This window comes from Lycium barbarum, chromosome 12 (genome assembly GCF_019175385.1).
Source record: "Lycium barbarum isolate Lr01 chromosome 12, ASM1917538v2, whole genome shotgun sequence".
NCBI classification, from domain to species: Eukaryota; Viridiplantae; Streptophyta; class Magnoliopsida; order Solanales; family Solanaceae; genus Lycium; species Lycium barbarum.
Window position 1 is genome coordinate 104674598 of NC_083348.1, and position 72089 is coordinate 104746686.

At 35.7% G+C, this 72089-nt stretch overlaps 3 protein-coding genes across 8 annotated transcripts; 1 reads left to right on the top strand and 2 right to left on the bottom strand.

Moving 5' to 3' along the window:
• Nucleotides 1-8926: 8926 nt before the first annotated feature.
• LOC132625100 (uncharacterized) lies at nt 8927-25613 on the bottom strand. Of its 4 annotated transcripts, none has more exons than XM_060339891.1 (21): nt 25425-25613; nt 21047-22699; nt 20557-20934; nt 20022-20444; nt 19514-19909; nt 18732-19400; nt 18173-18619; nt 17634-18059; nt 17071-17520; nt 16520-16918; nt 15735-16406; nt 15223-15621; nt 14615-15034; nt 14097-14501; nt 13594-13965; nt 13017-13463; nt 12496-12903; nt 12061-12399; nt 11476-11946; nt 10969-11361; nt 8927-10793 (listed from the first exon to the last, which is right to left on the bottom strand). In XM_060339891.1, exons 1-21 carry the CDS (start codon nt 25458-25460, stop codon nt 9111-9113), a joined length of 11286 nt encoding a protein of 3761 aa, XP_060195874.1. In that variant the 5' UTR covers nt 25461-25613; the 3' UTR covers nt 8927-9110. The 4 variants fall into 4 exon arrangements, with proteins under 4 accessions (XP_060195874.1, XP_060195875.1, XP_060195873.1 ...); XM_060339892.1 differs by having other exon boundaries at nt 11494-11946; nt 13576-13965; XM_060339890.1 differs by having other exon boundaries at nt 12514-12903; nt 13576-13965; nt 25425-25612.
• An 8826-nt stretch (nt 25614-34439) lies between these two features.
• On the top strand, nt 34440-35636 carry LOC132622328 (cyclin-dependent protein kinase inhibitor SMR6). Its single transcript, XM_060336918.1, has one exon. It carries the CDS (start codon nt 34915-34917, stop codon nt 35239-35241), a length of 327 nt encoding a protein of 108 aa, XP_060192901.1. The 5' UTR covers nt 34440-34914; the 3' UTR covers nt 35242-35636.
• Nucleotides 35637-50768: 15132 nt separating this feature from the next.
• Nucleotides 50769-57239, bottom strand: LOC132624841 (sister chromatid cohesion 1 protein 3-like). 3 transcript variants are annotated; one of them, XM_060339567.1, is made up of 14 exons: nt 57058-57239; nt 55522-55783; nt 55395-55441; nt 55245-55294; nt 55082-55149; nt 54450-54823; nt 53898-54009; nt 53637-53809; nt 53477-53550; nt 52710-53087; nt 52063-52163; nt 51851-51983; nt 51158-51286; nt 50769-51063 (listed from the first exon to the last, which is right to left on the bottom strand). In XM_060339567.1, the coding sequence occupies exons 1-13, from the start codon at nt 57179-57181 to the stop codon at nt 51185-51187; spliced, it is 1998 nt and encodes a 665-aa protein (XP_060195550.1). In that variant the 5' UTR covers nt 57182-57239; the 3' UTR covers nt 50769-51063; nt 51158-51184. The 3 variants fall into 3 exon arrangements, with proteins under 3 accessions (XP_060195550.1, XP_060195551.1, XP_060195552.1); XM_060339568.1 differs by having other exon boundaries at nt 55522-55969; nt 57058-57191; XM_060339569.1 differs by lacking the exons at nt 50769-51063; nt 51158-51286 and having other exon boundaries at nt 51858-51983; nt 52053-52163.
• Between the last annotated feature and the right edge of the window lie 14850 nt (nt 57240-72089).

Sequence of the window (72089 nt, forward strand, 5' to 3'; positions counted from 1 at the left end):
CACCTCCTCGCATAAGGCATGTCAATCTCGAGGTGATGCCTAGGTACGGGCTGGAAAGGCAGCATCCTCTCCCACGCCCATAACTTTAAGCGATATTAAAAAATACGATTTTTTAGTCGTCCTTTCAAGAGGTCTGTTGACATTAAAGGAACGCACACTTAAATATTACCTGGAGAAGAGCAAAAAATCCACACACATCTCTGACAACACCAATAGACGCTGCACAGGCATCTGTAAAGATACGCCAAAACAGCACCGCCCCAGCTGTAGTCTCCCAAGCGGTCCAGATGCTCCAGAAAAACCAAGTAACGTAAACTGACAAAGGCACCCGATGAATTCGGGAACAAGATGCCCCCAAATATAATAAGCAGGTACAAACGGGCATGATGATCAATATCGTCCTGCGGGGTGCCGACGTTAACCGGATCCAAACCCTCTAAATAAGTGCAGAGTGCACTAAGCTGAACCCGACTCTGTCCCGATATCTGGGCCGCGGCATCAGGCACGAAGTGGGTGAGCCTAGTCAACTCTGTCACCCACGTCTGACCAGGAGGAGGCTCGTACCGAGTGTACAGTGGATCACCATCTACCCGCAATCCAAAGAGGACATCCACATCCTGAAGTGTAATCGTGGCCTCACCAGTGCGAAGATGGAAGGTATGTGTCTCTGGCCTCCACCGCTCAACCATAGCCGTGATGAGCGCCCAATCATGATGTACCCAACCAACGGATACGCAACGGTAGATGTCGCCCCGAAACAATATCTCCAACACGCGAGGGTGTGGGGGGTGCTCGCGTAAAAGAGCCCACGCTTTCTGCAGCCTACGGGGATGAAGCCTAGTAGATATCCCTATAGTACCGGCCCATGATAACTCTGACCTATGATTGTCTTGCAAAGACAATACTGATCTATCAGCGGGCCCCGGGTGAACAGCGGGCCCCGGGTAATCATCGGGCCCAGGGGGAACATTTGGATCCATGAAAGAGTCTGGTCTGTACAAACTAAATTAGTCATTATTATTGAAATGAAAGATAAATTATATTAACTAATCGAAATTTAGCAGTAATATTTGTTTGGAACTCTATTTTGAATATGTGATACATTTTTAGTTGACCAAATAGCCTGGTCACGACCCGTCTAGGGGGCCGCGACGAGCGCCCGGTGCTAGCCCACTCGAGCACCCATTGACTTACTCTTATGCTTACATCTAGGTGAGCCACATAATTAAACACATACTTCTATTTATTCATCATACTAGTCCCATTGGACAACAATGCTTTTATATCATGGTTGGCATCTATACCACGTCAATGTACATGAGACGACAAGGCTATCAAAATGATATACAAAATATAGGCCGACAAGGCCGGACATATCTAACCATATACACATGTCTACGAGCCTGTAAGAAGAGTATAACATGTCATATAAGCGGGACAGGACCCCGCTATGCCCATAATTATGTACACAAAAGAATAAGTACCCCAAAGCTATGGCTCCGAATGAAATGGAGCTCTGCTATGTAGTCTCTGAGAATATAGCTATGGATCGAGCCTGTCTCCCTGTGCACCTGCGGGCATGACGCAGCGTCCACAAATAAAAGGACGTCAGTACGAAGAATGTACTGAGTATGTAAAGCATGATCAATGTCAATATAGAAGCATAATGAACAACATGACGAAATAGCACAAGATGAGAGATGGTAATATCATCGTCATGGGTACTTACTTGCCTTTCATAGTAACTTTCCATTCAAATGCGTATTTGTGCTTATACACCAATATCCGTATCCATAATCGTATCCGTTCCATATTAGTACTCGTATTCGTATACATATCCTTATTCACATTCATATCGTATCATATTCATATTCATACTCATTTCTATATCATATACATCATCATATCATATACATAGTATTTACATAGCATACCCGACCATGGAGGATTGGTGTTTCATACATACTTGGCCAACCAAGGCTCAAGGTTACAAATACCTGGCCCTACCAAGGCTTCAGGGTTACATCTACCTGGCCCTACCAAGGCATCAAGGTTATCCGTACCATCTGCAGAGGTGTGCGCGCGTTACGTAATCATATACATACTTATTTACATATCTTACCCGGCCTCATAAGCTCGGGGTTCCATAATAGTCATACATAGACACATATACATAATAGCTCATAAGCATCTTTACTATTTACATCATTATCATAATCGTCATCAACATCATTATTACTATTGTCGTCATTCATCACATTTATCTTTATTGGCTTACTCATCATACGAGGGATTTAGTACAATCGTGGCGCATCAAGAATCACGAGCTTACTAGCTCGGGAGATCAAGTCATTTGAAGGACATCATAGTCTCATAGAAGAGTTAGATATTTGGCCAAAGAACCATGCCTTATGAAAGAAGGGTTAGCCTTACATACCTTTTCTGTTCAACTATTCTACACTTGCGCGTCCTCCTCTAATGCTAGCGTTTCTACCTTCATTAAAGTCATATTATCATTAGAATCGATAGCTAGCATATATGACCAAAACTAGAGAAAATCGGACAGCATCTCCTTTATTTATACGACATTCCTCCGCAGCGTATATCAACTCTCAATCGTCAATAATACATTCACCATACTATAACGATAGTCATTATTCATCCACATTATCCATATTTCTTAATTTACCTTTAATCACCTATATCCATGGTCATATCACACGACTATGTCCATCCACGTGCATTGCTCATCTCACATTCTCAACATCATTTATAACACATTTACATTACAATACATCAAGACTCATAACTCAATTCAAACTATTCCTCAAAATGGAACTATTCCACATTCATGACCCATTTTGCCATACCTCTCTACAATCCAAGTATTTCAACTCTTAAATACCTTAAACAACATAGAAACATCATAAATATTACCTTAGATGTCGTAGGAACAAGCCTTGGTTGATAATACTCCACTTGAGCAAAACCCTAGTTTATCTCCAATGAGATTTCTTGACTTGTATGATCCTTAATGGGTTTTCTTACACTTGATGCACTTAGTTTATGTTGTTGATCACCAAATATCCTTGTATTTTGCTATCCAGGGAGCTGTTGACTAATGACCTAAAAAATGCGTGACGTTTGGGAAGCATGAGCAACCCTTCGCGAGAATTGGAAGAAAAAGATTGAAATGACTGTTCCAAATTTCACCTATACCCGAAAGAAGCGGATTCGTTCACTTGTGCTAACACCGGATTCTGTAGCAGAGGAGAGCAGGAAAGAGACAACAACGGTTATTCTAATTGAATGTCAACCCGCGTATTCTGATTCACTTTACCCAATAAAGGGCTATGCGAATTGTGAAATTTATGTAGAGAGATGTTTTATAGAGAAGAGGTGTCATGTAGAAGTGAAATGAAATGAAATAATAAACTTGGTCCCCTTTTTAATAACCCAAAATCTGATATGAAATGAACAGTCGTCGAAAGTGCACAGTAGTCGTAAACCCAGTTTACGGGCCGTATTCCAGTTTACGGTCCGTATTCTGTGGGCGTATTTAAGCATCACAGAACCAGAAAGTATGCTGGGGATCATGGTGATTTACGATCGCAGTTTACGGGCCGTATCTCAATTTACGGTCCGTATTCCAAGTCGTATTTAACCATTTGACAGAAAGTTGAAGTTTTGGAAGTCAAAATACGACATGGCAGTTTACGGGGGCCGTATACCACTTTACGGTCCGTATTTCATTTTACGTTCAACTGGCCAAAGTGCAAATCTGCAACTTTCCACATTTTTAGAATCTATAGCTAGTCATCATGGAGCATAACCTATCTCTTATTGCAATCGCCTTTGGAATCTTACTTAGGGTCATCAATGTCATTTCATACTAATGGAAATATCGTATACTCGTACTCCTCACTAGTTCATTCACTTGTGCAACAACGGATGATTTTTCCCAGGTGTAACACAACACAACTACGATAAAATTAAACTAAAAGAGTATATTCGTCGACCACATATTTTCCTATAAACTTTACATTTTTTATCGTTAGCTTTTGTATTTATGAAAAGAAGAATTTTAACTATTCTTTTTAAGATATATATTTTTTTATTTAACATATATATTCACGCTTTTAAAATTGTATAGATTAACATTTCATAATCGTTTACAACTTGTTTGGACGGTTGTTACCTATTGTATTATATTATGTTGTTAGTTTAAATAAAATGTTTGCTTTGATTGCTACTTTAATTTTATTGTTAAGTAACGACGAAAGGTTCTATTTTATGTAACCACTGATTTGGTCCTATACAATACAACACAATACGATAAATGTCAAAACAATACATAACAATCATCCAAACAAAGTGTTAACAATATAATAATTCATTACCAATCAACTTCTTTCAATTTATAAAGAATATTTAACAAAATAATAATTCATAAATAATTAACCAAATTAACAACTCATAAACATATAACAATGCATAAACATTTAACAAATTAACAATTAATGAATTAAACCAAAAAAAAAAAAAAGGGAACAGTGGCATCAGCCACTGCCCAGCCCGATCAAACAAAAAAAAATGATTTTTTTTTTTTGGAAATTAACGACGATTAAATGTTGAACATGCATGCAATATAATGTATATAACAAAATAATAACAAAAGTTCATAGTAGAAAACCTTAATCGAAGATTTTTTGTAGAGTTATTTTAATCGAGTTGTACGTCGCTTTTTCTCAAAATTCGAACTTAGAATCTTGCTCCTTGACTTGAATATACTGAGAATCTACACTTTTCGGATGAAATTTAATAGAAAACGATGTTTTTAAGACGTGGGGACCACCTTGGCTCGCCTCCAATGGCATTTTGAATTTTTTCTGCCACTGGAGGGGACCAGTGGTGGAACCCGATCGGGTTATTGTGAAGCAATATAGCGCAGTATTTTACTGCGCTATAGGAGAGAGACAAACTCCTATAACGCAGTAAAATAATGCGTTATAGGTGAGAGAAACTTTTGGATAGCGCAGTATTTTACTGCGTTATAGCACTTAACGGCTCCGTCTTCGTCAAGTGCTATAGCGCAGTAAAATACTGCGCTAAAGGTACTTTGGTAATTTTTTTTTTGTTGGGGTATTTTGGTTCAAAATGTTTTTTTTGAGGGTATTTTGGTTCCGGACTCGTTTCAAATCTCTTTCACGGAATAAGTTTGATATAAAACTCACGAAAATTGTCGATTAACAAAATAAAAAGATAAAAACAAAGGCACACTACAAAAATAATACTCTTCTAACTCTAATAACTAAAGTAATATGGAGTAATTTTTTAAAGTCGCACCAAATTGAAGTTTACTCTTTACTGACCTATGAAGAAGTGTATACTGGCAAATCTGAGAAGAGAATGTTTAAAAAAGGCAATCATGTCATAGCTACTTGTAGAAGTCAGGAGCTTTATACAAAAGATTTTTAAGAAAAATCAGTCACATTTCAAATCATACATTTAAAAGAGAAATTTATCAAAACTATTTAAAAAAATAAAATCGTAGCACAAAGAGCTAGGGCTGGGCATAAATACCGAAAATCGAAAAACCGAACCGAACCGAATCGAAACTTCAACAAACCAAACCGAACCGAACTAGTTTGGTTCGGTGTTTGGTGCCCACCGTAAAAAAATCGAAACTGAAATAGCCGAACCGAAGTTTGATAAAACTGAACCGAAAAACCAAACACGCACCAAAATTTAATACATTACCCAAAAAAAAATTAAAATAGTCCAAGCCCATTAAGTTTAAAGCAAAAAAAACTCAATTGTAATAAGTCCTCTTTTACATTTGTATCCCTAATTTTCCACTTCAATTGAGAAAATCAAATATCCTTAACAAAGAAAGGTAACTAGGATGTGTCTTTAGGATTAATGTATGTCCTTTATGTGTTTTCTTAATTATTCTTACGGTATGTATATAACACCTAGTAATCCTATATCATGATTATAGTTTTCTGTTCTTGTGTATCCTGTTTGTTTGATTTTGATTTCAATTTATCAGTTTTATGTTTTATTGCTTTTGAGAATATGAATTAGTGTCAATGGAATCGCTTCTAATATTATATCAAAAAAACCAAATTGAAAAAACCGAAACCGAACCGAATTTAAAAAAACCGAAACCGAAAGAACCGAACCGAACTAGTTTGGTTTGGTGTTCGGTGTCCACCTTAAAAAAACCGAACCCAAAATAGCCAAATCGAAGTTTGATAAAATCGAACCGAAAAAACGAACGCCCACCCCTACAAAGAGCGAACTAAACCAGAAAGAGAGGTTTACGCCTCCTCTTAAATACTTGCTATCAATGTTATATTCAGCAAAATAAGTGAAGAAAGAAGAAGCAAAAAATAATACTAATAAAAAGAAACTCTCGATTCTCATGGTATCTCGGAAAGATTTTAGTGCCTTACTTCAAATACAAATAGGAAAACGTCTTTTGCTTGCACTTGTCCTTTTTAAGAGTAGATTATATTGCTTACACAATTTGTAGATGCATATTTTAACATCATAAAGCATATAAAGGTCTTATAGTAATAATCAAGGGACTATGTAGTATTGTTTTGTTAACTGTATAACATAGGATAATAATCGTTTAAAGTTTAACAAAAGAATAAGCATGTCAAGAGATTAATGGTATTTATTGTGATATATACCAAAGTCTGCTTTGTAATAATCTCCCCAACAAAACACTCCAACAGATTCTAGAATATTACTTAAAATTTTTCCAACAATTAGAATAAAAAGAACCAAACAATAAAAGTAAAAGAGTGAAACTCAAGAAAGAAGGTTCAATCGTCAGACCTGTTAAGATTAATCTAATCACTTTGTACTTATTTCCTATTTCCAGACATTGCAGTCTTGAAACGTGTACTAAACAAGAGAGAAATTAACAAAACACTAAATCAGAGGAAGGAGATTAACCTCGGGCGAGTAATAAAAAGAAGTGGAAGAGAAAAAGGTATGGAAGAATGTAGAATATTTATGATCAAATGAAGAAATTAACCTGTGGAATAAGAGGAATAGAAGAAGGTGTTACATGCAGGAAATTAAAGAGAAGACTTGGAAGGAAGATGAATAGAAAAGCCCTAATTAAAAGATACTTAAGCGGTGGGCGGTTTAAAATTTCAAGAGTTTCTTTTAGAGCAGAGGAAGTGACTGTTCATTTTTTGTCTTTAGGGATTTAAAGAGCGAGTGTCCCTTTTTAACAGAAGGAGCTGACTGTTCATTTTATTTCCTAATGAAACACATTTTTTGCATCTTTTCAAAAAAGGACAAAAAGTTTTTTTTTTTTTTTAAAAAGGACAAAAAAGATAAAGGCAAATGTTGGCTTGAGAGAGTGCACGTCGCCAGCCCTTTGCTTGCTTATATATATATATATATATATATATATGATATGATATATGATATGATAAGTATGATATATGATAAGTTAAATAGTAATTTGCATCCCAAAAAAACAAAAAAAAGTTAAACAGCAATATTAGTTCATCAATAGGTCCCTGAACTTTTTTTTTCCTCCCCAATGCTGCTTACGTTTTTCCACTTCTTAAGAAGGTGGTCGTATATGCACAATTAAAAGGAGGCTGACTTGAAATGTACGAGGTTATAAGTTAGGTGTTTAAGACTTAAGGGACCAAAAGCAACATACCAACTTCTAAACGTTCCCTTTTCCCCGCGAAGTCATTGGCTTCAAAGCGCGAAAAATCAAGCTCGCGGTAAGTATGAAGTATCTATTGCTTTTGTTTCTGATTCTACTTGATACCTAATTCAATTAATTGGGAAGATAAATTTTTACATTGGAAATCACTAAATATGTTCGAGTTTGGTAATTATATTGAATTTTACTCTTAGATTTTTCTCGTTGACTGTTTTATTTTATCTGCATTAAAAAATCATTGTTAGGGATCATGTTCATGTGCTGTGTACGAAGATGTAGGAGTTCATTGAGATCACTCGGGTGTTTTAGCCTTTTAGGTGAATGGTTTCTATCGAAGTTCTGATACTCATCATAAGGAACTACTAATTATTTACTGTATGTAATATAAGAACCTATTTGAAATACTTTTTATCCTCTCTGCTTTCAAATGCTCGTTTTTGGTTTAGAACCTACAAGTACGATCATCTGACTGGAAACCTTTTCCAAGTTCCAAATGCACCTAGATAGAACGAAATGGGATTTGATTAGTTTAACCTTCAAGATTTTTATTACGTGACTCATTGTACTTTTGAAATTACTGATATTCATTAAAGTTTTAGTGGTTTTTCACGTGTCAAAAACACTAGGTTTGGTTAAAAAAGTACTGCATCTTTTAAAAAAATAATGGGCTTCGTCGAACCCGCAACACAGGCTGCATCTGCTACTATTGACGCATAGTTCATTGTATAGTGGAAACACACTTTCTAAATTACTCCCTCTGCCTGTGGCACACTTTTCTTTTTAGTCTGTCCCAAAAAGAATGTCGGCTTTCTATAATTAGAAACAATTTAACTTTAAAATTTCCCTTTTACCCTTAATAAAATGATTTATAGCCACAAAAATGTCTAAAGTGTGTTTTAGACAACAAGTTTTAAAAGTCTTTCTTTCTTTCTTAAACTTTTTGCCTAGTCAAGCGGTGCCACAAAAATTGGACGGAGGGAGTAGTAGTTAATTTGAGGAAGTTATATAACACATCTATGGATATTTTTGACAACGATAATGCTTACTTGGAAAGTTGTCTTGCTAGGAGAAACTATTTCAAGTCTTCCTTCTCAATGCTAACTGTGGGTCATGGAAAATTAATTATAGATATTGGATGTACTGATACTACAATAAGGGCCCTTAGTATGTGGTGCACGGTGCACCTGGTTTGTTGAGTGTTTGGATTTTGATGTTATTGAGTTGTCGCTGAGAAGTTGCTAGTATGTATCCAATAATAATGGAATTCCTAATACAATAAGATTCCACATTCTGGACAAACTTTTCTACTTTATTAAAAACTTGAATTGGTGAAAAGCTTTTCACTTTGCTTTTCTTGAGAAATTACAACTTTGTACAATGTGAAGTCTTGATCTTTTTATTCGCCTTACTTTGGTGATATTGGCTTGGTCTGAGAGGACTTACCAGTGATGGCTTTCTTCACCTTTGCAATTGAGTGCTTGACTTTTGATCCAACTCCTGACAATATGTTCTGATGTTTCTTCGGAAGAACTTTGATATCAGCATCTCTTGAGACTTCTACGATCACTGTATCATCAGAACCTGACCCTTCTCTTGTTTGTTGAATTCCTTCCTCCTCTTTGTCATTGTCTTCTCTTTCATCATCAAAATTTTCCTCCATTTTTGATGTCTGTTTTACTGTTACATGCATAACGTCAGAAAGCGCGGCCTTAGCTTGTGGCTCTCTTGATCTGGATTCCCCTCGTGCTTCTTTTGAATCACATTCCACTTCTTTCTCGTTTTCCTGATTTTCCTGATGCTGTTCTGTTTCAGAAGTTTCCTGCATGTGCTGGAGACTTTTGGCCGCTGCATCCAGTTGCACATGTGGGGTAATACTGTCTTTGGGCATACCATTGACATCAGTGCTGCCTGTTTGAACAGTTTCCACCCTCTTCGTTGTAAGTAGAGGATATGCTGCTTGCTCTTGTATCTGCTTAGTTACATTGCTTTCATTGCTCACCATGTCATCCATTGCTATCTCCTTTTCTGAAGCCTTAACGGATTTCAACGATATGAAATGTTCTGTTATTTCGTCCCGTTCATCCCTCGCTTTTTCCTCTTGTTCACATACAACTTGGGCACTTGGAGCATTTTCAGTTTTTACTTCTTCTTTCTGTGTTTCTTTTGTTTCATTGCATTTTGTCATGGAACCTGCTGCTGATTCTTCAGCTGCTATTTCTTCAGGTGTCTCTTTAACCACTGGTTCTTCAGGTGTTTCTTCCTCCGCTGGTTCTTTGGGTTTCTCCTCAACTTTTGATTCTTCGGGTTTTAGTTCAACTGCTGGTTCTTTGGGTATTTCTTCAACTGCTTGTTCTTCAGTATTTTCTCCAAGTGCTGGTTCCTCAAGTTTTTCATCAACTGCTGGTTCTTTAAGTTTTTCTTTAACTGCTGGTTCTTTAGGTTTCTCCTCAACTGTTGGTTCCTCAAATTTTTCATCAATTGCTGCTTCTTCAAGTTTCTCTTCGGCTATTCGTTCTTCTGGTTTCTCTTGAACTGCTTGTTCTTGAGGTTTCTCTTCAACCGTTGGTTGTTCTGGTGTTTCTTTCGCCTCAGGTTCCTCAAGTGGCCCTTTAATCGCTGTTTCATCGAATTTCTCCTCAGCCAGTGGTTTTTCCAGTTTCTCCTCAGCTTTTGGGTCTTCGAATTTCTCCCTAATGCCTGGTTCTTCCGGTTTCTCTTCAACTGTCCATTCCTCGGGTTTCTGTTCAACTGCTGAATCTTCAGGCCTTTCCTCAACTTCAACAACATCATTGCTGGTATTGCATGAAATTTCTCGATTCTCTTCAACTGGATGTTCAGGTGTTTCTTCCACCGCAGGTTCTTCAGGTGTCCCGTCAACAGCTGGTTTGCCAGGTTTCTCCTCAACAGCTGGTTCTTCGAGTTTCTCCTTAATGGCTTGTTCTTCCGGTTTCTCTTCAACTGTCGATTCCTTGTGTTTCTCTTCAACTGCTGAGTCTTCGGGTATTTCCTCAACTTCGGCAACAGCATTGTCGATATTGCGTGAGATTTCACTGTCAGCCTTGTCGTTTGAATCTACAACTTGCATATTCTACAAAAAGAATTTGAAGTTTCAGTTAGTCTTTCAATATATAAGTAAATGTGAATTCCACACACATACAGAGCTAATAGGATGGATAAATTATTTAACCAAGTCTGCTAGATCCTTTTCTATTAGCAATATCACTTGCCTTATTTTCTGTTCCTTTACTTGAATTTGCATTTACCTCAGATTTTGTGCTTCCTGAAGTTTCTTGCCTGGTTACATCCTCTTGACTATTAATGTGCGCAGCTTCACCTTCAGAGAACATAGGTTTCTGCTTAATAGCTAGTTCTTCAGGTGTTTCTTCAACTGCTGGTTCTTCAGGTTTGTCTTCAACTGCTAGCTCTTTAGGTGTTTCCACCCTTGCTTGCTCTTCAAGTGTTTCTTCAACTGCTAGTCTTTGAGCTTTCTCCTTTATTACTGGTTCTTCAGGTTTATCCGCAACAATTGGTTCTTCAAGTTTTTCCTCAACCATTGCCTCTGCAGGTTTTACCTCAACTGCTGGTTCTTCAGGTTTGTTCGTATTGCATGGAGTTTCATTGCCAGTCTTCCCATTTGAATCTACAACTGGCATATTCTGCAAGAACAAGTTAAAGTTTTACTTAGTCTTCTAATAGATAATCAGATGTGAATCATTGCACATACAAAAGTGATAATATAGTTAAAATCTGTGATTGTACTTGATCCTCACCTCTTCCAACAAAGTTACCTTTTCAGGTTTCTCTTCGACTGCTAGTTTTTCAAGGTTCTTTTCAACTGCTAGATCTTTAGGTGTTTCTTCAACTGCTGGTTCTTCAGGTTTCTCTTCATATGCTAGTTCTTCAGGTGTTTCTTTCCATGCTGGTCCTGCAGGTGTTTCTTCAACTACTGGTTCTTCAGATTTCTCTTCAACTGTTGGTTCTTCAAGTTTCTCCTGGACAATTGGTTCTTCAGGTTCTTTTTTCACTGCTGGTTCTTCAAGTTTCTCTTCCACTGCTAGTTCATCATCTTTTTCCTCAATTGCCGATTCTTCTGGTTTCTCTTCAATTACTTGTTCATGATTTTCTTCAACTACCGGTTCTTCAGCTTTATCTTCAACTCTTGGATAGTCAGCAACATCAGTGTTGGAATTGCCTGGAATTCCACTGTCAATCTTGTCCTTTGAGTCTATAATTGGCATACTCTGCAAGAAAATTTGAAGTTTGAATTAATCTTTCAATAGATTAGCATATGTGAGTTTGTTGCACATTTAAAACTATTAGGATGGATAGACTTTGTGATAGTGTTTAATCCTAACCTTCTCTAGGAGAGCTTCCGCATCTGGTTTCTCCTCTTCAAGTGCTAGTTCTTCAGGTATTTCCTTGCCTGCTAGCTCTTCAGCTGTTTCTTTAGCTGTTAGTTCTTCAAGTTTCTCTTCAACCACTGGTTCTTGAGGTTTCTCCTCAACTAGTTCTTCAGATTTCTCCTCAACTGGTGGTTCTTCAGGTTTCTCCTCAGCTGCTGATACACCAAGTTTCTCTTCAATAACTGGTTCTTCAGCTTTTTTCTCAACTTTTGGAAAGTGAGAAGCATCATTGTTGGTACTGTATGGAATTTCACTGTCTGTTTTGTCCTTCGAGTCTAGAACTAGCATATTCTGCAAGTAGAATTTCAAGAATCACTTAGTCTTTCAGTGGATAAGTAGATGTAAATCGTTGCACATACATAACTAATAGGATGAATAAAATTTCACCTTTTCCAAAAGAGTTACCTTTTCAAGTACCGGTTCTTCAGGTTTCTCTTCAAATGCTAGTTCATTAGGTGTTTCTTCCCGTGATGGTTCTTCAGGTGTTTCTTTAGTTATTGATTTTTCAGATTTCTCCTCAACTGTTGGTTCTTCAAATTTCTCCTCCGCCGATTGTTCTTCAAGTGTCTCCTTCACTGTCGGTTTTTCAGGTTTCTCTTCAACTGTCGGTTCTTCAGGTTTTTTCTCAACCTTTGGTTCTTCAGGCTTCTCCATAACTGCTGATTCTTCATGTTCTTTTTCAACTATTGGCTCTTGAGGTTTTCCCTCAACTGATGCATAGTCAGCAATATCAGTGTTGGTATTGCATGGAATTGTACTGTCTCTCTTGTCCTTTGAGTCTACAATTGGCAAATTCTGCAAGAAAATTTAAAGTTTCATGTAGTTGTTCATTAGAAAAACAGATGTAATTTGTTGCGCATACAAAGCTAATATGAGGTATAAACTTTGTGACGATGTTTAATCCTCACCTTCTCCAGAAGAGCTTCCGTTTCAGGTTTCTCCTCTCCAATTGCTGGTTTTTCATATTTATCTTCGACAACTAGTTCTTCAGGTGTCTCTTCAACCTTTGGTTCTTCAGGTTTCTCTTCAAGTGCTAGGTCTTCAGGTGTTTCCTCCTCTGCTAGCTCTTTAGGTGTTTCTTTAGCTGCTGGTTTTTCAGATTTCTCTTCAGCCGCCAGTTCTTGAGGTTTCTCCTCAACTGGTACATCAGATTTCTCCTCAACCGTTGGTTCTTCAGGTTTCTCCTTAATCGCTGGTAAATCAGGTTTCTCTTCAATACCCGGTTCTTCAGGTTTTTCTTCAACTGCTGATTCTTCACGATTTTCCTCAACTTCTGGACAGTGAGCAGCATCATTATTGGTATCACATGGAATTTCACTGCCAGCTTTTTCGTTCGAGTCTACACCTAGCATATTCTGCAAAATAATTTAAAGTTTCACTTAGTCTTTCAATAAAGAAGCAGATGTGAATCATTGCACATAATAACTAATAGGATGGATAAACTTTGTGGCAGTGCTTGACCCTCACCTTTTCCAAAAGAGTTACCTTTTTAGGTTTCTCCTCTTCAATTGCTGGTTCTTCAGGTTTCTCTTCAAGTGCTAGTTCTACATGTGTTTCCTCCCCTGCTAGCTCTTCAGGTGTTTCTTTAACTACAGGTTCTTCAGCTTTCTCTTCGGCCGTCGGTTCTTGAGGTTTCTCCTCAACTGATACTTCAGATTTCTTCTCAACCGCTGGTTCTTCAGGTTTTCCCTTAATTGCAGGCACATCAAGTTTCTCTTCAATAACTGGTTCTTCAGGTTTTCCTACAACTGCTGGTTCAGGGGTTCTCTCAACTTCTTGAAAGTGAGCAGCATCATTGTTGGTATTGCATGGAATTTCATTTCCAATTTTGTAATTCGAGTCTACAACTCGCATATTCTGCAAAAGAATTTAAAGTTTCACTTAGTCTTTCAATAAAGCAGAAATTGCGAATCATTGCACATACATAACTAATAGGATGGATAAACTTTGTGACGGTGCTTGACCATCACCTTTTCCAAAGGAGTTACCTTTTCAAGTTTCTCCTCTTCGACTGCTGGTTCTTCAGGTTTATCTTCAAATGTTAGTTCATTAGGTGTTTCTTCAATTACTGTTTTTTCAGATTTCTCTTCAACTGTTGGTTCTTCGAATGTCTCCTCAACTGATGGTTCTTCAAGTTTCTCTCTCATTGCTGGTTTTTCAGATTTCTCTTCAATTGCTGGTTCTTCGGGTTGTTTCTCAACCGCTGGTTCTTCATGCTTTTCCGTAACCACTGATTCTTCAGATTTCTCTTCAATTGCTAGTTCTTCATGTTTTTTTCCAACTATTGCTTCTTCAGGTTTTTCCTCAACTGATGCATAGTCAGCAGTATCATTGTTGGTATTGCATGGAATTGCATTGTTTGTTTTGTCCTTGGAGTCTACAATTGGCAAATTCTGCAAGAAAATTTAATGTTTCATTTAGTCTTTCAATAGATAAACAGACGTAAATTCATTGCACATTTAAAGCTAATTTAATGGATAAACTTTATGAAAGGTTTAATCTTCACCTTCTCCTGTAGAGCATCTGTATCAGGTTTCTCCTCTTCAATTTCTAGTTTTTCATCTTTCTCTTCAACAACTAGTTCTTCAGGTATCTCTTCAACCGTTGGTTCTTTAGGTTTCTCTTCAAGTGCTAGCTCTTCAGGTGTTTCCTCCCCTGCTAGCTCTTCAGGTTTCTCTTCAGCCGCTGGTTCATGGGGTTTCTCCTCAACTGGAACTTTAGATTTATCATCAACCATTGGTTCTTTAGATTTCTCCTTAATCACTGGTATATCAGATTTCTCTTCAATAACTAGTTCTTCAAGTTTTTCTTCAACTGCTGATTCTTGAAGGTTTCCGACAACTTCTAGAAAGCGAGCATCATTATTATTGGTATTGCATGAAATTTCACTACCAGTTTTGTCGTTTGAGTCTGCAACTAGCACATTCTGCAAAAAAATTTAAAGTTTTAGTCTTTTACTAAAGTAGCAGACTGTGGATCATTGCACATACACCTAATAGGATGAATAAAATTTGTGACAATGCTTGACCCTCACTTTTTCAAAAAAGATGTAAATTCGTTGCACATATAAAGTTAATATGATGGATAAACGTTGTGACCGTTTTTAATCCTCACCTTCTCCTGAAGATCTTCCGTTTCAGGTATCTCCTCTTCAATTGCTGATTTTTCATCTTTCTCTTCAACAACCATTGGTTCTTTAGGTTCCTTTTCAAGTGCTAGTTCTTCAGGTGTTTCCTCCCCTGCTAGCTCTTTAGGTTTTTCTTCAGCTGCCGATTCTTCAAGTGTCTCCTCAACCGCTGGTTCTTCAAGTTTCTGTTCAACCATCGGATCTTCTGGTTTTTTCTCAACAATGGGCTCTTCAGGCTTCTCTGTGACCCATGATTCTTCAGATTTCTCTTCAATTGCTGGTTCTTCAGGGTTTTCCTCAACTGATGCATAGTCAGCAATATCATTGTTGGTATTGCATGGAATTGCATTGTATATCTTGTCCTTTGAGTCTATAATTGATGAATTCTGCAAGAAAATTTTAAAGTTCATTAGTCTTTCAATAGATAAAAAGATGTAAGTTCGTTGCAAATATAAAGCTAATATGATGGACAAACTTTGTGACCATGTTTAATCCTCACCTTCTCCTGAGGATCTTCTGTTTCAAGTTTCTCCTCTTCAATTGCTGTTTTTTCATCTTTCTCTTCAACAACCATTCGTTCTTTAGGTTTCTCTTCAAGTGCTAGTTCTTCATGTGTTTCTTCCCGTGCTAGATCTTTAGGTTTTTCTTCAACAACTGATTCTTCGAGAGTCTCTTCAACAGCTAGTTCTTCAAGTTTCTGTTCAACCATTGGTTCTTCTGGTTTTTTCTCAACAAGGGGTTCATCAGGCTTCTCCGTAACTGCTGATTCTTCATATTTCTCTTCAATTGCTGGTTCTTCAGGTTTCTCTTCAACCATTGGCTCTTTAGGGTTCTCTTGAAGTGCTAGTTCTTCAGGTGTTTCCTCCCGTGCTAGCTCTTTAGGTTTTTCTTCAACTACTGATTCTTGATGTGTCTTCTTAACCTCTGGTTCTGCTAGTTTGTCCCCTACTGTTGGTTTTTCAAGTTTCTCTTCAACTATCGGTTCTTCAGGTTTTTTCTCAACAGTGGATTCTTCAGGATTATCCGTAACCGCTGTTTCTTCATATTTCTCTTCAGTTGTTGCTGGTTCTTCATGTTTTTCCTCAACTGATGCATAATCAACAATATCATCGTTGGTATCGCATGGAATTGCATTGTCTATCTTGTCCTTTGAGTCTATAAGTGACAAATTCTGCAAGAAAATTTAAAGTTCATTTAGTCTTTCAATAGATAAAAAGATGTAAGTTCATTGCAAATATAAAACTAATATGATGGATAAACTTTGTGACCATGTTTAATCCTCACCTTCTCCTGAAGATCTTCTGTTTCAAGTTTCTCCTCTTCAATTGCTGTTTTTTCATGTTTCTCTTCAACAACCATTGGTTCTTTAGGTTTCTCTTCAAGTGCGAGTTCTTTATGTGTTTCGTCCCCTGCTAGCTCTTTAGGTTTTTCTTCAGCTGCTGATTCTTCAAGTGTCTCCTCAACCTCTGGTTCTTCAAGTTTCTGTTCAACCATTGGTTCTTCTGGTTTTTTCTCAACAACGGCTTCTTCAGGCTTCTCCGTAACCACTGATTCTTCAGATTTCTCTTCAATTGCAGATTCTTCAGGTTTTTCCTCAACTGATGCATAGTCAGCAATATCATGGTTGGCATAACATGGAATTGCATTGCCTGTCTTGTCCTTTGAGTCTACAATTGACAAATTCTGCAAGAAAATTTTAAGTTCATTTAGTCTTTCAATAGATAAACAGATGTAAGTTCGTTGCACATATAAAGCTAATATGATGGATAAACTTTGTGACGGTGTTTTTTTTTTTTTTTTTTTGAAACTACTTTGTGACAGTGTTTTATCCTCACCTTCTCCTGAAGAGCTTCCATTTCAGGTTTCTCCTCTTCAATTTCTTGTTTTTCCTCTTTCTCTTCAACAACTAATTCTTCAGGTGTTTCTTCAACCATTGGTTCTTTAGGGTTCTCTTGAACTGCTAGTTCTTCAGGTTTTGCCTCCAGTGCTAGCTCTTTAGGTTTTTCTTCCACTGTTGATTCTTCATATGTCTCCTCAACCTCTGGTTCTGCAAGTTTCTCCCCCACTGTTGGTTTTTCAAGTTTCTCTTCAACTATCTGTTCTTCAGTTTTTTTCTCAACTGTGGATTCTTCAGGATTCTGCGTAACGGCCGATTCTTCATATTTCTCTTCAATTGCTGGTTCTTCAGGTTTTTCCTCAACTGATGCAAAATCAACAATATCATTGTTGGTATTGCATGGAATTGCATTGTCTATCTTGTCCTTTGAGTCTACAAGTGACAAATTCTGCAAGAAAATTTAAAGTTCGTTTAGTCTTTCAATAGATAAAAAGATGTAAGTTTGTTGCACATATAACACTAATATGATGGATAAACTTTGTGACCGTGTTTAACCCTCACCTTCTCCTGACGATCTTCCGTTTCAGGTTTCTTCTCTTCAATTGCTGGTTTTTCATGTTTCTCTTCAACAACCATTGGTTCTTTAGATTTCTCTTCAAGTACTAGTTCTTCAGGTGATTCCTCCCCTGCTAGCTCTTTAGGTTTTTCTTCAACTGCTGATTCTTCCAGTGTCTCCTCAATCGCTGGTTCTTCAAGTTTCTCTACAACTTCTGGCTTTTCAAGTGTCTCTTCAACCGTCGGTTCTTCAGGTTTTTTCTCAACCGCGGGTTCTTCAGGCTTCTCTGTAACCGTTGATTCTTCATATTTCACTTCAATTGCTGGTTCTTCAGGTTTTTCCTCAACTGATGCATAGTCAGCAATATCATTGTTGGTACTGCATGGAATTGCATTGTCTGTCTTGTCCTTTGAGTCTACAATTGACAAATTCTGCAAGAAAATTTAAAGTTCAGTTAGTCTTTCAAGAGATAATAAGGTGTAAGTTCGTTGCACATATGAAGCTAATATGATGGATGAAATTTGTGTCAGTGTTTAATCCTTACCTCCTGAAGAGCTCCCGTTCCAGGTTTCTCCTCTTCAATTTCTAGTTTTTCATCTTTCTCCTCAACAACTAGTTCTTCTGGTGTCTCTTCAACCATTGGTTCTTTAGGGTTCTCTTGAAGTAGTAGTTCTTCAGGTGTTCCCTCCGGTGCTAGCTCTTTAGGTTTTTCTTCAACTAATGATTCTTCAAGTGTCTCCTCAACCTCTAGTTCTGCAATTTTCTCCTCCACTATTGTTTTTTGAAGTTTCTCTTCAACTATCGGTTCTTCAGGTTTTTTCTCAACTGTGGGTTCTTCAGGATTCTCCGTAACCGCTGATCGTTCATATTTCTCTTCAATTGCTGGTTCTTCAGGTTTTTCCTTAACTGATGCATAGTCAACAATATCATTGTTGGTATTGCATGGAAGTGCATTGTTTATCTTGTCCTTTGAGTCCACAATTGACAAATTCTGCAAGAAAATTTAAAGTTCATTTAGTTTTTCAATGGATAAAAGATGTAAATTCGTTGTACATATAAAGCTAATATGATGGATAAACTTTGTGACCGTGTTTAATCCTCACCTTCTTCTGAAGATATTCCTTTACAGGTTTCTCCTCTTCAATTGCTGGTTTTTCATCTTTCTCTTCAACAACCATTGGTTCTTTAGGTTTCTCTTCAAGTGCTAGTTCTTCAGGTGTTTCCTCCATTGCTAGCTCTTTAGGTTTTTCTTCAACCGCTGATTCTTCAATTGTCTCCTCAACCACTGGTTCTAAAAGTTTCTGTTCAGCCATCGGTTCTTTTGGTTTTTTCTCAACAAGGGATTCTTCAGGCTTCTCCGTAACTGTTGATTCTTCATATTTCTCTTCAATTGCTGATTCTTCAGGTTTCTCTTCAACCATTGGCTCTCTAGGGTTCTCTTGAAGCGCTAGTTCTTCAGGTGTTTCCTCCCGTGCTAGCTCTTTAGGTTTTTCTTCAACAGCTGATTCTTGATGTGTTTCCTTAACCTCTGGTTCTGCAAGTTTCTCCCCTACTATTGGTTTTTCAAGTTTCTCTTCAACTATCGGCTCTTTAGGTTTTTTCTCAACAATGAGTTCTTCAGGATTCTCCGTAACCGCTGATTCTTCATATTTCTCTTCAATTGCTGGTTCTTCAGGGTTTTCCTCAACTGATGCATAGTCAACAATATCATTGTTGGTATTGCATGGAATTGCATTGTCTATCTTGTTCTTTGAGCCTACAAGTAACAAATTCTGCAAGAAAATTTAAAGTTCATTTAGTCTTTCAATAGATAAAAAGATGTAAGTTCGTTGCAAATATAAAGCTAATATGATGGATAAACTTTGTGACCATGTTTAATCCTCACCTTCTCCTGAAGATCTTCCGTTTCAAGTTTCTCCTCTTCAATTGCTGTTTTTTCATCTTTCTCTTCAACAATCATTGGTTCTTTAGGTTTCTCTTCAAGTGCTAGTTCTTCATGTGTTTTGTCCCCTGCTAGCTCTTTAGGTTTTTCTTCAACTGTTGATTCTTCAAGTGTCTCCTCAACCGCTGGTTCTTCAAGTTTCTGTTCAACCGTTGGTTCTTCTGTTTTTTTCTCAACGGGTTCTTCAGGCTTCTCCGTAACCAGTGGTTCTTCAGATTTCTCTTCAATTGCTGGTTCTTCAGGTTTTTCTTCAACTGATGCATAGTCAGCAATATCATAGTTGGTATTGCATGGAATTGCATTGCCTGTTTTGTCCTTTGAGTCTACAATTGACAAATTCTGCGAGAAAATTGTAAGTTTATTTAGTCTTTTAATAGATAAACAGATGTAAGTTCGTTGCATATATAAAGCTGATACGATGGATAAACTTTGTGACAGTGTTTATCCTCACCTTCTCCTGAAGAGCTTCCATTTCGGGTTTTTCCTCTTTAATTTCTCGTTTTTCATCTTTCTCTTGAGCAACTAGTTCTTCAGGTGTCTCTTCAACCATTGGTTCTTCAGGTTTCTCTTCAAGTACTAGCTCTTTAGGTTTCTCTTCAGTTGCTGATTCGTCAAATGTCTTCCTAACATCTGGTTCTTCAAGTTTCTCTCCCACTGCTGGTTTTTCAATTTTCTCTTCAACCATCGGTTCGTCAGGGCTTTGCTCCACTGCGGCTTCTTTAGGATTCTCCATAATTGCTGATTCTTCAGATTTCTCTTCAATTACTGGTTCTTCCGGTTTTTCCTCAACTGATGCATAGTCAACAATGTTGTTGTTGGTTTTGCATGGAATTGCATTGTCTGTCTTGTCCTTTGAGTCTACAATTGACAAATTCTGCGAGAAATTTAAAGTTCATTTAGTCTTTCAATAGATAAAAAGATGTAAGTTCATTGCAATTATAAAGCTAATATGATGGATAAACTTTGTGACCATGTTTAATACTCACCTTCTCCTGAAGATCTTCTGTTTCAAGTTTCTCCTCTTCAATTGCTGGTTTTTCATCCTTCTCTTCAACAACCATTGGTTCTTTAGGTTTCTCTTCAAGTGCTAGTTCTTCTAGCTCTTTAGGTTTTTCTTCAACTGCTGTTTTTTCAAGTGTCTCCTCAACCGATGATTCTTCAAATGTCTCTCCCACTGGTTCTTCAGGTTTTTTCTCAAATGCTGGTTCTTCAAGCTTCTCTGTAACCACTGATTCTCTAGATCTCTCTTTAATTTCTGGTTCTTCAGGTTTTGCCTCAACTGATGCATGGTCAGCAATAGCGTTGTTGGTATTGCATGGAAATGCATTGTCTATCTGGTCCTTTGTGTCTGCAATTGGCAAATTCTGCAAGAAAATTTGAAGTTCATTTAGTCTTTCAATTGATACACAAATGTATGTTTGTTGCACATATAAAGCTAATATGATGAAGAACTTTGTGACTATGTTTAGTCCTCACCTTCTCTTTAAGAGCTTCCATTTCAGTTTTCTCCTCTTCAATTGCTGTCTTTTCATCTTTCTCTTCAACAACTAGTTCTTCAAGTTTCTCTTCAAGTGCTAGTTCTTTAGGTGTTTCATCCCCTACTGGCTCTTTAGGTTTCTCTTCAATTGCTGATTCTTCAAGTGTCTTCTCAATCACAGTTTTTTCAAGTTTCTCTTCAACCGTTGTTTCTTCAGTTTTTTTATCAACTGCTGGTTCTTCAGGCTTCTCCGTAATCGCTGATTCTTCAGATTTCTCTTCAATTGCTGATTCTTCAAATTTCTCCACAACCTCTGGTTCTTCAAGTTTCTCTTTTACAATTGGATCTTCAGTTTTTTCTTCAACTGCTGGTTCTTTAGTTTTTTCCTCAACCGCTGGTTCTTCATGTTTCTCCATAACTGCTGGTTCTTTAGGTTTTTCTTCAATCGTTGGTTCTTCATGTTTTTCTTCAACTGCTAGTTCTTCAGGTTTTTCCTCTACTTCTGGATGGTCAGCAACATCTTGCATTCCTTTCTCAACTGAGTTGTTCCCATGTTTCCCATTTGTACACGAATCAGCATCAGCTAACCTGGTTTCTTCTATAACATTAACAAATGGGTTAACAAGCACATTCCTATGTACCTCTCCATCTCCTGTCTCTTTTTCCTCGTCCTCTCCTGTTTGGCACTCTGATTGGGAGGAGTTGAAAATATTTTTATCACTATCGTAGTCATTCCCATCTTTGACTGCTTTCTCATCCTTCGTGTCACTAGGTGATTTGATTGCTTCAGCGTCCGTCCCTTCTGCTCTATATTTTGCAGAGCTAACATCTTCTCGGCCGGTCAAGGGGACGGTTGTGGTGTTCTCAATATTGTTCGTTTTACATGATGTTTCACTCTCTTCACTTGGACTCTTTGTTTCTGCAGAGACAATGCCAGTGATGCAACTCAAGATATTCTGTCTCTCTGTATTTTCATCCTCCTTATCAGTAGACGAGATGATTGCCTCAGGATCCATATCTTGACTATCTAAAATGGATGACATTGTTACTTCTTCTTCCTTTCCTTCAAAGATTGTTTCACATGAGTCTCTTCCCTTGTCGGTAGCAGGTACATGCTCTGTGCTGTCATCTTCGTGACAAACTTCTTTTTTTTCTGTTGTATCCTCTCGTAAATGTCCTATGGAGCTCTCTTCATAGTTTGGCATGTGTACATTCCAACTTGAGATTGTCTTTGTCAAATCTTCGTTGGATTGTTCTTGTGCCATGCATCTGTCATCCTTGTCCAAGCTAGTTGCTGATTCTTTTGCATTTTCTGGGTATTCATTTGGGCTGATTTCTGCTCTTTTGTCTTCTGTTTTCTCCCCCAGGTGGAATAAACTCCCAGACATCTGTTCATCTGACTTGTTTGGTGTATCGACTGACACATGGACTTCCAATGAACTGCCATTTTCTTCAACAGCCTTGGAAACTAAGGGTGATGCATAAACAATTTCACCCTCAGTTGTTCCATCATTACCTCTAATCAGATCCTTAACATTTTGAACCTCTGAAGTTCTTTCAAACTCAGCTAATGTATGCCCCTTCTTGTCTTTCTCCGTCTTCAGTTTGTCTGATATTGCATACACTTCCCCTAGCAAATTCTCTTCTTTTTTCTGCATAAAGAATTATTTTTGCGATATTGTAAAAGAATTAAGAAGAAATGTGTTTAAGTTATCTAACATTGGCAGAGCAGCACTGAAGTTACAACATGAAATTTGTCAGACTAACATTTACTTATTGGAACTGCAGATGTTAGCAAGATCCCTGTTTTATCATTAAAATGGAGTTACTAACCCTAGCCTAGTGGTCAAAGCCTTAAAGGTCCCAATATAGGACCTGCTCACTGAACTTTCTTTGCCATGTTTGAGAATTCCGCAGAAAGAGTTGCTACTGCTTTGCCCTATATTTACCAATCAATGTCCAACAGGACCCATTTACTCTTCGTATAATGTATCAGGTATTTTTCATTGGTGAAAGAGACTGCAGAATGAACCAATAAAACAATAGGAAAAAATGCAGGAAGGCTTCTACCTACAATATTTGAAGTTGTCGTAGACCTACTAAGTTTGTGAAAAGCCTGTGAGATACGGTTTATTGCATGTACAAGTGATCTGTTAGTGGCTTCTAAAGAAAGATAAATTTTGAGTTTTCAGTTGGGTAAATTCAGATTAGTCCTTCAGTTGGGGGCTTAATTCTTTATGCTTCTGAGAACATACAAATTAATTACCAGTAGCGTGTTTCTTGATTAGCTTGACGTGACAAAGAAGTCGTATAGACAATTTTAAGTGTTGGTGTCAAACAGTCAAACTAAACCAATTTCTTAAGTTTTTCTAAAATATGAGAAGACTGATCTGAAAAATATATTCATAACTTCTCCGTGTAAAGGTAGGCCGAAGAAGTATTGGAGAGAGGTACTTAAACAGGACATGGCGCAGTTCCAGCTTACCGAGGACATGACCTTAGATAGGAGGTTATGGAGGACTCAAATTAGGGTAGAAGGCTAGTAGGTAGTCGTAATTTTGATATATAGTCTATTGCCATTTGATGCTTGCTACTATGTGTTGTTTCTGGTACTTCAATTATCTTATTTATTTATTTGTGGTAGCTACTGCTTCCTTTTCTCAGACTGCTCTATCATGACCTGTTCGCTTTCTTTAGTTTCATTTTCATTTTGCTTTGAACTGCTTGTGCTTATCTGATCTTTTCTTATGTTTTCTCTTGAGCCGAGGGTCTTCCGGAAACAACCTCCTTATCTTCCGAAATAGGGGTAAGGTCTGCGTATACTTTACCCTCCCCAGACCCCACATTGTGGGATTTCACTGGGTATGTTGTTGTTGTTGTCCGTGTAAGTACTAGAGTGGAATAGTTTTTCTTCCACGCTAACTAGAAGTTCATCTCACACAACTAAAATGAAGAACAAGTTTTTGTTCTAATCCCTTTTTTCCTCCTAAAAACAACGCCTCAGACCATACTAACCATCGTTTTAGAATATGACAGCAAATGGAAAAAAGAAATATTTACTTCCTTCTTGCTAAAACTACCAGAATCTGTTAAAGTGTCAGGGCAATACAATTGACAAGAAAAGTGTGAAAAATCCTCTGTTGTTGTCTATCTCCCACAGCCTTTCTCTGGCTTTTACTTTGTTGAACATTTAGACAATTAACGAATCTTTACTTACACCCAAACTCAGGGCCTTTTGTTCTCTCTGTTTCCTTTTGACCACAGGTTTTAGGATTTGGGATTCTCAACTAATATAATTCCAAATGGTGTGATTAGAGATAGAATTGAAACAGATTTCCTTACAATTATTTTTCTTTTGATTGTGTTTTTGGATGAAACTAGTGTTTTGGAGAGAGTCAAATTTTTCAATACTAATTAATTTAAGAAGAGTGTTTTTTATAATCAGATTGCGTGCATTGATTTGATTCTGTGCTAATTCAAGTTTTTTCTCATGATATTCTCTGTGAACAACAATAGTCTTATGGAGAGAGTCAAGTTTTCAGTACTACATTTTCTAAGATGAGCCAGTTGAAAGTTAATAATTGTGTTGATTTGTTTCCGTGCTATTTCTTTTAGGTCATATTATTATTACCTCCATACACATATAGGAGTCAAGTCTTTATTGCCTAAGAAGAATCAACTACAATATAGGAGTATATCAAGAAGGAATCTCAGTTAGGCTAAAGTTGTTTTGACACTGTTATATGATCGTACAGGTTGATACACCATGGTAGCCAGTCAGTGGCGGAGCCACACCCATTGAAGGGTGTTCTTAAGAACACCCTTCGTTGAAAAAAATTATCGAATGCCTATGATAAATATAGAATTTTGTGGATATATACTAGTAATGAACCACCTTGACATAGAAACGAAGGATAGCCTAGCGACTAAGGGTGTGCAAACTATCGCTCACACATCCCCTGTCCTAAAATATGAACACCCTTCGTCGGAATCCTGGCTCCGCCCCTGTAGCCAGTATGCTCTTCAATTAACAGCACTCTAAGTCAACACTAAGTTGAGCATACTTCATACTAAATATGTAGTTCAGTGGCATACATATACTAATTCTACTCCGTAATATCTATTTGTACTTCTTAGGGACATTGTATTCCTGGCTGATCTTTATGGAACAAATAATATCTCTTCACACAGTTTCAGGTATGATCTCAGATCATGCAGTTGCTTCTTTTGAAGTTTTTTCAGATACTCTTAAGTTTATGAAAGCAAGCTTGACTGCTGCAATAAGCTATAGAAATAACTGTTGTGGCTAATGAAAATGATACGCAAAATGATGAAGCATCATGCTCACATAAAGTAAAAACAAGTGAGTTAACTTACACAAATGTTCTCTGGTATTCCAGCTTCATATTCCATACCTCACAAGCTGATCGCGAAATTTCTGTGTTAAGTTTTCTTTTCCACCGTCCTAAAGACTATCAGTGTGTGTTTTGTACAAGTGAACTGGACTGGAAATCCTCATAGCTATAAGTAGAGGTTTTCTTAATATGCCCATGTAGGATTACAATAGTTATATATATTATCAATTGATGACCATGTTGTTAAAGTAGATAGAAAATGACAAATACCACTTGTTAATCCTACTAATATTATGAGTTGGACATAGATGCGTGGTCCTTTTGAATGATGAGTGGTCACATGCCCCTCTAGTGTAGATTTAGTCATCAAACAGTCGGATAATTATTTCTAATAACAGTAAGGATTGTAGAAATCACCTAATATAAATATAGAGTGGAAAAGGTAAGGGATGCAGGGAATGGAGAGTAAAAGGAAAAGAAAAAGTAAGTAGGTAATAGAAGGGCATAATCATTTTTGCAGGTAAAAGATTCAACTCAGGTACAAAAATAAAGGGCAAAAATTAGTGAATTGATTAAATGACCCTCTACAAAATATAACAGATCGCGTATGTGTTATGTCAGAATTGCCCATGTATAGAGAGGGTCATGAGGGTCATATACCTCTATTCATTTTTGTAAAGACACCTTTTATATAATTTCCTCCAAAAGTTACTGATTTTCCTCCTGGTCTTAAGGTAAAAGGAAACCTTTCTGTGATGTGATCAGAATAATTACTTTAGAAGCCATGAGATGTTTTAAGTCGATAGATGGATTATTTTATCATCCATAATTACTAAGCATCAACAGGTGTGATTTTAGTATATAGTTCAAGTCAGGAGCAGCTAGGCGATACCTCATCAAATGATAGAGATTTTGATCTACTATTAACCTTTTCCTTCCTATCAGTTCATATTAGAAGTTAACTAGTTGATGACTTTTTTAATGAAAAAAATATTAAAAGAACATGTTGATGAGATGTTCAAAGAGGAAAGTTCCGTGTTCCATGTCACTCATCGACGTGGAAAAAACTGTTTATCGTACATAATTCTATTACATAAAATATAAAATTATCGATGAACTTTAAAAAATCTGACTAGGATCAAAGAATATTGTAACGGGATGCATCATGCATATGTAGGACTGGTGGAAACTTGCAAAAGTAATTGGTTTAAAAAAGAGCTGTCTCAATCAAGCCGATCAAAAACAAAATAGATGGTTCGTCTTTATCGCCGCCCCTTTAGGTGAATATAAAGCTAAGCAAATAGCAATAGTTCAGCTGTTTATGTTTTATTCTATTTTTCTTTCTTCCCTTCTTCCTTAAACATGCTGCAATAATGCATTGGGAGGATCAAGGAAAAAAAGTGAGAGAGACATTTCACCACTTTGATGAATCAAGTGTCGGATAAGCGCGAAAAATAGTTGTATGGGATCTTAACATTTTAGCTTAACAATTAGAAAATTTCACTCGTCTGATCGTAATAGATAGATTGTACCGCTTCCGACAATTTCTTTTATTTTGTAGCTATGATTGCAGTGGCGGACATAGTAAGAGCCCAGGGGTTATCCGAATCCCTTTCGGCAAAAAATTGTACTGTATATATAAAGTGAAAATTAGTTTTTATGTATATATAGTAGACGTTGAACTCCCTTAGCTTCTTCATTTATGACTTCTTTATATTTTTGAACCTCCTGATATAAATTCTGGCTCCGCCACTGTATGATTGTATAACAAGTGAATAATCAGTATACATAATTTGTAAAAAAAGAAGATTATAATTAATAATTACTACTACTTTTTTGTGACTTTTGTTAGACTGTTCTATTGTGTAAAAAATTCTTAATTGTATTGCATTTTAGTTTTATGCAGCGATGATATAAAAAGAATATGTACAATCATGCTTATAAAGTGATTTTAGAAAAAAAAAAACATCAACAATTGTGTTAGTTGATAACTTGATAAAAGCGGTAGTCAACTTGTTATAACATGTTAAATTATAATAATCGTATAAAACTTTGTTAGTATGTATGTGTGTGTAAATATATATATATATAAGTAGTGAATTACATTTCTATCATTTACGGCTTATTGAGTGCTACAATTAACTGATTTTAGGTAGTGGTGCCTTATTGATAATAACTTCTGACGTTACGGAATTCTAAGGGCGGGCTTCGGTAGCACCTGCACACCAAAGGTGACATTCATAAAAGATATGGGTGTGACAAAATTAGTAGCTTTAGTTCAAACTTATATTTATCTTAATTGTTTTATTTAATGTGTATAAATTATTAATTTAAGATTTAGTAACTCAAAAAGGATAGAATCTGGGATTCATAAATTTTAAATTTTGAATCCGCTTTTGGAATAGACCCTTACTCCAAACAAATTGGTGAATAAAAGGACATGTATATTTATTTCTTTACTAATAGTTATGCGCAGCATATCCTTCTATGGTTGGCTACATTTCCCGCCCGCCTATTTTTTTAAAATAACTGTGGTGTTCAGTCCAGCTTGCGTGTCTCTCGACTAATTCCATGGGTTACCTACTACCTCCCACTAGCAATAGGCAGGGGCGGATTTATCTTTGACCGAGGGGTGTCGGGTGACACAGCTTCGTTGGAAAACTTCACTAAATATGTATATAAAATTAAAAAGCAGAACGAAATAGCGAGTATATTGAATAAAGTGACACTGCGGGACATGGAAAGAACTGTAGCTCAGCCGGTCAGGTGCCTATATTTTGAATTGGAGTTCTTGAGTTCGAAACTAGCAGCTTAATTTGGCTGTCTTAAAACTTAAAATGTTTGCACATAGTCTACATAGGAGAGGGTCGAACCACCAACCTCTTAGAGGATTTAAAAACACTATTCCCTTTAGTCTATAGATATTTTTATACGCCTCGGCGATAATTAAACATTTTTGAGTAACGATGTTGCTGCTTTCTAGTTGTTGTGCTATATTTTTTCTTTTTTTTTTCTCGCCAACGAAATTGATTAAAGCGATTGCCGAATAAAATGAATGATAAGTTTTTTTAGTGATAGTTTGATGCATTATATACATATAGAAAAGTGTTAAATATTATTTTTAATGAGGTTATCTTATATATTTCAAAAAATAAATACTCATGACAAGAGTTGTAGTAATATAAGTAAGTTGTGTTTTATTTATATTCTACTTTTTTTTAATATGACTTTATAGTGCTTTATTTATTTGTTTTCAATATAAAATGTGACATTGCTTATGAAAATCTTGCGTACGTCACTAGCAATAAGTACTACGTGACTCTGTCTATCTAGGCTTAGATAGATGATTATCTTATATATTTCAAAAAATAAATACTCGTGACAAGAGTTGTAGTAATATAAGTAAGTTGTGTTTTATTTATATTGTACTTTTTTTTAATATGACTTTATAGTGCTTTATTTATTTGTTCTCAATATAAAATGTGACATTGCTTATGAAAATCTTGCGTACGCCACTAGCAATAGGTACTACGTGACTCTGTCTATCTAGGCTTAGATACATGAGAAGAAATCACCTCGTGATTTTATTCTGCTGAAATTTGAACTTGAGACCTCATAATCCCCACACCTCCCGGTACATTTTCTGCCTATGTCAAAATTCATATTTTGGCTCACTCATGAAACTAAAGTCCTTCTATGTGTATAAAAGTACATCAGTCCATCTATGTGTAATAAAAGTACATCATCATTTGGTTAGGATCAATTTAAACCGATCCATCATATTATGTATATGGTTCAACAGTTCAACATACCAGAAAAATAGTTGTTCTGATCAATCATACTAAATTGACACACACTTATCGTAGAAGAAGAAACCCACAATGTCTCACAGCCCTTACCCAAAAATCGGCAGCCATATTATATATCGAAGTATATGAATTCAGGAAAAGACGTTAGTGCCTAAGTGTCACGTTCAGTAGGCCACGAAGGTGTCCTCATCATTCAGCAATTTTGGATGGACGGTTCCACCTTGCTACGACTTGTTCTTGTTCCTTTCTACTATTGAGCTTTTGTTTTACCAATCTTCTACTGGTCACCGTGAGTGGATTTCGAATTTGAAATTTATCTATTGGAATGTCATTGAATTATTAATCATTTGAGTTATTGGGTTTGAAATTTACTGTTTATATACGTTCAGTTAGTTTGTTAACACATACAGAATTTAAGTTAAAGTTATTAAATTTCGTTGAATCCGTAACTAATATTGTAACCACCCCCCCCCCCCCCCCAAAAAAAAAAAAAAAACCAAACAAAATTTATCGGTTGGAATGTCATTGAATTCGTAATCATTTGAGTTATTGGGTTTGAAATTTATTATTTATATACGTACAGATACAGAATTTGAGTTAATAACGTTGAATCCGTAACTAATATTGTATCCTCCCCCCCCCCCCCCCCCCCCGGCAAAAAAAACAAATTTATCTGCTGGGAATTTTATTGAATTCGTAATCATTTGAGTTATAAATTTACTATTTATATATGTTCATTAAGTTTGTTAACAAATACAGAATTTGAGTCAAAGTTATTAAATTTCGTTGAATCCGTAGCTGATGATATTGTTACCCCCCGGGCCCAACCCAACACTACTACTAGCTAGTAGAAGGTACTATATTTCTCTTTCATGTTGCCAACATTTTTCGGAGAGTTATTTTCGAATATTCAGTGCAAACTCTATATTCACTTACTGGAGATCAATCGTTTCCTACATATTCAGTTGATAGAGAACTGAAATTCTCAGACCTAGTTGCATGAAGCATCATACTCCTATTTCTTTATGTTACAATAATAATGATCAAGTTAAGCATCCAAGGTTAATATGATTTGCTTAATACTATATCAAAAACGGTTTAAAAAGTTAATATCTCAAATGATCATGAAATTCGTAATAAGAGTTATTTCTCATATTTCATCGAGTGCATTGAGAAAACTGAAACGTATATGCGAGTAAAAAAGTGGTCAATTCGCAGGAATGCCCTTATTTTGGGGTGGTCTTTAATTTTTGCCCATTAAATTGGTGGTCTTTAATATTTGTCTTCGCCTAATATCATGAGGTTTGAGTCTCGGTTCAGTTAAAAAAAATAAAAATTGCAAGGCTGCAGGAGAGTTTTGTATGCCTGCGGGTAGAGTTTTGCAGACTCTGCCTGCAGGTAAAATTTGCATTTATAATTCTGCTTGAGGCATGTAAAACTCTGCTTTGCGAATCTCAATTTGTGCTTTGTATTTTTTTTTTTAATTTTTAACTGAATAAGAATTCGAACCTGAGCTTCTAGAAATGGGAAAACTTAAAAGACCACTGCTTTTGAAGGGCAATCCGCCCAAAAAAAATGTAAAAAAGTGGGCAGTCAATGAAACATTTAATTGATTTGGACTAAGTTAAGGAATAAATGAGATGATAATGCTGATTAATCCATCTAACGTTATCCTGTCAGCAATTGTTGACGGGAATAATAGAGGGCCCAAAAAGAATATTAAGGTCAATAACATATGAGCTGGCGCAGTGTCATGCATATTGGGTGGTCCCACAAAGGCCGACTCACCGCCCATTAGACTCAGGCCGGGCCCCCACCATGCTGCTCCAATAATATTTGGCCAATTTGCAGGATTGTCCTCCGCTGGAGAGGGTCTTTAATTTTTGTCCCTCAAATTGGTGATCTTTAATTTTTGCCCTTAAGACCCAAATTCTATCTGAACCTGCATGGGTAGAATTTTACTGCAAATTTTGCCTTGTAATTTTTTTTCTTTTTTACTGAGTTGGCGTTCAAACTCACAATTTTGGAGTATTAAATGAAGGGCAAAACTTAAAGACCACCAATTTGAAGGACAAAAATTAAAGACCACCCCAAACGAAGGGTAATCCGCGCAAAAAAAAGGATAATATTTGGGCAATTCGCAAGAATGCCCTTAATTTGGGGTAGTCTCTAATTTTTGTCTCTCAAATTGATGGTCTTTAATTTTTACCCTTCGTCGAATACCATGAATTTTGGGTTCGAACCAGGACTCAATCAAAAAAACTCACAAGGCAGAGTTTTTAGCAAACTTAGGCCTATTCGGGCCAAAGTTAGGCCTACAGGCAGAATTTTGCCTACTTCAGGCAGAGAAGGTAAAGTTTTGGATTGAAAATTTTACCTTCAGGCAGAGTTTTGCCTGCGAAATATTGCCTTAAGGCAGAGTTTTGAAGGCAAAACTCTGCGAATCCAAATTCTACCTGGGCAATTTTTTTTAAATTCTTGACCGAGCGAAGATTCGAACTCGGAATCTAAGAGTTTTAACCGAAGGACAAAAATTAAAGATCAACAATTCGATGGGCAAAAATTAAAGACCAGTGCATTTGAAGGGCACTCTGCCCAAAAAACATGATAATATTTTCTGCAATGCTACAACACCAAAGTGCCATGCAAGACACCACTAACATGCGGTAAAAAAAATAGTTTATATCAAATTATACTAACTTATTATGATTAAATAACAAATTAAGAAGTTAATGTATATTAATTAACTTTAATTTAATGTAAGAGTGATATGATAGAGCATATGTCATCGATTAGTCAGTTTGGTGTAAACACTAGGTGTGAATAATATTTTAGTCCAAAATTATAGTTATAATTGTATATATAGAATCTTGAGTTAGAATCATAAAAAGTTATATTGAACTGAGTTAGTATCGTAAAAAGTTATATTGAACTGAATGAGCTTGGATGGGGCAGTATAATCATCGAAAACTCAAGATGAATTTGAACCCCCTAAATCACTTAACCAATCTCCACTCTTGTGTTCAGGGTATTCAAAATTTATATACGTACATAAAAAATATAAAAATTACCCTATATATACCAAGTAGTTTTTTGTCGAGGGTGTTCTGGTGAACACCCCTAGATCTGCCCCTGGTTTCATGACCCTTTGGTCGTGCCCATAATGCCTTGACAAGTCTCCCAACGCTAATTAGTGTCATGGATGATGCTAACGCGCAGTGGCGGATCCAAGATTTTCATTCATGGAGTTCGAGAAAAATGACAAAAGCTAAATATAAAAAATAATGTTGTTAATAGGAATGGAACCTTGGATGTTAGAGACAATTTTGAACACCCTGAAACGATTAAGCTAACCTTTTGCATTTGTTGAGGGTATTCAAAAGTTAATATATGTACATAAACGCAGATCGAGTGTGTTCGAGTGAACCCCCTCGGCACCCTCTAAATCCGCCCCTGCTTCCGAGATAGCTAAAGAAGACGGCGCATAAATAGCTGTCGATAAATTATACTTCAACTTCAACTTTGTGTATTTACTTTGAGAGAAATGTAATATAAATGTATTTAGTAGCGGTGTTAGAAATTCTAACAGGGGATTCAAAAAATTACCATTATGTCAAAAGTTTTCTTTATTTAGAGAGGATTCAATGACAAATATTCTTTTTACCTATATACAAGATACAATTTTCTGGTGAAGTAAATTTAATCGAACCTCCACGAATAGCTCCGCCCCCTATTGCATCACCCGTCCTTGTTATCTTCAATATATATATGTATCTGCCTATGCTTGTAGTGATCTTCGTTTTCAAACTTACATTGGGACGTCTCTATCATAATGAGCTAGCATCCATATGAAGTTAGTGCATAGGTGGCGTCTTTAATTATTATATTAAAATGCAGTTATACTCTGCCAAAGAAATAGTTTTAGGTTCAGAACAGGCCCTTAGTGATTCCGAACAGATTATTTATCATTTATATAGCAATTGATGAAAGCCAACTATACTTGAATTTTCCTAGTGTTTTGAGGCTCTTCGGTTTAGAAAAGTCTATAAATTTTTCAGAGCATGTTGGAAGCTAATTCACAAATGAATGTACAGAATGCCACTCGAGACTAACAAGAGGTAGTGAAGAACTATGTATTTATAAATATAATAATATCTTGGGCTTCCTATGTGTAATTGATCTAAGAATTTCTAATTTTGCACCTCTTTCGGGAATTGTAGATAAATAAATCATAGATTCAAGGCTTAGAACAAAGAAACTATGTCCAATGAACTTGGAAATTGATGGTCTTGAACTTTTAACTCCCGCTTATTTCATGGACAAACTTTTCAAGGTCAAAAAATAAAAGTATTGCTCATGGGCCAAAACTTCTTAAACTTGAAATTTCATTTTTTTTTTTGTGTGTGGAATGTCCTTCAAAGGCACTGGTTATTAATTTTTGTCATTCGCCTAAAAACTCATGGATTCCGGATTCGAACCTTCGCTCTGTCAAAAATTTAAAAAAAAATCGCAAGGCGGAGTTTTGGATTCAAACTCTACTTAAAAGTAGAGTTTGCACCTTATAAGGCAGAGTTTGGGCAAAATTCTGCCTTAAGGCCTAACTTTTACTCGAATAGGCCTAATTTTGGGCAAAAGTTAGGCCTTAAGTCCTAATTTTGGATAAAAGTTTGCCTTAAAGCAAACCTCTGCCTTAGGGCCTAGCTTTTGGCCGAATAGGCATAATTATGCTATAAACATCTGTCTTGCGAACGTTTTTTTTTTTTACTGAGCCGATGTTCGAACCTAGAATCTCGGGCCATTAGATGAAGGGAAAAAATTAAAGATCAAAAATTTAAGGGACAAAAATTAAATACCAGTGCCTTTGAAGCTAAATTGTGCAAATGACCCTTGAAATTTTACCATGAATCAAGCGGAGTCAAAAGTTCAAGACCAACAATTTCTAAGATCATTCTTGTAAATCATCTGGTTTAGAAGGGCTTTTGGTGGAGCAGGTTTGGGCCTTATTTTATTGTAAGAGTCCCTCTTTATTGGGCCTATAATTGAAGGGCTTTTGAAGAAGCAGGTTTGGGCCTTATTTTATTGTAAGAGTCCCTTTTTATTGGGCCTATAATTAAAGGGCTTTTGAAGGAGCAGGTTTGGGCCTTTAATGAAATCCAAGAACTAATGATTGGGGAATGAGGGGTAACCTTTAAAAACCAAAAGTATTGGCGGGAAAGAGAGCCGTTGTCCCAAAAACACCAAATTCTGGCGCCAAAATCTAAAATTTTCACTGGGTTTCAGCTGCCCATTGCCCGAAATTTTACGGGCATCCCAAAAAAAAAATAAAAAAAAAATCTGTCACAAAATTCTTATTCTTATCAACTCCCTATATAGCCTTATGATTATAGATTAGTATATAATCTTAACCAAATTAGGTTTATTTGGATCTTCTATTTTCTTTATAAATCTGCCCTTTATTTTGCCGCCTTCTGTCCTTTTTCTTTCATTCAAAGTCTTTACATTTTAGACCACCCTTTTCTCTCTTCTCCCTTATAGTTTTAGAATCTTAGTGCAAAATCAAGAAAGACCCTTTTGCTTCATTCTTCTTCTCCAATCTACACAGATTCTTGATAAAAGACTAGTCTTTGTGTTCAAGAAATTCCAAAGGAGAAATCTTTTTCTTTTGTTCATTACAAAGTTTGTATCTTTTTCAAGAATATAGACATGGGATTTTCAAAGAAACATCAATTAGTAGATGGAAGCAAAGAAGAGAACAAAATGTGGGTAATTGCTGGAATAGCCTTTAGGCCTAAACTGAAATCAATATCCACAAAGCCAAATAAAGAAGAATTTGAAGACGAAGAAGAAGAAAGGTCAACAACTCCAACAGCAAGAGATTCAAGGATACCGGAAAAACTTCCATGTCCACCGGCTCCGGTGAAGCGACGGCCAGCATCTACGTGTCATTATAATGGTGCTAGAGAGTTCTTTAATCCACCAGATCTTGAATCTGTGTTTATTATTCGACATGTGGAGAGAGCAAATTATTAGACCATAATTAGTGAAGGCCCAAAAAATAACACCTTATGCAACCAGAAAGAAGTCCTTTTGCTTAAGTTTATTAGTTTTTTCAGTAGCTTACACTTTTGAGATTTAGATGTTATAATGTAATATACAGAATATATACTAGATATGGTCTTAGCAGATTAGCTAGTGTAGTTCAATTTCTATCTATAAAACTAAGAATATTCTCAGTATTATGGCCTTTTGTTTTGTTCTTGTTCTGTTTTTTTCTTCTCAAGTTAGTTTTTGTAGTAGCTTAGGCTTTTGAGATTGAGATAATGATGATTATGTAATATACAAAATACTAGATATGGTTCTTCTTCTCAGTAGATTAGCTAGTGTTAGTTCAATTTCTATCTATAAAACTAAGAAGATTCTCAGTATTATGGCCTTTTGTTTTGCTCTTGTTTTGGTACGGTACAGTATGGTGTTGTATTGTATTGTACTGTATTAATGAACACAATGTTTGGATAGACTGTATCGTTTGTTGTGGTTTAATAACATTTGTATTGTTTGTTTTAACTGTATGATACTGTATAATAACTTGTAAGTTTACTAAAATACTCTTTAACTCTTAATTAGAAATTAGTTTATATATATTAACAAAACTCAAGTAAAGAACAAAATAAGAACTTTAAAAAATAAGTAGATAGTGAGTAGTAAGGGTGGGTGGTGTGAGGTGGGTGGTTGTGGGATGAAGGTGGGGTAGTGGGTGGTAAGGTGGGGATGGCGATGGGGGTGGACGGTGGTGGAGGAGTGGGTGGTTGAGGGATGAGGGTGGGGATAGTGGGTGGTAGGTGAGGGTGAGTGGTTGTGGGGTGGGGTAGGGGGTGGTGAGGGGTAGTGGGTGGTGGTTGGGGTGGGTGGTAGAGGAGTTAGGAGTGGGGGTGGGGTGGGTGGTAGGGTGAAGGTGTGGTAGGAGTGAGTGGCGGAGTGAGGTAGGGGTGAGTAGTAGGCTGGGGTGGATGGTGGAGGGTGGGGTATAATGGCGAAATGAAATATGTATAACAACAACCCAGTGAAATCTCACAACGTGAGTCTGGGGAGGGTAGAGTGTACGCCGACTGTTTCCGAAAGACCCTCGGCTCAATAAAAAACATAAAAAGAGGTCAGATAAGGCTAACGAAATGAAATATGTAACCACGGAAAAATCATCAAATCCGTGGTTATAAAAATTGAGACTTTTCATGGTTATATAATCATGGGATGAACCATGAGTTTACAACACCATACCACATAATTTTAAGAGCAATGAAAACAAACATGGTTTCATAAAGAACCATACATTAATGAATCACGGGAAACCACTATCCAAACAGGGGGTAAGTTTTTTTTTTTTTTTTGGGTAGCTCAGGCTTTTGAGACTGAGATAATGATGATGATGTAATATAAAGAATACTAGATATGGTCTCAGTACATTAGCTACTTTAGTTAAATTTTTATCTATAGAACTAAGAAAATTCCAGTATTATGGCCTTCTGTTTCTTCTTTGGCTGGATTCTTTTTTATTTTAATTTAATTTAAAATAGACTTTTGAGATTGAGATTCTGATATTAATGATGTAATATGCAGGATACTAGATATGGTTTCTGCAAATTAGTTAGTGTACTGCAGATTTTTTACTCAATGATGTAAGAAAATCTCAGTTTTTTTTCTTCCACTTAAATTTAAGAAAGTAAAGCAATTCAAACTGTTATGATTTCAAATTCCAGAAAGTGAACTACAAAATCAGAGATTCAAATTTCAATTTTTTTTAAAGTTAAAGAGTAATTTTTTGTTGTTGCAACTTGCAACTAGTGCCTTTTTCTTAACTAAACAAGAAGAGACACGTGCTTTTTGAAGCTGAGGAAAGCAAACTAGCTGGGATTAATAATCTACTAGGAAGAAGAAAACAAAAGTCAGCCATTACATTTTAAATTTGACAAAGGTAAATCTTTCTTATGGCTGAGAGATACTGTACGGATGCTTGGCCAAATCGATTGACACGTCAAAAATGCTATAGCTTTTTTGCGTTACCTATATAAATTTCTAGCTCCACCACAGGTGGTAGAGAGATCGATAGTTGAACTGTATAGGAAGGAATTTATACTACAATATCTTCCTCCACAAATCCTGCATGAAGGTACAATCGACTACAAATGTAGACTTTACCGGCTGAACTAGGGTTAAATGGATTTTTACGTGAATAATAAACCTACTTAAACGTGATTAGTATGTCATAGATTGAGTCCCTTCGGGCAGTGGCAGATCTAGGATATTCTCTGAGGCGGTTCGAAAAATAAAAATGTAGTGTCCGAGGCTTGAATTTGGAACCTTAAAGTGAATTTTGAACACCCTAAACCACTGAACCAACCCCTACTCTTGTATTCAGGGTGTTCAAAATCTATATATGTACATCAAACATATAAAAATACCTTATATATACAGTGTAATTTTTTGCCGAGGGTGTATCCTCCCCTGCCTTCGGGACATCTAATTAAAAAAAAAAAGTTTTAACTAATATCCATTGATACTTTTAAAAAATCTAAACTACTATTAGGTCACTTAGGAGCCAATTATAAGTAATTTTCATAACAAATGTGTACTGCGGTAACTTGTAAAATATAAAAACTAACCTGTTATAATAAGTTAAACTTATGTTAATTAGTAGTGTAAATAAACTCTGTATATGTGTTAAATTGAAAAAAAAAATGGCATAGGGTAATACTTATAAACAATGATAGTTGTAGCCTTTCCTCCTTAGACTTTCAAGCCAGCTTCACGGGTCCCTACTGCATCTGCAAATCTGTATTTGGCAAAACCAATTCTTCCTCGTAATGATTCATTTGTGATTAAAAGACAAAAAAGATGTTACTGTTTGAGAATCCTAGGTGGGGTTTAAATTGTTTGGTACATATTCAAATTCATTCCTTGCTTTTGATACTACTTGATGACAAAGAAAGCTTGCCTTTTGTTTGATTGTCTGTGGTGTTGCGCCTCTAAAATGCAATTGGAGTGCTTTAGGATAAATATAAACTTTGTGGTATGTTAGTTGATTAATTTCAACCAACCCACCAAGTTGAAATAGTGAATATTACCTTTAAAGTGTCCCCTTTTTCCCGATTTTCCCGTTGATATTCACTGACTCGGTTAATCGGATTTTTGCCATGTGGCGTCCATTAAATGAAAAATATTCATACCATAAAACAAAAATTGAAATAAATAGCCGGCCACCGTAGAACTATCCCATCATAGTTCTTTGTACTTAATAAAGGAAAATTGAAATATCCCATCATAGTTCTTTGTAGTTAATAAAGGAATATTGAAATAAATAGCCACCCACCGAAAAAGAAAAATAGTCTGCCATATATATAATATACACATAATATATATATTACATATATTGGCTAGCGAATGTAAAAATAATTTACCAAACGGCCAAATGTGTAATTAAAAATTATTAGCTTATTAGAAAGTGATGAGGAAGTTCTCCAAGTCCTTCGACCTAAATAATTTTTCATGGGGATCAGCATAGTTTAGGAAGAAAAAAATGCATTAGCAATTTGAAACAGCAGTAAAGGTTGGAAACTCACTATGTCAGAATCCATGTTTAGTGTTTGGATTAACCTAAAACGAAGTTCCATTGATTAAAAAGCAACGAAGTTCCACTAATTAAAAAGCAGAGTTGAATTCAGTACTCCCTCCGTCCCATATTACTTGGTTACTTTTTCTTTTGCACGCTCCTTAAAAAATCATAAATAAAATATGTATTTATTATCTTTCTCCTATCTCTCTTTAATAAATACATTCTAATCAATATTGACCATTTTAAAAAAAAAATAATACTAAGGGTAAGATAAGAAAGATTTAATTAGTTTTATCTTAATTTTATAAATGAACAAGTAATTTAAAACACATATTTTTAATAATATGACCGACTAATAAGAAAGGAGGGAGTACTACAATTCCTTTGTTATTGTTTCATTGGATTCCTTAAAATTACCTTTTGGATAAGTGTAATCTTTTCACCATTGTTACCTTCTGGGAAACAGCATATGGCAGATGCGGCCGAAAGAATCTCTTTCTACTGCATTTATTTGTAATCTTCTTAATTAAAAAAATCATTAATTCTCTATCTATATACTTTTTGGGTTTCTATCTATTAAATTCCAATTCTCATCGAAAAGTTCGGCCTCGAATCCAAAACCTAAATGAAAGACTACTTACCACTTTATTTGTTCCCTATATTTATGGTACTAATATATTAATAGTATATCTTATCTTATCCTAACGTTAGTCGCTTGAGCAAAAAAAAATGACGTGTTAACAACAAAAAGTAATTTTTAAATTTAACCTTGCTATTTCAATGAGTGAAGTGATAAAAAAAATGAGATATTTAAAAAGAGATGAGTAATTCAAACAAATACTCCTCCAGTTAAAACTTACTACTACTACTTACTCCTCTTGGTTCGTACAATAAATGCTCCATATTTGTGTTTAGACCGTAGTTAATGCTAAAGTTTCTATCTCTCCAATAATGAGTCTGACTCTAACATACTTCAAACACTTATGTTTCAGGCCCTATATTGAAAATTTGAGATAGATAATTTGAAATTTGAAAACTTCTCAAATATGTTTTCAAATTTTAAATTCTCTACTTTATATCTAAGGTGCAGGGAAAATGCACCAATTTGATAAATAATTTCTTATTTGAAAAAGAATCAAATACTGAGGGAAATGCCTGGCTTGTATATGCACCAATTTGATAAATAATTTCTTATTTGAAAAAGAATCAAATATTGAGGGAAAATGCCTGGCTTGCATATCTAGCTAGCTAGTCCAAGGAAACCAAATATATACTCCTATTAGAACAGTTATTTGAATTTTGAAGCATACAGATGGAACTAGCTAGTATATATCAGGTATTATTAATGAGTCCGGAGCCAAAATGACTTATTTTTGCAGCCATTAGATCAAAATAGGCTGCTTTTTTTTTTTATACCACAATGGGTATTTCGTTGGTTATCCAACGAAATACCCACACAGGCACTGTTCATAGCCGGATTTTTTTGTTGCATTTCGCTACACTTGTAGCGAAATGCAACAAATATTTTTTTTTTTTTGCATTTCGTGAGTTAATCAACGAAATGCAACAATTTTTTTTTGCATTTCGTGAATTAATAAACGAAATGCAACAATTTTTTTTTTGCATTTCGTGAATAAAAAAACGAAATAAGAAATTATATATATATATTTTTGCATTTCGTGTATTAAAAAACGAAATAGGATAAAAAAAAAATTAATTTCGTTCATATAAAAACGAAATTGGAAAAAATATATATATATATATATATATATTATTTTTGCATTTCGTTGGTATATCTGCGAAATAGTAAAAAAAAAAAATTGTATTTCGTTTATTAAAAAACGAAATATGTTTTTTTTTTTTTTTTTTGTATTTTTGTATTTCGTTTATATAAAAAAATAGGAAAATAATTTTATTTTCATTTCGTTTATATAAAAACGAAATAGGAATACATATATATATATTTCATATACCAATGAAATAGGATAAATATATATATATATATATTTTTGTATTTCATTTATATAAAAACGAAATAGGAAAATAATTATTTTTTTCGTTTATATACCAACAAAATATATATTCATATAAAAAATAATATTTTCCAATTTCGTTTTTATATAAATGAAATACAAAATATATATATATATATTTATCCTATTTCATTGGTATATGTATTCCTATTTCATTTTTATATATAAAATTATTTTCCTATTTTTTTATATAAACAAAATACAAAAATACAAAAAAAAAATATTTTCATATTTCGTTTTTAGATGAACGAAATAAAAAAAAATCTTATTTCGTTTTTTAATAAACAAAAAAACAAATAGTTGTAAAGTCAAAACATAACTTTGTTTTGAATATAAATATAATTCTAAAAAATATAGGGAGAAAAACTAGTTATAAAGTCGTCAAACTTTAGATGGTCATAACTTTGCGCTCGGACGACCGTTTTACGCGTTTTTTTTTTGAACTTGCGTATTTTTTCGAGATCTATGCGGACAAACTTCCATGAGGCGGTTTGGCCGAGCCGATTTTTAAAAAAATAGCTTTTATCCCATTCAATTTCAATTTTCCCCCAAATTGGCGTGAAATTTTCAGTTTTATTTACTTATAAGATGATGATACGCAATAGATTTCAACGTAAAAATCTTGGGGTAATGTAGCTGTGAATGTCAATTTTACTTTTGCGGTTTCAATTTTTTAAAATAAAGCTGACTAATTTTCTCGACATATAAAGTTGACTAATAAACGAAATACAAAAAAGAAAAAATATACTATTTCAAATAAAATAAAAGAAATAATATATATATATATATATATATATATATATATATATATATATATATATATATATATGTATTTATTCCTATTTCATTGGTATATAAACGAAAAAAAATAATTATTTTCCTATTTTGTTTTTATATAAATGAAATACAAAAAAAATATATATATATTTATCCTATTTCATTGGTATATGAATATATATATATATATGTATTCCTATTTCGTTTTTATATAAACGAAATGAAAATAAAATTATTTTCCTATTTTTTTTATATAAACGAAATACAAAAATACAAAAAAAATTATTTTCATATTTCGTTTTTTAATAAACGGAATACAATTTTGTTTTTTTACTATTTCGCACATATACCAACGAAATGCAAAAATAATATATATATATATATTTTCCAATTTCGTTTTTATATGAACGAAATTAATTTTTTTTTATCCTATTTCGTTTTTTAATACACGAAATGCAATATATATATATATATATATATATATATAATTTCTTATTTCGTTTTTTTATTCACGAAATGCAAAAAAAAAAAAAAAAAAAAAAATATATATATATATATATTTGTTGCATTTCGCTACAAGTGTAGCAAAATGCAACAAAAAAATCCGGCTATGAACAGTGCTTGTGTGGGTATTTCGTTGGATAACCAACGAAATACCCATTGTGGTATAAAAAAAGAAGGCAGCCTATTTTGGTCTAATGACTGCAAAAATAAGTCATTTTGGCTCCGGACTCTATTATTAATAGTACACCTGTTAGCTCTTTTAAAGACATTAAAAAAGAGTAGAAGTCAAATATTTCAAACGCCATTTATGGTGGAATTTAAACTAACAAAAATTGGAAAAATTAATGATGTAATTAACTTTTACTTTAACATATGTGCACTGTGACTGAAATTTGACTGCCTTTACATATCATATGCACTATTGTAAATTGAAATTTGACTTAATCTCGGGCATATCATGCATCTCATATTCATAAACTTAATTAGGGTTAAACAAGATTCCAACAGACTAATTAACAGAGGCGGATTTAGCCTTAAACCACTGGGATTATGTGAACGCGCAGACTTTTTTTCAATCTTTATATTTATATTAAGAAATTTACTATATATCTATAAATATTTAATTATTAATCTTACTACCTTGAAATAGAGTTTATAAATTTCAAATCTTGAATCCGTCTTTACCTATAGTAAAATAAATCATCAGTTGTTTGCGTGTGGGGACACTGAAGGAAGCAAGACCCTTTTAAACAGTGTCCTCGAAAAAAGGAACAACATATCATATTACCATATGGATTTTTATGTAGAAAATAATAGGAGTAATTTGGTAGGACTAGTGCTACTAATATTTAATTGAAATACGGAGTAAATCAGATTTGTGATTGTTAGAACTTAGAATTATATTTTCTTTCTTTTCTCTGTTCAGTTACAGTACAGTTTTCAACTGTGAACGAATTAAATTGGAGAAATTCAATTGATTAGGACTGATACTTGTAACTATTCAAATATTAGTGTGTTAAATTTCCATGTAGTTTCAAAAAGTCAAATTTATAAGGGCTAATTTTTACTATTGCGTTATTTAAAAATGCACTCTAATGGTTTTCTTTTAGAATTATCGTACCAAATATAACAGCAGTTCTCGACATATGGTTTCCTCTTCTTCTCTCTTTGGATGAGAAAATTGTCGAAGCTTGATATTGATTAATTTACACTTAGCTTTATGTACATTTCTCTCTCTATTCGTGCTATAGAGTCGCTAACACATTACTCCCTCCGTCTCATATTACTTGTCCATCTTTTCTTTTACACGCTCTTTAAGAGCTCATAAATAAAAGTGTTTTTTTTACTACATTATTCTTATCTCTCTCCAATTAATTACAGTCTAATCAATATTAGTTACTTTAAAAAATAATTAATGTTAAGGGCAAAGCAGGAAAATTTAATTAATTAAATCTTGATTTTGTAAATGGACAAGTATTTTGAGACGAATATTTATAATAATGTGGACAACTAATATAGGAAGGAGGGAGTATCTTGAATTAATTTTTGCAACCATATAGTATCATGGATAAATGAAAGAGTTCGCGTTTATTTTATTTTTTTGTTTCCCCACCGATGCTTGATACTAGTATAGGACCCTGATTAATCTGAATGCGTATAGCATAAGGTTATTCGCGATCCCGACAAAACTGTTTTCATATTCAGGGCTCGAGACCTCCAGCGAAGAATGAATGGGTCATATCCATCTCATTACTACCCTGCCTAAGTAATTCCACTACAATTAGAGCTAAGAATAACCTTAGTAGGCATTTGGACATGCGATTTGAAATCAGGGTTTGAAATCAACATTTGGACATGCGATTTCATCTGATGGTTTTAAACCATGGAATTAAATCCCAAATCATCCTCAAATCATGTCCGAAGGACACCTTAGTTTGGATCATGTAATAACTTCTCACAACTTCTCTATCTCTTGTAATAAATGAAAACGTTCTAGAACTGTTAATTACTCTATATTTATAGTCGGTCTTCAGTTCTCGTTTTCTTCTTCTCCTGGCAAGCATACTCTATTAGGTATTGAAAATTAATGAGTTCAAGTAAAAATTTCAACTTGCATTTGATGGTACGTAGTGAGAGAGACAGTTCTACTAGTTACCGGCAGTAATAATAATCTTTTCGGGTGAAGAAATTAATATTAATTAATGTGCAAATATACATTGGATAAAGGATAAGAGGAATCCAATGCAGTATATGCATGCATGGAAGAGTGTGAAAGAAACAAGAAAAAGATAACATGTACACATCCCTTCAAGGAATCCTATGGAGCTTAATTGGATTCCTACCCCTGATTTTGAATTGATGTACTCCTATCATATTTATCTTCACCATAAATTATCTGTTTTTTCATATAAAATTAATTAGACTATGATTTTTTATTTTTTGATAAAATTTGAATTTGAAAAAAATGGCATAAAGAGTATAAACCCAAATCACAAATTATAACGTCAAAGCCGTAGTCATGAGTCTCATGATATGCTTGAATCAACTTTTCTTTTTGTATTTCGGTTTTTAGTGTTGTTAATACTTTATCAAACTGGATTAAAAGTTTAAAATATACCACACAATATATACTTACAAAATATTAAACTTACCTTAAAATTTTGGTCATGCCAGAGTATACCAGTTATCAAACTGGATTAAAAGTATTGTTTAAGGACATGAGAAGCTTCTAAAAGAATATACCAATTTTTCTAAATGAATTGAAAAATAATGAGTGTCATGTAAAATAAAAGCAATTAGGGTAATATTCCTAATGTGTTTTTATGAATATTTGAATATGAAGCTGAAAACAAGTAGTATTTGAACTTGTGTTTGAATATAGTATGAAATTTGAAATTCTTTTTTAAAATTTTATGGGCAGAAATCATTATTCATTTGAAAAACTAATTAAAAATATTTTTAAAATTTCAAGTTTGAAGACGAAAGAATAGATCAAATTATTAAAAAAACATTTTATTTTGCAAATATTATTTGAAATAATATCTACGGCTCAAACGGGTCGGGCTCTAGGTGCCAGCCCCCAGCCATGGCAGAAAATCTTTGTCCTGCCCGAACTGCCCGTTAATTACACCGGCTGGAACCTTAAAAAAAGAATATTTTGGATTCGCGCCAATAATGAGCCCGCAAAGGCGGTGCTATGCTACGACTGTTTCCTTTTCCTTATGGTACTCCGCCACGTGGATCAGCCACAGAAATTTTAGGTACCGTTTGACCATAAATATCAAAAACGAATTCATTTTTTTTGAAATTTTTGAAGTTGGAGTTGTGTTTGGCCATAGTTTTTGAAATTGTAGTTTTTGGTGAAATGTAATATAAAAAAATGAAAAAATTGAAAAAAAATTGAAAAACAAGTTTTTCTTGTTTTTGGTATTCCGGAATACAACTCCGGAGTTGTATTCCGAATATTTATGGCCAAACGCCTAAAAGTAAAAAAAGTGAAAAAAAAATCCGGAAAAAAGTAAATATTTTTTATGGCCAAACGGCTACTTAATCTATACTCCCTCTATTCCTATTTAATTATCTTCGTTTGACTGGGCATAAAGTTTGAAAAATAAATGAATACTTTCGAATCTTATAGTCTTAAATTAAAGATTTGTGTAATCATTTAAATTTAATGTTCTTAAGCTTATCATGTATAATATCATAATTGGAGAATTTACTAAATATAGAAAGAGATCTTATTTTTCAGACGGACCAAAAAAAAATTAGACAATTAAATAGAGAATAAGGGATTACATTACGGAAGTAGAATCCGGCTTGTTTGGTTTGCAATTTTACACGAGTTTACCGAAATTTTCTCGGAACATTATAGAGTATTATTTGTATATTCAAGATTACCACATTTTTAACCTTACTAAGAATCAAATTTTTAGTAGAACCAAGCAAAACCAATTAGTTCTGAAAATGATATGATTATTAATCATGGTAACGTTATATCATATAACGTTACCATACTTAATTATCGAAGGAAGTAGAATTTTAGCCATGTTTAATGGATGATCGATGAAATAAAAATAGACAAGATAATAATACACGATTATGTTACCAAGTTGATTATCACTTTATCACCAACAAAAAATGAAGGGGCAAATTAAGCTGACATGAACATTAAGAATCTATATCTATTCTATCTGTATCTATCTATATCTATATATAATATAAAGTTAGGCATTCAAGGTGATGTGACATCTCTCTATGGCCTAGAAACTCATTTATCTATTTTCTCTTTTTTTGGATTTTTCTTGCTTTTAATCCCTTTTATTGAAATTATATCCCTCTTAAGAAGTCTAAAAAACCACCTCATTAATTTTCCTAATAATATAAATCTATCCCAACCGTATTGAAAAGGTTAGATCAAAGACTATTATCTCTTACCTTACCTATACTTAGCATTTACTTCCCTTGAATTAGTATTCATTAGTAATATGTATTAATAGATAAAATAATGTAGCAAGACGTGCAATTCTGGCCCTCCAAAAAAAAACGTATACCTCTTCCTCTTTCCTCTAATTAACGTTATCAATAATTAATACAATGTACTAATTGATACAATTTTAACAATTTCTACAGCTTAGTCACTTTTTTTACAGCTTGCCTGCAAACTTTTGCCCAAAATGAATGCTTCTCTTATCATTTGAGGCTATGGGTCGTTCCCTCCTTTGATTTCATATACAAATTTGTCATATACAACTGAAGCACAAGGATGATGAGCAGCTTAAAGAAAAGAGAAAAGAACAACAAATCAGGAATAGTGTCTTTTTTTTCTTTCCTTTTTATTTAGACTTCTAAAAGAGAGCTCTTATCCATGTAATGCTATGATTATAAGATATGGGTTGCTTTGTGATTTACATAAAGAAATTGATGTGTTTTGGTACTCCTTTGACTATACTTGACTCGCATCCCAAAAATAAAATACATGGCTCACTGAAATTTACTACATTTAAAGGTATCTTCTTTTTCTTATAATTAAGGTGTTTAGATTGCTTAGTTTAACTTCATATGCATCATATATGTGCTACTTTTGATTTGTTAGTTTTGATTTCTTCTGTTCATTATTTCATGTAAGGAATTAAAATTTCTTTATTTTTTCGTGTATTATCACCGGGGGAAGATAAATTGTCCCTGAATAGTGATGTTGACAATGAGTAATTGATTATTGATTTCATTAACATTATTTCTCAAAGCATCTAAATACCAAAAGGTTTGATCTTATTTGAAAATTATTGAAGATAAAATTATACTCTCTTCTAGATAGAGTTGATTGATTGAGGAAAAAATTCAAATACTTAATTTTGTCATAAATAGTATTTATCCTCTTTTTAAACTATTGCATCATCTTCATTTTTCAGGTATCAAATTTTCCTCCACACTAATGAATATGGAAATTTTCGACATGAAGGGGTAAGCAAAGAACTCTTTTATAATAATATTAAGTATTATTATTGTTGTTATTTAATTTTCAGGTCATTTTTATTGTAAGAATTTTCAACTCTTTTTACCTTTAACTTATGATATTATGATATTTTGGGTTTGATAATGGTATATATGTTAAAGGAGAAAGGAATAGAGATGATAAAGGGTATAAAAGAGTTGATTGATTGTAAAGATTTTGTGATTTTGTAAACTTTCAAATAAGTGGAACTGTGGAAGCATTTGAATATTTCACAAATGAATTGTGAACAGTGTAATTCAATTTGAAAAAGATGTCGAAGTAGTTTTACTTTTTTCATTTCGTTGTCTTTTCCTTCTTCTTTTTCCTTAGTTAGAAATTATGTTTGAAGCTTTCTATAATTATGTCTAAAACATAGTACGTGAATACGTTTTTTGGTTCTTGAATTTCATAGCAACACTATCGGAAGTTACGGATTGCGCACTTTGTAAGTTGTTCCCCTTCCCATTTTCTCTTCTTTATTTTCCATCATCCTTTATTTACTTTTAATATCATAGTCCAATTGTTAACAACTCTTAAAGTTCTTGATTTTGTTTCCTTTAATCTTCAATTGAAGTATGCATCGCTTTTAAGTGACGATTCTTAAAATGTGAGGAATTTATGTCATTTGTCAGTTTTCTCATTTTTTACTCTCAACAAAATGACTTAACACATTTCTTTAGCCAATAATTATATTTATCTTTTTTCTCCGCTTCTCCTATTTAGTACTACTATTTTACTGTAATGAAAATTCATAATTATATCTCAACTTTTCCTTTCTCTTAGTAATATTTATTGAACTTTTTCCATTCTCCTTATAATTTGTCACCTAGTATATTCATATAGCAACTTCATTAGCGTCAATCTCCGTTTCTCTTGTTTCTTTTTGTACCGTTGCACGAATAACCATGCTCGATTAGCTATTAAGGGGTCGTTTGGTGCGTGGATTAAGTTGTCTCAGTATTATAGTCTTGGGATTCCACTAGGAGGTGGGATAAATTAATACCAAATTTGGTGGGATAAGATGGGGTATTCAAGATTAAGTTTAGGATAAATTTATATCTCGTTTAGTTGAGGATATAAATTTATCCAAGAATAAATTTATACCTTCAACCAAACAAGGTATAAATTTTATCCCAAAATTAATCCCGGATTAACCCACCTTATCCCGCACCAAACGAATTGAAGGAAATATACATTTTGCTGCTCAGCCAAAAGTATTTACACTTCTTAGCCAATATACACATAATCTTTTATATTTATCAAAATTAAACACTTCTAATCTTTGCTATATTTAACAAAATTAGCACGTGAGAAATACATGAGCGGTTTAAGAGCCTGTTTGGATGGGCTTATGCCTATAAGCTGTTTGTAGCTTATAAGCTAAAAAAAATAAGTTGAGTAGTCTAACTTATTTTTTTTGGCTTATAAGCTGCTTTAGATAAGCTAAGTCAAATGAGCCCAATTATTTTTTTGAGCTTATTTTAAACACAAAATGACTTTAAGCTAGCCAGCCAAACACTCAAAAAAGCTGAAAACAGCTTATAAGCAACTTATAAGCCAATCCAAACGGGCTCTATATCTAAATAAATCAACTTCTCCCACTCATTTCCCCCAATTATCTAGTTTTTATTTTGTAATTTCAATAATATAAAATCCAGTATAATATATTACATCCGCATAGTCATTTTTTTTTGCAGCAGTGCTTATACACACGATATACAACATTATACACTTATTGTAAATAATGTATCAACCTTGTATAAAAGAGTATAATAATGTATAAATGGACCAATTCGGGTAATATAGAAATATGGGCCATTTCGGGTTAATATTTTCTCAAAATAGATAGGGCAATTTGCAGGAATGTCCTTCGCTGGGGTGATCTTTAATTTTTGTCCCTCAAATTAGTGGTCTTTAATTTTTGACCTTCGCTTAATACCCCGAGGTCCTGGGTTCGAATCCAGGCTCAGTAAAAAAAAAAAAATAGCAAGGCATAAGCCTTAAGGCAGAGGTTTGCCTTTTAAGACAAACTTTTACCCAAAATAGGCCTTAGGGCAAAGGTTTGCAAAATTCCAGCAAAGTATTTTTTTTTTCTTGAAACTCTGCCTTAAGCCAGAGGTTGAAATCCAACTTATGCCTTGCGAATTTTTTTTTAATTTTTTACTGAGCGAGAGTTCGAACCCGGAATCAAGGGGCTTTTAGAGAAGGGTAAAAATTAAAGACCACCAATTTGAGGGATAAAAATTAAAGACCAGTCCTTTTGAAGGACATTTCTCGCAAAAAAAAGTAATAGACATAGAGCCCGTTTGGATTAGCTGGAAAAAAGTGACTTTTAAGCATAAGTGCTTAAAGTACTTTTTAAGTGATGAAGGTTATTTTATAAATAAACAGTTATGTGTTTGGATAAAAGTGCTTAAAGAGTTTTTAGAAATAAGGGTAGTATTGAAATTAACAGAAAATATAAGGGACAAAAGAGTAAAGTTGTTGGTTAAACCAAAATGGCTTTTAAGCCCCCAAAAAAAAAAGTTAGGTTTGAGCAACTTCTTGATGTTGACTTATTTTAAACACTTTTTAACTTAATTTAAATTGTTTTCTATTTTTGCCAACCAGCCAAATAAGTTCAAAATGGCTTATAAGCTGGTTTGACCAACTTATAAGCCAATCCAAACGGGCTCATAGAGTGTTATTTTCCATTTTATTTTTGTGGTCTGCTTCTTGTGTTGGTTTTTCTGATACTAATTTAGTCTTCTTCTTGTGTTGGTTTTTCTGATACTAATTTGGTCTGCTTCTATCGGTCTGAGTTTTCACGTTGCTGGTTTTTCTCAAGTAAGAATTGGACGAATGAGTATGAAAAAACTTGCTCTGATGGTTGGTTTATGTTGTCACGCCCTTTTTACTAGTCATTTGAAAATCTTATTTAGGTCTACAACAATACTATCAAATAGGCAAGTTGAGAACACGTTAGACAAGAATGGGTAATAAGCTCGACTTCTCATATTTGATATGGTTTAAAGAAAAGGGTGAGGGGAGGCAAGTGATGAATAATACAAATACTAATATCCTTTACGAGATTGGAATTTACTAACGCATTATGTCCAATTATTTTGAAAGCTATTACTAACATATTATGTCAAATAATCATTTATAAAGCTCTTATAGCAAATCATATAAAAAGCCCAAAAAATGATGCATAGAACAAGAGGGCATTTTTTTTTTTTGAACGAGTTATTAGATTTTATTTGACTTATATAAAAGAAAAAAGAAGGAACTGTACCTAAAAGAACAGAAACTGAAAAAAAAAAAAAAAAAAAAAGTCAGTCAGCAGAGAGACTTCATAGAGTAGCAAAACAGTGCCAATTTCCTTGAAGCCATAGTTAATGCTAATAGTTTAGACATCTTCATATAGCTTGCTAATCCTGTATGTCTGTACAATAATTTAACTGCATTTCAAAAACAAAATTGCATTAAGAAGAATGCATCATTTTTCTTTAAGCAATAGAAAGCCTGCAGTCAAAAATAGGACTAAAATCTTACCTCTATATATAGATCTACACAATGACCTCAACTAACAAAGCATTCCTTCAGTTTGGAAGTAACCTTCAAAGTTATATCACCATAAGGTTCATTTTGATTCACATCGACAAGTCCACATTTCTGCAACACCTGGAATCAATTTCCAGAAGGAAGACAACAAGTAAAATCTGATAAAATAGTAGTTCCTTAAATAATAGATACACATTATACTAAATATGATCATTGATTAAGCAACAAAACTTAACATGTATGCAACTAAAAAGCGTCAACGTATAGATACACCTTTTTCTTGACTCAATCAAACACCACCACCACCACCACCAACAACAACATACCCAGTGTAATCCCACAAGTGGGATGAGGGTTTGGGTGGGGGAGTTGGATGAAGCAGACTACCTTTGTGGGGTAGAGAGGTTGTTTCTGACAGCAAAATAGCAAGAGACAAGACATATGCAGCAACAGCTAGTAATACACATCAAGAATAAGTGGTTATGCGATAACTGAGTACTCCTACTAAAGGTCAAAGAAATGAGAAGAATAAGTACCGCACTCCAGATACCCCCCCCCCCCCCCCTTCACCTACCTACTACCCTTCTGCCTTAATTCTCGACCTCCATACCTTCCTATCTAAGTTTAAAATGATTTTACTAGTAATAGCAATAATAATCATGGAAAAACTAGCAGAGGACTTACCAGAGTCTCGAAAACCATTCGGGCACATATTGTCCTGTTTTTGCCTTCTAGAATTGTATTTAAGCTAAGATTTATAGTCTTTTCTGAGATGGGGGTTACTGGTGATTGCCCTTGCAAAAATTGAGCCATAGCTCTACAAAATCATATACCATTAAAAGACTATCTTGCAAAAGTAAAACAATATTATGAGAAGAATTTTTACCAGGTGCTACCTTGTTCTAATAGGTAATGTGTCAAACTCTGGTGTTACCCCTTGCTTAATTGATAAGTGATCAATAAGAGTGTCGTCATCTTGATCCAGAAAATTCAGATCCTGCATTAGTATTTAGCAATTTATCAGATGAAAAACAGGTAAGAACTAAAAGTTTAAATGTCATTTTTGGCTGTAACAATTTAATCAAGCTTGATGAGAATAACCACTAGAACAATCAGATATGAAACATAATCTTCCACTCACTTCAAAAGCCGATTTACAAGTACTAGCCTAAAATAGAACAATATAGGTAGGGGTTTGGCCATAGACTCCAAATATTTTTCACTTTATTTGGAATTTATGAAGTTGGAGTTAAAGATGGAGTTGTGTTTGGTTATAGTTTTTGCAAAGGAGAGATGAGAGCACTTTATTTAAATTTTGTGAAGATGAAGTTGGAAAACAAGTTTGGAGCACGTTTCCAAATTTGGGATCCAACTTCAAGTTGGATTTTAAAATTTTATAACCAAACACTAATTTTGAAATACAATGAAAAAAATATTCTGGAAAAAAATGAACAATTCTCGTGGCCAAACGGCTCCTTAAGTCTTCAACAATAAACAAACAATGATAATCTGGAGCTAATGAGATTACTCTAGACAAACATACCCCAGCAGAATGATCAAACTCAGGAATATCAGACAGAACTGTATTCTCCAAACCTTGTCCCTCTTCGTACCATGTTGATGGGGTCTCCATATCAGAACCAACAAGTCCAGTAGATGCTGCTGGATCGGGCGTCTGGAGGGCCCCACTCTCCGTAGTTCTTCCCATCTGATCTGATTGTGTCCCAACAGTTGCTGTAGCAGGAGTGAAATCATCTCTTCGGTCTGGTGGAGAGGAAATGAACTTATTTGGTGAAGGCAAAATTTCAGACAACAAGTTGGTGCATGCATGGTCTTGATTATCACGTAGTCTTTCGATTTCATTCCCAAGATCATTCACAGGTTGAGGGGAATGGTTACCACTGGGTTCTGCATGATCCTCCTGCGAGTAGGGGTGGCAAAATTAGCCCACAGAAACATGACTCTTCCAATCCGCTTAAGTTTGGGCTTAGCTCGTGTAGCCCAAATTGATCCATAAAAAGTTAAAAACATTATCAAAATATTTTCAATTTTTTTTCTTCTAATTTGATATGTTATATATAGCCATAGTAATGAAAAAATATAGTTTTATTAGGTACTTAAAATTATTAAAAAAAAAAAACTGAAAATTTCCAAGAATTGGTTGGGTTATAACGCGCTTTTTAGCCCACTTTATGCCAACCCATTTCGGCCCAAGTAATATTTGGGCAGGTCATTGACCCCTCCATTTATTTACTCAGCCCGTTTTTACCCACTCAAATCCAACCCAACCCGCCCATTTGACACCCCCACCTGTGAGGAAGACATCTTGACTTTTTCTGAAATGAAACCTTCCTTGTAGATGTTGCAAAGATCATCACATAATCCTACAAATTTACAACAGCTGAGTTTCTGGTGGAGATAATACAGACTCGTACATAGTAGATTAAAAAAGGCTCGGTTATACACCCACCAGTTAATACAGGCTCAAATAACATTTCATCTTTTCTACATCTCTTGTTTCGTTTCCATAAGACCAAAGAGAAAGGATCCTTCTTTTCCTGGCATTCCAATTCACTGGTATCTTTTCTACGTCTCTCGTTTCGTTTCAATTCACCGCTATCGTCTAGATACCTTCGAATATAACTGTAGTGTCGGACATGATGCATTGTCAAAAAGACTAATGGTTGAAGAGAAATATAGTATTAAATCAGATGATAATGAGCTAACATACGCATTCGACAAAACTATATCTTCATCTAGCTTTTGCTTTCGCTTTCTTCTCCTTGCTTTTGGCTCCTCAGGTGGGGGTGTTGATCGAAGTGCTAAATCAAGTGACTGATGACCTGAATATTCATGAAAAGGGGGAGTTATGCATTAGCATGTATGCATGAGATATATACAATTAGACCACTCTATAACAAGCATCCTCTGTAACAATATTTCACTATAACAATAATGTTTCTGTGGAATCGATCTTCCATGTTATGTCATACGGTCAGACCTCTTTATAACAGTCATCCTTTATAACAACACTTTACTATAACAACCATGTTTTCTGTGGAACCGATTTTTCATGTTATGTTATATTATATATTTTTCTATAACAACATTTCATAATAGCAGCCAAAAAATATTAGAACAAACGACGCTGTTATCGAGAAATTTGATTGTATTATATATTTTCTATTCCGTTTATAGCAGCCAAAATATATTGAAACAGGCGACGATGTTATAAAGAGGTTTGATTGTAATTTGAGTTTAACAATAAGACCCTTGCACCCACCGAAAGATATCTGTGGATTAGTGAATTCCTGAACCTTTGCTGCAGTAGTAGAAGGTGGTTCTTCTCGTTGTTGAAGTGGGAGAGTGTGTCCTCCAGAGGCCACCATTTCTTCCACAACTGGGGTTGCCGTTTCCTTGTCTTTCATGATCTGTTCCTCCAGAACTTTATCTGCTTCCATCACATCATTACCGTGGTCCGGCCATAACGGAACACTCTCATAAACATGATCATGGACAGCATCACGCATGATTTCGATTTCTGGAATATCTTGAGGAATGTCCTCGCGAACAGTTCCTCTGTTTAATGCTTCCTGATTCTTAGGGGAAGAATTTTGAGATTGAGCAGGAGGTCTATCTGGGTTTGAAGGATCAGAACTGCAGCAACAGAAAGGTGTAATTACCTTTTTGGACCGTCCTAAATATGTAATAGCCGACAAATATATATGTTTTGCATATTAAGTATAAATATACATATAATATACACAATCAGTGTATATGTTTTGTATATTTTGGCCAGCGCCCGTAATTAATGCTCCCGACCGGCCAAAAGTGAAAAAAGCCCAAACAGAACATATATTCAAAACATGGCAATGACCGGAAACAATCTACATCTATAGTCAATTAGATCCTTACTCTATCTCCATAGGCATGCCACCTAATCCAGAAACTTCACCCGGTTTTGACAAACTCGTCCATATGTCCTGTAAAAAAAACGAACTCTTAATCAAACTGATGTTGCAATGTAAGTGAATAAATCTAGAATTTTATTCAAATATGAAGCAAAAGATAAACCCACCTCATCAATGAAAATACCTACATACTGATCTTCACGTGTTAGTATTTGATCTATATGAAAAAGAATTTCATTATTTAAAAAGTCATTACTAATGAAAATGAAACAGAAAAAGGTCTTAACACAAATTTAAGTAAAAAACGAAATACATACCTCCCAAAGTTATCTCTTCAAGATTTTTAAGATGAGTATCCTCAAACCTGGAAATCAAAATCCACGTGTGACTTCCTGCAGACTTTAGATGACTAAAACTAAAAAAATACTACTCAGACAAGATTACCTATTCAGGTCAAGATCATCATCAAAATCTAAGGCATCTAGTTCAAATGTTTCTGGCAAAGTAATGGAGTGGTATGATGCATGAGTGGCATCTTCCGGAAGATTGACATTTGTAAAAGAATATGCCTTTCTTATCCCTGTTTCTAAGTTTCTGTAGTCTTGGAAAAAGTATTCAACTTGCTTTGAGTGTATCCGAACAACTCCAAGCAGAAGGGTGCCATACTGCCGCAGTGCAAAGGGTACTTGCGGAAACATGATGAGCTCTAGAGATAAATTTCAAACTATAAGCGTCAGTAACAGTGAGCAAACACTTAGAAAAACTGTAATAAGAGCATATCGAAACTACTGTCACATATTTATGTAGAGCAACTTAGGTCAAGCTGTTATGCATCCTTTCTTTCATTTTTTTGAAATTTTGCGTTGTTCACAAGATTCACAACACCAGCAACCTATGAGTTGGATAAAAGCTCTCTATAAGATATCAGCGTGAAAAGTGATGACAGGTTCGGAGAATATCAACTCTAGTAATCGATAAAGAAGTAAATAATTTACTACTATGAGTATATGAATGCATAGCAATTGAGCTATTAAGGGAGCATCCAGAATAATCCAATGAAAACAAAGTGCACTTGGAATATACCAGAGAAGACAAAGAAGCATTAAAAATCATGGTCTGATTCAAATCTTTAGTCTCGTTATAGAGAAAGGTCCAGAACTCACATTTACAAATGATTCCAATGAGCCTCATTTGTAGTTAGATACTTAGATTAAGACGTGTTGTCTCTTACTTTTCTAAAAATTCAAAGAGTTAATTATATGGCTTCTATGTTAAAGTTTATTACTTTTATGTTTAGGAATACTCCAAGCTCAATAACAAGGGGAATCTTTAATTAAAAAGAACAAACCTTTATCTCACAAAAAGTCAGAACTGATATCAGCAAAACATTAATCAGATAATAACCCCATGAAATTACAGCAAAAAAAAAAAGGCTCAGAAAAAAAATGGGCAACCCATCATTTCCCACAAAAACAAAAATAAAACACTTGATCTTGTTGTAATGTTTTGTGTTGTTAGTTTAAATACAATATTTCTTTTGATTGTTAGTTAAATTTTATTGTATCATATCGTTAAATCTATCTTTATGTAACGACGAAAAGTCTAATTTATGTAACAACAGATTTGATGTGATCTCGTTGTTAACTTATTTTTTCTCTCGTTTTATCTTTGCTTATTATCTAATAATTCTATTTTATCATTTACCTTACTTTTTTAGGGTAGCTCTACCCTAATTTTCTTGTAGGTTTATCCTTCAAATCGTTGATCTATGACATTAGGTAACGACGGAAAACGATACGATCTATCAAAACTTTTTGTATTTATCAAAATAATATAGTACGATATAATACTAAAACAATTCGTAACAACCATCCAAAGAGTTAGGCAAATATAAAAAAGGCGCAAACTTTCAAGAAAATTAAAACACGATAAAAAATAAAAAATATGTACTGAAAGATTAAAAAATTATAGGGAACAAACCAACAGTAGAGAGTATGTTAGTGGAAGCATATTGAGACTTTTTTAAATTGCTTTGGATGGTCGCTGCTTGCCATACGGTCGCTAATGGACCTTTCCGACCCAAAAGTGTTAGCGAATAGAACATAATGACGGCAACTTTTTCAGTTTAGATGCCTTCCGGTGACCTAATTAATTAATATTAGATGGTTAATTAATAGGGTTTTAAGGTTCTAAAAATGGAAAGGCGGGAATTCGAATGTGGCGCCAATATATGGAAAAATGATGACGCTTTGGATTTCCTGATTAGTAGGGGAAATATTTACCTCATAAATGTGATTATAGAAAGACTAATGGTTCGAGTCGGTCGGTTATTTTAGTAAAATGTATATCGTGCCAAATTTTTTATACCAAAAAATAATAAATTCTCGATTCATTGGTAGATTAATTTTTGGTAATTTTAAAATGTCAATTTAGGATATAATTCCACAATTTAGAAAATGCAACAAGTAAAAATAGTTGATATTTATTTCAAATGACAATTTATAACTTCTAATTATTTACTATTATTTTGGTTTTGTTGTAAAATACGAACTTTTTGAATTTCTAATATTTTTTTCTCATGTATTTTTGGGTTACCTTAAATGAGACTACGATGAATTAAAATAATTAATATCCTCAAAGTTCATTACATTATTAACTTTTTAAATTTCTTCATTTGCTCATTCACCTAAAGATTTAACATTTACTTGCTTTAACAATAAAAATTGGAATTTTTATTTTAATCAAATCGGCCGTTGTTGAGAGAAAGAGAAGATGATTTGCTTAACATTGAATAAATAGATCCATTTTATTAAAGAAAAAAAATCTATTCGAATGTCAACGATATAGGATCAGTAAATTGAAAATATTGATAATAAAATGAAAGTAATATAATACTAAGGGTTGCCAAAACTTGAGGGAGTTGGAATTTTTCCTTACCAAAGATAAGGAGTGTATTCTTAAAATTTATCTCATTAACTATGGTTAAAATCAATTAAGCTAATTTAATTTAAGCCTTTAAAATTTGTAATAGACAAGTGTCAATCATCCAAGTATCAAGTATGTACTTAGGGAAATGAAAAGGTGCTGAATCCAATATTTCATACCCGATATTAAAATCATTACTGAAATGTTAGGACGATGAATGTCAGAACTAAGAACCTTTGACTAATATAGATTCCTTTACAATTTTAAAACAATTATAATACTCCCTCCGTGTCAAAATATATGCCGTCCTTATAAAATATTTGTCGTGTTTTTTATCCAAAATAAAATTAAGTACTCCTTTCGTTTACTTTTACTTGTCCACTATGGACTTTGCACACCTCTTAAGAAACAATAAATGAAGCGCATAATTTACCATGATGCTCATATTAATTGGTGCGTAGTTTCAATAGACTTGAAAAATGATTTAAAATGAGTAATTAATACTATGGGTAAAACAGGAAAAAAGAAATTGTCTTATCTTGATATGCTAAAAGTGACAAGTAAAAGTGAAAATCTATTTTTAGAATACTGGACAAGTAAAAGTGAACGGATGGAGTAGCTTTTTGTATTAATTCCATCAATAGGCTGATTTTGTGAGTTCACATACCAAAGTTTAAGAGGTTTCATCATTATTGGAGTAAATATTTATTGAGGAGATAGAACATGATGAAATATGTTAAGAGGATAAAATAGTGAAAATGCCATCCTTATAAATGTTTTTTTAATGGATGTGTAAATGAAAAAAATGCGATAAATATTTTGAGACGGAGAAAGTATCAACCAAGTGTATGCTTCTCTAATAGAAAGAACTAAGCAGCAGATGTGTCTTCCACAATAACAATAAAAATATATCCTGAACATGACCGACGTTGGGCTAATGTGTCTTTGGGCTGCCTTTAGCCCGACAACCTAACTTTGACACCATCTCCAAGGTTCAACACACCTGGCCAACCTCTACAAAATGAGAAATCATGAAATTATGTTCGTAAGTAGAGTTAACAATTGTACATTTTTCTTGATTTGCCTCCCAATCTCCTGCGACTTTGTATACGGTAAAAATCGGATATATGTTAAACCGGTGAGATCAAAGACCGAAGGAAGAAAGGAACAAGAACGTGCACGAAGGCTCCCGTTCTAAACTGGAGGAATGTTTGGACCGAAGCAAAGGAAGGGCATCATTTGGTCCGGTCCCCTCATGACCGGGTTGATCGTTGCCATTGGTCCGTTTGGTCGAGGCTGTTAGTTTGTTTGATCGTGGCCGGTGGTCCGGGAGATTCGTTGCGCGGTTGCCACGCGTCGATAACGTCCTGCCATGTTCAACTGCCAACCGTACGGGTGTCAGATCATACGGTTAAACTAATCCAACCTAACCCAACTCAGAGCTTTTTCATTATTATTTTATTGTTCATGTTGTATGAAGCCCATGGGGCAATACTAATCAAATAACACACATATATTAGTAAACATTCAAATCCATAACAAACCACCAATTATTAGTTGCTTCTTCATAATACATTCATATATTTCTTTTCTCTATCAAAGGGATTCAAGGCATAACCACATATCCTATACCTCACCCACAAATTTAATTGATTATCCAAATTCGGGGTAAACAGTTTGGCGCCCACCGTGGGGCTAGGATAATAGTGGTCTTTTATCTTGATCTCTACCTTACCCATCAAAATCGAAAACATCTTCTGTTCGTCTCCAAAAAAACTGACTAAATGGCTGAGAGTGGGCAATCCGGTCACGTCAACAACAACGAAATCGTGGCCGAAAATGAAGGAAGCGGTCCACGGGGACTACCAAACCCCACTGATCCTAACCCCGTTAATTCGAGGGAGGGCCTCAACCATCAAAACACCGTGGATCAGGAGAATGCAGCCCAACCGGCTACCGACCCTTTAAATACACACAATTCGATTACTTTGTCCCAGACTCAGGGCCGAAAAGAACCGGGTACCCCGAAGGATAACGTTGACTTACGTTTAATCTTTGAAATGTTGCAAGAACAGAGAGCGACGATTGCCGAACAGGGAATCGCAATAGCCCGTTTGCAAAACGGAGGGGATTAAATGACCTCGGAGGAGGCAAAGGGCGTTGCTAAACCCAGAAGAGATGAGGCACAGATGGTCGAGAGCGATGGGTCCGGAGCTAGGTCCTCCACCGAGGTTCTGAGAATGCTCGAAATTTTGGCGAAACGGGTAGACTCAACCGAGAAGAGGGTGGAAACATACAACTCTCGGTTAGACCAAATCCCTGGGGCTCCGCCTTTGCTGAAAGGGCCGGATTCGAAGAGATACATCCAAAGGCCTTTTCCTCCGAGTGCAGCTCCGAAACTAATCCCGAAGAGGTTCAAAATGCCGGATATCCAGAAATACGACGGCACAACGGACCCGTACGAGCACATGACCTCATACACCTGCGCCATAAAAGGCAATGATATGGAGGAAGACGAAATTGAATCGGTATTGCTGAAAAGTTCGGGGAAACTTTGTCAAAAGGGGCGTTGACATGGTACGACCATATGCCCGAGCATTCGATCACTTCATTCGAAATGCTCGCCGATGCCTTCATAAAAGCTCACGCCGGTGCCAAGAAGGTGCAGGCCCGTAAAGTAGATATTTTCCGTATAACTCAGAGAGACGATGAATTGCTGCGTGAATTTGTCAACCGATTCCAAAGGGAACGAATGAAGCTCCCCCCGGTTCTAGAAGAATGGGCTGCACAAGCTTTCACAAAGGGGCTCAATGTTCAGAGCTCAACGGCTTCGTTCAAATTAAAGGAAAGCTTGCTCGAGTATGAGGCTGTGACGTGGGTTGATGTCCATAACCGATACGAGTCGAAGATTCGGGTGGAGGATGATCAATTCGAACTTCCCCCGGGCCCGCTAAATGTGAACAAAAATTTTGAAAGACCAAGGAAAGGTTACGAAACGAAGGCTGGATCGTCGAGGGAAAGGTATCGGCCATACTCCCATTCGGAGAAGCCAAGCTTTAGGTCAGAGAAATCAAGGATTAGCCCAAGCCATTTCTCCGGTCGAGGTAGTAAACGGGTCGAGCGCCCGTCAAACAGTCGGGGTCTCTCATTCAGGAGCGATGCCGGAAGCTCTGCCGGTAACAAGGATGTGCCAAAGATATCGGAGTACAACTTTAACGTCAGTTCCTCGGGCCTCGTCTCGGCCATTGGCCGTGTCTCGGATGTAAGATGGCCAAGACCTCTAAGGTCGGATCCGGGCCAACGAGACCCGAGCATGGTGTGTGAGTACCATGGAACCCATGGTCACAGGACCGAGGATTGTCGCCAACTAAGAGAGGAGGTAGCCCGGTTACTGAAGAATGGTCATCTCCGAGAATTGCTGAGTGAACGAGCCAAAAATCACTACAAAGAAAGGGAGGCTCATCGAAGGGCCGAGCCAGTAAAACCCCAGCATGTGATCAACATGATAGTTGGGGGGACCGACGCCCCTCGAGGGTCGATGATGAAACGGGCCAAGATTTCTGCTGTTCGCGAAAAGCGCAGCACGGATTATCTACCCGAGGCTTCCATCTCTTTCAGCAACGAGGATGCGGAAGGCATCATTCAACCGCACAATGATGCATTGGTAATTTCTATTCTTATCTTTAAAACTCATATTAAACGTATTTTGATTGACCCAGGTATCTCGGCCAACATCATCCGGTGGAGAGTGGTCGAACAGCTAGGGCCGCTCAAACAGATCGTACCGGTAGCCCGGGTACTCAGCGGGTTCAACATGGCGAGCGAAACCACAAAAAGGGAGATATCGCTGCCGGTCAACATTAATGGCACTATCCAGCAAACGGTGTTCTATGTGATCGAAGGGGACATGAAGTATAACACATTATTGGGCAGACCCTGGATACATAGCATGAGGGTCGTGCCATCGACATTGCATCAGTTGCTGAAATTCCCGACACCGGAGGGGATAATAACCATCCGAGGCGAACAGCCCGCTGCAAGGGAGATGTTCGCGGTCGAGGAAACGACACCTCAGCCCGAAAAATCGGATCAAAAGGAGAAGGACTCAACCGGGGAAACGGACACCAAATAGCAATCACAGCATACAGGGTTGGATCCGGGATGCGAAGAGGATGACTTCGGTGTGCCCAGATCATTCGTCATGCCGGATGACTCGGACGCAACCAAGTCAACAGTAGAGGAGCTGGAGCAGATCATCTTGTTCGAGTATCTACCGGACAGAAAGGTATACCTGGGCATGGGGTTAACCCCGGAGCTCAGGAACAAGTTAATTGAATTTCTTCGAGCTAACGCAGATTGCTTCGCATGGTCCCATATAGATATGACAGGTATATCACCAGAGGTAGCAGCTCACAAGCTCAGCTTAGACGGGAAGTTTCCCCCCAGTGAAGCAGAAGAGAAGGCCTATGGCAGAAGCAAAACACGCCTTCGTAAAAGACGAGGTAAGAAAGCTTTTAAAAATAGGTTCTATCCAGGAGGTAAAGTACCCGGACTGGCTAGCTAACGTGGTAATGGTGCCCAAGAAAGGTAACAAATTTTGAATGTGTGTTGATTACAAGGATTTAAATAAAGCATGCCTGAAGGATTCATTCCCGTTGCCTCACATCGATAGAATGATCGATGCAACGACCGGGCATGAGATGTTAAGTTTTCTCGATGCCTACTCCGGGTATAACCAGATTCGGATGCACCCGGAGGATCAAAAGAAAAAATCCTTCATCACCCGATATGGGACTTACTGTTATAATGTCATGCCTTTTGGACTAAAAAATGCCGGTGCAACTTACCAACGCCTAGTTAATGAGATGTTCGAAGAACAAATAGGAAAAATAATAGAAGTTTATATTGACGACATGGTGGTCAAGTCCCTGGAAACAGAGGACCATTTAAAACATTTGCAGGAAACCTTCGACGTGCTCCGCAAGTACAACATGAAGCTCAACCCGAAAAAATGTGCCTTCGGGGTAAGGTCCGGCAAATTTCTGGGTTTCATGGTGTCAAGCCGGGGGATCGAAATAAACCCGGACAAGATCAAGTCCATTGAGGATATCGAGGTGGTGAATAACGTCAAAGGAGTACAGAGGCTCACCGGAAGGATAGCGGCGTTGAGTCGTTTCATATCGAGGTCCTCGGACAAGAGTCACCGTTTCTTCTCCTTACTAAGGAAGAAGAACGACTTCGTTTGGACACCGGAGTGCCAAAGAGCTTTACAAGAATTGAAGAGATACTTGTCTAGCCCGCCGCTGTTGCATACGCCAAAGGCGGACGAGCCGCTTTTTCTCTACCTCGTTGTCTCCGAGGTAGCGGTAAGTGGCGTTTTGGTCCGAGAAGAATCAGGTACGCAATTCCCTATCTATTATGTAAGTAGAACTTTGGGGGATGCGGAGACCCGTTATCCCCACTTGGAAAAATTGGCATTGGCACTGGTAAGTGCTTCTAGAAAGCTCAAGCCCTACTTTCAATGCCACCCAATATGTGTAGTAACTACTTACCCCCTGAAAAGCATCATGCATAAACCGGAATTATCGGGTAGACTAACTAAATGAGCCGTCGAAATTAGCGGATATGATATCGAGTACAAACCTCGAACGGCCATCAAGTCCCAGATCTTGGCCGATTTTGTGGCAGATTTTACCCCGGCTATGGTCCCCGAGGTTGAGAAAGAGCTTCTGCTGACCTTGGGGAAAGCCTCGGGTATTTGGTCACTACATACGGACGGAGCCTCGAACCTCAAAGGTTCCGGGCTAGGGATCGTCCTTAGAACTCCGGTCGGGGATGTCGTTCGACAGTCTATTAGAACTGCTAAGTTGACTAACAATGAAGCCGAGTATGAGGCTATGATTGCAGGTTTGGAACTGGCCCGGAGTATGGGGGCCGAAATAATCGAGGCAAAGTGCGATTCGCTCTTGGTCGTAAGCCAGGTGATCGGCGTCTTCGAGGTCAAGGACGAACAGATGCAGAGGTATCTTGAAAAAATCCAAGTGATACTACATCGGTTTAAAGAATGGACCATGCAGCATATACCGATGGAACAGAACAGCGAAGCCGATGCATTGGCAAATTTGGGATCCTCGGTTGAAGGGGAAGAAATCAACCCCGGAGCTACGGTGCACTTTTTGAACACGGCGATAGAAAACGGACATGCCAAAATAAACACAATGGGTTTGACTTAGGATTGGCGCAACAAGTACATCGACTTGCGTGATAGAAAGCTCCCGAATGACCCAAAAGAATCACGGTCATTAAGGATCAAAGCTGCGCGTTTCTGCTTGGTAGACGACCAATTGTACCGACGATCTTTCTTCGGCCCCCTGGCTAAGTGTTTGGGTCCCGGAGAGACGGAGTATGTGTTGAGGGAGGTGCACGAAGGAACCTGTGGCAACCATTCTGGTGTTGAAGCTCTGGTCCGAAAAATCATCCGGGCCGGTTATTACTGGAACCGGATGGACGAAGATTCTAAAAAATTTATCCGAAAATGTGACGGGTGTCAGAGACATGCTTCGATGATCCACCAGCCCGGGGAGTTGCTGCATTCGGTGGTTTCACCTTGGCCTTTCATGAAGTGGGGAATGGACATTGTCGGCCCATTACCATGGGCACCAGGTAAAGCCCGTTTCATTCTGTTTATGACTGATTATTTCTCTAAGTGGGTTGAAGCGCAGGCCTTTGAAAAAATCAGAGAGAAAGAAGTCATTGACTTCATATGGGACCACATCATCTGTCGCTTCGGCATCCCTGCTGAGATAACCTGTGATAACGGACCCCAGTTCGTCGGTGGCAAAGTCAATGATTTTCTCGAGGGATTGAAGATTAAGAAAATTGTATCAACCCCGTATCACCCGTGTGCAAACGGACAGGCGGAATCCACGAACAAGACAATAATCCAAAATCTGAGGAAAAGACTTGAAGCATCAAAGCATCACTGGAGGGAAATATTACTGGAGGTGTTATGGGCGTACAGAACCACATCAAAATTGAGTACGGGAGAAACTCCTTTCTCGTTGTCACACCCCATTTTAACCGGGTAGATTTAGGAGTATGACGTATTGGTGATTCCTATTTATTTTGTTTTAAGGAGTCGCCACCTAATTAATTTAACGGTGAATTAGGACACCTAAGTATTAACTAAGGGAAAGTTAAAACTAAACCTCAATTAATAGTCTGCTTAACCAGTGTGATTCTAGGTAAGGGCTCTATATTATCCTAAAGGGAAGGGGTTAGGCATCCTTTAGAATCCGTTAACTTACGATTATCCGGCCAAACTTAGGTTAATTAATTGAAGTTAAAGATGTAGCATTTAAATTTTAAGAAGTGGACTTGTAATGCTGCTAATGTTGCAAAAGAAAAATATGAACTGCTTAAAATAAGACTTATACATATTGCTAAGGCTTTAAATAAGAAGGTTATTAAAATAAGACTAATACTTTGTATAAAAGAAAATCTTAAAATACTATTTGAATAAAATTTATAATAGTTGCTAATAGTTTTAAAGGATGTAGCATAATAAAAAATGAAGTTTACAAAGTATGATAACTTACATATAAGTAGAAGAAGATGCAGATTTATGCAATGTTTTAATAAATATTTAAAAGACTAAGCAATGAGGTATTAATTGACTTTGAGTTTTAGAAGTGTGAAAAAAATACAAAATAGCTAATATATTTCCTTTATCCATTTTTTATTATCTTTATCAACTATGCTTAATGAAGAATATGCGTGATTTTGACTCAAAAACTTGAAGAGTTATAAAAAATGTGTTTGAATTTATGTTTGCATATTAATGATGTTTTGAAATTTCTAGGATAGTAAGAATAAAATACGATTCTCTTAACTCGAAATATAAAATCATGCCATTTTGCAAATCAAAGAAATGAAACCAGAAAAGAAGAGAATAATCTTATGGGATTAATTGTTAATCTTCCTTAAACTAACTACCCATTACTAGAACTAAACCTACTGATTAATTATGATTTATCTAAACTAATAAAAACAAAACAAACAAAGAGTTAGTTACATAATACAAATTAAATGCACAAAATAAATAGAGGAGTAGATAATTTAAATGGGCTCAGCCCATTTTCGGACTGCTGCTGTGTGGGCTTTGGCCCAGAAAATTTTATGTTTTTCTATTTTCTTTGCTGCGAATGGGCTGGACACGGAGGAGATTTCGTTGGGCTCTTAGCCCGACACCGAATGTGGAAGAGGAACGAATTCCTCGGACTCGTATGTGATGGTCATGCATAAAAATGAAAGGAAAAAGGATTAGTAAGCGGTCAATGAACTGTATTGAACATATAAAATATAAACTCAAACGAACCTCTCAGAAACACTTGAGCAGGATACTTATCAATCATTAACGAATAAAAGAAAAAGGAAATTATGAAATCTAACCGCATGAATTCAACTGTGCATTAAAGAAACATCGTTTAATGACCATACACTATTTCATTTCAAAAATCCTCCGACTGATTTTAAGCTCCAGTATAGTGTCGAACAACGAACTTCATACTTAAACTAGACTGCACTCGATTTAACTTTTGGAAACAAAAGGGAAAACTGTCCTTCTCAATTTTAAGAGACAGATTTCAGGCCCAATTATGTTCAGTCCTAATTCAACCAATAGAGTGCTTCATTCGAGAATATAGGAACAAATATGTCATGGGGATACTTCAACAGAAACACAAACAACATAGGACATAGACCAAGATATTTGAGATAATTCCACCATTATTGGGTATGCTTAATATTTTTTAGATTGTAATGCAATGAATACGAACCGACAATCAACAAGATAAACAAATACATGGAACTTCATTACAACCATATGCTTGGCAGGCTCCCACATCAAACACATTTAAGATTCATCAAATAGCATGGTAGTATACTGACTCATATTTAGATAATAGGCAAAACTAACATAACCTTATTCCACAGAATCGAAACTTATAGGTATAGTATCAACTCTTATTCAACCAAAGAAGTTCAAATTAGCAAGATATGGGCAAAGTCTAAGTTTAGACCACCTGTTAGCATGAAAAACTACAAGCAGCAATCTTCCTTAGGAATTGAAATAGTTAACTGATTTCATACAAACACATGAAGGCAACATCATGCATGAAAACCATGACAAGTAAGTTTCATTCGAATCAGAGGAGTGACAAAAATCATGGTAAGAAGACAACAACCTCAACAATTTGGAACTTCTTTCTTTTAAATATAGAATCCAGACAAAAGGGACAGAACTGAGTTTAAATACTTGTATCCCTTTAAAGAAACATATTCCGAGATATTCATAGTGAATTAACAATACAGACTACTGATACTGGCTAGACTGAAATCATCCAAAACAAGCTTTTAATAAACCTGAATGACCTAGACAGGTTCATATTGGTTTAAGTTGGACTCAATTAAACAAACATAGACAATTGGGAAACAACAAATGATTATACATGCTTCTGATCCTTAGCCAAGTTAACTAGGAATGAAAAACCTAGAATGAACCCATAAATAACTTCTAGCCTGATTTCCACATATAAACCAGATGCAACAGATTCACAATTCATACAGATTTTAAACGAATATCTCCTAAGGATGTTTACTCATATGATTCACACAATGTTCATAAGTGAACTCAAGCAGATTAAACTCAGCAGGATTAGTAAGTGAATAGCAATGAATACAATGAACAGAACACTTTCAAACAGGACAGATTCATACAGATTCAGATTCCAGGAAACACAAGTGTTTTACAGTCATGATTGAGAAAAGAGGAAAAAAGTTGACACACACACACTGATTCAGAAAGAATAAAACTGGACAATTCCAATTTCAGTTTCAAGAAAAACAAACCTTCGCACACAACTTAGACCAAACATCACTATTGTAATAATATATTTAATCATCTTCCTAGGGAAATGAATCTCTAAACATAGGCCTGGACTGCAAACAGACTCATTTTCATATTATCACATTTATAAGCATAGACGCAATCAGACATAATATACTTTAATCCTACTTGTGAATCATCAAGTGTACTGCAAACAAGATTTAGACCATATTTTCCAGTCACACCTTATAATCATGGAAGAAGACTACTTAGCATGTTATTTACAATAACTAACTAATTTGAATTAACTAACACAAGGACAGATTAATAAATGGGTCGTTCATACCCTTAAGCTAACTACACGATTGTTTAACTGATTCATAACAGATTGACTAGGTCATATTGGATTAGCTTTAACTCAATTAAACTAGCATGAACCACTATAAACAACAAATGACCATACTTACTTAACACATAAACCTTTATCAAACTGCTAAGAATTGTAATCAAACTAACTAGAGAAAAGTTGTTATCTGTTTAAATAAACTAAACTAAGTTACCATACCTGAACATGCTTAACCACATAAATAGACTGACACTGAAACATGCAAACAGACTTATCTATCCAACTAAATTAATTTAACTAAATTAACATGCTTTAATCACATAATAACAAACTAAAATAACACAGAGCAGCTAAGAAAAAAAAATGAAGAATTACCTTCTTCGGGTGCAGCGAAGTGAGGCGAAGGTCTCGATATCCACTCGAACACTATCGAATCCGAGCTTGCGATGCTCGGATTCACAGTGATACCAAAACCAATGAAAATAGAATACAATTGATGTAGTATTCTGATTTGATAAATAAACAAGATCAAAGTGCTAATAGAACTCGGAATTTAGGTGATTAAAAGACTCATATTTTAGAGCTTTTTTGGGGTTTCAAAACTCGTTTCAGAACTTTGATTTTCAGAACATTTTTTGCGACTTGAAATCCCTATTTTTGTAGGGGATTTATGGGGATTCAAGAACTCATTTTTTGAAAGGAGATTTCGGGTTCACCTCTGGTTTTGCAAGGCAATTTTTGGGGGGTTTTCCCCACCAGTTCCCCCCTCCGATGACTTATCCAACCTTTATTTATAGCGATTCTAGGGCTTATTACAAAGAAGAGAGAGAGGAGCGGGTGGTGTGACGAAGTGGGGGACAAAGTGAAGTGGTGTGACGGTGTCGGAGCAGTGGAGGCGTGGGTGTAACGTGGTGAAGTTGAGTGGAGCAGAGGGGAGTGGGATGTCAGAAGCGTAGTGGAGAATGTCAGACGCGTGGGGTGGAGGAACGTGGGGGGGAAGAGGGTTGCGGCGCTAGGGTTTTGGAGGGTTAAGGGAAAGGGAAGGGATGAAGGAAAGGAGCGGCAGGCGAAAAAGGGAGGAGGGGAAGGGAGAGCCGCGGCGGAGATGAGAGGAAAGAGGGGAGGGGAGGCGGAGACGAGGAGGTGACGATGAAGAGGGAAGGGAAAAGAAAAGAAAAATGGGGGGAGGGTTAGGTTTAGGAAGGGAATGGGCCGTCCGGGTCGGGTCAGTGATGTGCTGGACCGGGTATGAATTAATTGGGCTGGCATTTGAAATGTTGATTAATTATTTGGGCTGAATTGGTTAAAATGTGGGCTGATTTGAAAATTGGGTTGGTAAATTAAATGTGGACTGGTTTTTTTTTGTGAATTGGTCCGAAAAATAGTATGAGTTGATTGGGCTACCACATTTAGATAAAAGACCTACTTAAATAACTTGTGTTAAAATATTACTTGATATAAAATATGCGATTATTAGTGCTCAGATAAAAAATGGCGTTGTAATAGCCGTGCAATAATATTTCGAAAATCCACAGTAAGATAAATACTATTATTTAATTATGCAAAGATAAATGCGATGTGTATGCGTAAGCTGGTAAAATACTGAAATGATAAAAATTATGAACTGTAATAATAATAATAATAATAATAATAATAATAATAATAATAATAATAATAATAATAATAATAATAATAATAATAATAATAATAATAATAATTAGTAACTGTAATATAATAATGAAACCCCGGCTTTGATAAAAGGCTAATAATCATAGTAAGATATAATATATATATTTTTTAATTTTCCACAAAATGTTAGGAGCATAAATAGGTATTTTGGAAGAGAGGCGGGACAAAATTGGGTGTCAACACTCGTTAGTCTACGGGGCTGAAGCCCTTATCCCCGTGGAAGTTAGTGAACCCACTCTCCGGTTCAGCTATACCACCGAGGAGTCAAACGAGGAGGCCATGGCCGTAAAACTCGACCTCACGGATGAACTTCGCGAAAACGCGTTAGTCTGTATTGCAGCCCAGAAACAGAGAATGGAAAGGTACTACAATCGAAGAGCCAATTTTCGGCATTTCCAAGTGGGGGACTTGGTGCTTCAAAAAGTTACCTTGAACACCAAAAATCCCAACGAAAGAAAACTGGGTCCAAACTGGGAAGGTCTGTATAAGATAACCGGGATCACGGGCAAAGGATCGTATCAGTTGGAGTCCATGGACGGGTAACGGTTGCGCAACAATTGGAACGTGGCCCATCTGAAAAGATACTACTGCTAAGGTATGGACCCCCCGTGTTTTCTATCTAACCTTTCTCTTTTTTGCAGAAAAATCGAGAGCCGAATAAAGTTAGAATTTAGGCCTGAAAACACGTGTTGCACTCTTTTCCTTAGTGCGGTATTGTCCCAAAATGAGTTTTCCGACAAGGTTTTTAATGAGGCAACAAGTACAACGTGTTACTCAATGAAGACGAAGACAGACGCCCAGAATTTCGGGGTCATACCCAACGAGTGGGGACTTAATAGCACTCACCCGATCTTGCAGCTCGGATAAGAGCTAGGGGACTATCACACCCACTCCGAAGTTTACCCCGGTTAGCTGAAACCGAAGGCCGCCCTCAACAAAATAAAATCGGATCTTCTGCATTAGGTTCCGATGTAAGGACCAAACGATCCAAATGAATCGTGCCCACATAACATTTCCTACGGCAAAACCAAGAACCGGATCTTCTGCATTAGGTTCCGATGTAAGGACCAAACGATCAAAATGAATCGTGTCCACATAACATTTGCTACGGCAAAACCATGAACCGGATCTTTTGCATTAGGTTCCGATGTAAGGACCAAACGATCGGAATGAATCGTGTCCATTTAGTATTTGCTACGGCAAAAGCGGAAGGGAAAAATTCATTCTCATGTACACAAACACTTGCAATGCAAAGTTATCGAAAGTTTGGAACGATATCTCGGATGTCTTCCTGTCAAAACAGTTCACCCCGGTGATAACCGCCGTATTTCGGCACTATTTTCATTTATACACCCTATACCGGGCACTACGGTCGAAATTCGACAAAGGCAACAAGGTCATAGCGAACCAGGCCGAAGTCATTAATCCCACGAATGGGGACTTTTACATCAAAATCTAGCTAAGGCTGAGATTCAGGTGTCCGAAAAATACCGGCCCTAAAAGATAAAAATAGCCAAAAAATTCCGGCCCTAAAAATGCCCTTCGTGATTCGGAGACGTCCGAATTCACAAAGCATAAAGTAAGTCCCATGGGCAAGACCCCAATAAAATTCTCGGACAAAATGTTCCGGATAAAGTGAGAAGCCGATATTCAAGCATAGTCAGAAACAACGACTATTTAAACGAACCGACAATTCGGGCGAAGGTCATAACTGTTATACCCCGTATATTTATACGTCGAATTATCCGCAAGCAAATCGACTCGAGTTAAAGGCGGAATTATTTTCGGACACGAAATAGAAATCTTTAATTTTCAATTTTAATTAAAACATAAATTATTTATAAATTTTATTTGGTGTGGAAATATTATTGGAAATTAGGAACTATTTAATTATGATCGAATTATTAAGAAGGGATTAGGGATTAATTAATTAATTATATAAAAAGTGGGCCCCACCCGATTTTCTTTTAAAAAAAAAAAAAAGAGTCATCAATGAGATGACACCTAGAGAGGCACGTGTAGGACTTGGAAGAATCATATATACATTGATATGAATCAATGAAATCATCATTTTACAAGATTGAATCAAGAACAAAAAAAAAACGTGAAGAACAAAAAGAAAAGTAAAGCTCGGCCATGGAGCAATGTTAACCGAGAGGAAGATTG

Bases quoted from the DNA above. Each gene is read 5' to 3' on its own strand.
- LOC132622328 (XM_060336918.1), top strand. From the start codon at position 34,915: ATGGGATTTTCAAAGAAACATCAATTAGTAGATGGAAGCAAAGAAGAG.
- LOC132624841 (XM_060339567.1), bottom strand. From the start codon at position 57,181: ATGTTCTATTCGCTAACACTTTTGGGTCGGAAAGGTCCATTAGCGACC. The intron at 55,295-55,394 runs GTATGTATTTCG...TTTTTCATATAG, and splicing joins TGAAGAGATAACTTTGGGAG to ATCAAATACTAACACGTGAA. The intron at 51,287-51,850 runs GTAAGTCCTCTG...AATTGATTCCAG, and splicing joins GAATGGTTTTCGAGACTCTG to GTGTTGCAGAAATGTGGACT.
- LOC132625100 (XM_060339889.1), bottom strand. From the start codon at position 25,460: ATGGAATATGAAGCTGGAATACCAGAGAACATTTGT. The intron at 20,935-21,046 runs GTGAGGACTAAA...ATTTTCTTGCAG, and splicing joins TGGAAGCTCTTAAAGAGAAG to AATTTGCCAATTGCAGACAC. The intron at 15,622-15,734 runs GTGAGGATTAAA...ATTTTCTTGCAG, and splicing joins CAGAAGATCCTCAGGAGAAG to AATTCATCAATTATAGACTC.